The sequence below is a fragment of the Scleropages formosus genome, chromosome 11 (assembly GCF_900964775.1).
Source record: "Scleropages formosus chromosome 11, fSclFor1.1, whole genome shotgun sequence".
Classification (NCBI taxonomy): Eukaryota; Metazoa; Chordata; class Actinopteri; order Osteoglossiformes; family Osteoglossidae; genus Scleropages; species Scleropages formosus.
Window position 1 is genome coordinate 16,948,454 of NC_041816.1, and position 55,615 is coordinate 17,004,068.

The window sequence follows — 55,615 nt, forward strand, 5'->3', positions numbered from 1 at the left end:
AATATGCTGTCAAACAGAACTATGGATGATAACCACCTATTTGACAGCATATTGCTTAAATGGTATGTGTATGTTAAATAACTTTACAATTTTATGCTGAACCATTTGGATGATAAATCATCAGCATATAGACACAAATGTTGATGTTTGTTCATGCACACACAATGCCTACAACCACTTGTCCTGAGTGGGGTCGCTGCAAACTGGAGTCTAACCCGGCAACACAGGGTGTAATGCTGGAGGGGGAGGGGACACACCACGGACGGAACACCAGTCTACCACACGATGACTCGAACCCCGGACCAAGCCCTGGCCAAACCCAATGTACCACCGCACTCCCTCTGTTCATGTAGTATTCATTTTTTTCAAGCCTACTTTTTCTTCCCACCCCTCACTGTGCTTTCACACTAGGTTTTAGATGTGCTTTCACAGCTCTTTTTCCCCATTTTCCTCCAGTTTAGTAATTGCCAATTACTGATTTAATTTCCTCTTCAAAGAATATAAACATCATCTGAAGATTCCTTGTCCAGTTTTCCCCTCTAGCAAATTTTGGTCACAATTAAGGTATCCTCCTCTATGTGCAGATGGGCCATGGGGCAGAAGCATGGGGCCAGCTGAAGGGAAAGATTGGGTTATGTTTTTGAAACCATCCACATACTTGTCTATCCTTGCCAATGACTTGGACCAGAAAGCTTTTATCTCTCATTGGAACAATAGATATTAATCACAAAACAATAAAAATTAATCACTTTCAGGCAGGTTTAAGACAGTTATTTTTAAAAGTGAATAAAAAGGCTTAACCAATCTGCTCTTGTAGGCACGGAACATTCAATGGCCTAACAGGAACAAAGGGGATTTATTAAAAGCCTTTTCTTCGTTGCCCTAAACTTGTTGCATCTCAGTTTTGTCCAAGACACCAGTGAAGTTTAACATGTTGTATTCACAGCACTGGTTAATTACCAATTGAAAAGAAATTGAAAAATGACACGAAATGCCTTTATTTCACCTAGAATAATTAGATAAGCCCCTTGTTGATAAACCATAGCTTGCCTGGGCCTGGTTTCATTTTAGCAGAGAAAAGAAGAGGAAAAAAGTAATTACAGCGAACACCAGGGGAGAACTGGTATGAAGCATCACTCAGGGAACATCCCAGTCATTTTCCACGGGAAGAGCTTTGGAAGATGAAGACAAGGCTGGCTTACAGCTGCTCTTTGAAATCAAGTGTTGATTGATGGCCTTGTGGGACCTTCCCTGACAGTGGTTTAAATAAAACAACCAATATCTCTGTTCCCTATGAGTGCAGAATGCTGGCTTGCAATTGGCCCTTGAAACGGAAGTGGGTAACAGGGTTTAATATTTGCTCCCTGCAAGAACACAGGAGAGGCTAAACGTTTATTATACTGTGGTCACTTGAGAACCCTTACAGTACTCAGTACCAGTTTGCACAGTTAGCTCCGAGAGGGCGGACGAAGCACCCAATGAACACATCAAATTACTGGAGTGAACATATAACACAGTAATCTGGCAAATTCAGATGAACATAGAGAACAGACACTAAGTGGTATCACACATCAGCAACTGACAGTGGGAAGGTGAGTGACCCTTTCTCTTTGGAAATGCCACCTTTTTTTCATACTAGGAATCAGTTCAGGCATGAAAAGGTTCTTCCAATGGTATTAGCCTGACTTCAAACCACGTAAGTGCAAAATATATTTTACGATGCCAGTTCCTGGGAGTTTTTCACAACGACATTCACACTTCTGCGTTCAGAATATTTTGAAACGTCTTCATACCACACCATGGATTATGATCTAATCAGGGCCTATGTAATGAGATGTACTCAGTTATACCATCTGACTTGATGTCTTCCGGCCAGTCCCTCTGGTTCCAGTAATTACTGTTTGGAAAATGAATTATTAAAGAGTGCAATCCTTCTGAAGTGCAAAGCAGAGCCTTGTATGTGTGTCGTAGGGTGACATTCTTTGTGGCACAGACAAACAAGAATAAAAGCCCATGAAAGCTCAGTACAGTATGGAGGCTGGAAGGAAAAATTACTTGTATAGGTTTCTTCCACGGTCCATCTTACTCAAGTTTTTCTGCTTTCAAAGAAATGCTTCCAGTAATGGCAGTGAAATTCAAGAAGACACCCCTTCATTCAGAGGAGTTGTCCTCATATACAGTACGTACACTGGCAGGCCTAGGAATTGTCATATAAATTCAAATGACCACACAATTATAGGTTTGCTTTAGAATCAACTGTATGGAGTTATATTTCATATTAGAAAGTCTATTATTATATATTCATACTTTAGTTTGCTGTGATTTGATGTAAAACTAGTGGAGATTTCAAATGAGATGAAGCACCTTGAGCTTGGTTATAAAAATTACATAGGCTCTGGGACTAGAGGAAACTCTGCAAATAGGGGGTGGATCTAATTGAAAACATTCAGCAGGACAAAGGGAATGCTGCTAATTGCCTTCTGAGCTAAGGAATGGATTTAACATAAAGCTGGCGAACTAAATCGATTTAGATGCTTACAGTGAGGGTGCCTTTGTTCAATATATTTATTGAAAGATTTACCTGCATTCACCGTTGTAGTTTTAAGAAAGCAAATCATTTGTTAAGCATGATCACTCATGTTTCTTTCAGACAGATAAACCAGCTAAACTATAATAAATAAACCGTAATAAACTAATCTGGATCATATTTTCATAGTACTTGGAAAAAAGTTAAATCCAGATCATATTTTGTTAAAAATGTTCTTTCTCAGCATGTGACTGAACTTTCAATTGACAGCCCCTTATTGACTTGAAGAAACAGAGTAAATAAGTGTATTACCTGTGGATATTCATAGAAAACAATCAAGACAGCTTGTCCCCCTTTTTGTACAATCTCCTGTTCTCCAAATCTAGAGAAAGGAAATTTTGTCACTATCAGGCGTACACCAATCTATGCCATCATGAGATTGTTGGAAGGAGATTTGCTTGAAAGACTCAAACAACTTTGTTTACTTTGTTAACATGACAGTGTCTGTTTGCAATTACAGTGTTAAAAATAGTATGATTTAGTCACTGCCTTTTAAATATCAGAAGTGAAATGTTTTGCACACAGCACTCACACACTGTAATGACGGATTAAGGATGAGTCTTGTAGGGATTATAAATATTATTACATTTCTGTAATAATTACAGTGGCATTTCTGAATACATTACCTCTGGCAATAATTATTCATAGTTTCTCATTATAATTTTTTCATCCTGGATATAAACTATGTTATGTGGAAGCAGGTGTTTGCAAACTAGAAGTCTCCTGGTCACACCAGAAAATTGGTCACTTAGAATCAGAGGAAAATGTCTGAGTTAAACTCTTCTGTTTAACAAACCTCACATGAATTGTTTGTCAAACATTTTAGAGGGTGCATCACAGTTTTAAGGAGAATTTAAGGTTTTTCAGTAAATTCTTCCAAAACCTTCTGTCACTGTAATCAACATAAAATATCATCTGAACAATTTTCTATATAAATATTTATTAGTAACATCTGAAAGGACATCTTACATACTATACCTATAAATTTCCACAGTACATATCTCACTTGTGTTTATATGTTTGAATTTCACATTTTATTCCAAAACATAAAGAATCAATCGATGAAAATATCCCACAGAAAAAAGGACCCCATGCACTGTATTCAGGAAAGTCATCTTCTGAACTCACTTGTAATAACAATATGAAATACGAACACGTAGTAAAACAGTTACTAAGACTATGTAGAAAACATTTACTTTAAACCAAATCAGATCTTTTTTTTTTTTACTAAAAAAGATGAATATTCAACATGCAATTCAATCAATGTCCCCATGCAAGGGAAAATCCTGGAGGCACAGAATCTACGAAGTTCAAGTCAGGTATTTCTGAACAGGTGTAAACATTCAATACAACCTTGGGACATGACACAGTCCTTGTTTCTCCATTTCTCCTTGGGTGTGGACCTCAATCTGTATTTTCCCTTCATTTCACACCTGCTGGAGGGGGTGATGCTGCTGTAGTCAGGGTGACGGCGGCGTTTTAAGGGAGTGGCAGGATCCTCCCTGACTGCCGGCCGAGGTTCCCTGTCCCACCCACTGGGAAAAAAGACCCCACAAGCAGGAAGAGATGAGCTATCAGTATCTGATGTGGACAAGCTTAACTGCATTCATGGGATGGAACAGAAAAACTAAATTTAGCAAAAGGGCCAATACTGGCAATATCCCATCAATGGTGCATAACAGACATGCAAATCTGATTCTGTTTCTAATGTCATCTCCGGGTTTGAATTCCCCCACGCTCTGTGCTGTCTTCAAAGCCAATACGCATCTTTACTAAACCAGCTAAAAACAAAAAAAAAGAACTAAAAAAGAAAAAAAAAAAAAACTGAAAAACTGCTCTAAGTGAATTTTCTCAAGACTTTGATGCTTGGATTCAGCTGGCTAAGTAAGCAGAAACTATTCAATGAAGAAAGGTCAGTGTTTTTTTGTGAACAAACATCTGGTTTAAAAGATTTTAAAAAAGCTGTTTGGTGAGCAAAGGGACAAAACTGGTTCAGATGAATTGAAACACTTTTGAAGAAACTTGGCAAGGTGAACACATTTCGAAAACCGTTTATAGATAAACAGTTCTTGTGAAGAAACCGAAACCTTGACCGAAATGGCCTGGTATGTGGAATGCTGAAATACATATGATGTCAGTGGTCTTAAGGGTCATCATGACTCAAAGTGAGATTTCAAAGCAATACAACACAAACAGCGTTAAGTCAATAAATACATAATCTTTTTTCTCCTCTACACAGCCCTGTGGCTCATCATTAAATAAGGCATTTTGAACCTTTGAGGAAAACATCAAATCAACCATTACAGAAGACTTGAAGAGCACAGGTGAACTAGTCTACCCCAGAATCCCATACCTCCTTATGTCTCATACTGCAGTAGCTGGGTGGGATGGGGGGGCTTTTGTGAGAAGAATGGTGGGTCAAAGGTGTCTATGTCATAAAATACCATATTCTTGTATTCAAAGTGCTTTTCATCACTGAGGTCTCAATAAAACACAACAATAACAGTGGCTATTATCAGTGTGTATTGTGTGAAACAATGTTGTTTATGTGCAGACGTATAGATTTTGTGTAATATCCAACAAGTAGCATAATACCCATATTGATTCCACTTTTATAACCACAAGACTTTTAACACTTTTAGCCTCTTAAAGCATTCAGAACATTGTTATGTATATTCAGCAGCCTTGGTAAGACTACACAATCATAAGAATAAAATCAATGATCACCTTCATTAGCATAACTGTTATTATTACTGCCTGTATAATGCAAGTAAGTGCTGCAAAATAAATGTGAAATGCAAAATATACTGTAAAGTGCACAATATTTTCTCAGTGATTTTATGTTTATACCGATGGAAAATGTAATGTTTATATGAGAAAAATCTAAAGAAGGCAACATGCCATCTGAGTTCAAACACTGGAAAACAAGACTGTTAGTATCGAAAACCCATAAGCCCAGAAACTTTTAGAGGATAAGAACTGACCGGATTCGTTTCTCTTAGGATAAAGAAGAGACAAATTTGATCAACTTTATGTTAAGATCCTACCTCAACCAGTGGGTGCCAGTGGGCGATGGGCTTGCGAGGGTACATCAGCATCTCATTCCAATGGTCACGACCAAGGCTCTCTGCTTCGTTGCCCACCCGACATACGCCAATGACCTCATTGTGACCTACACTGTGAAAAGGGCCAAAGGATGTTCTTTCTTAAAGCCCCCAGCAGACACGACCCCTCCCATAAGTTCTGCATCACAATATAATTATGTTTCACAACTCATGTGCCCCTTGTCAGATACTTTAACTGAAAGGAAAGTTCAGTCTTATTCACTGGAGCTCTGCACAACCCTACCTGAATTATAGAGAGACCATCTCTGGAAAAGGCTGAAAAAGCCCTATAATTAATTCAAGAAGTATGAAACTGTTCAGTTTTTTTTTTTTTTTAAAGCCCAGCCTATTGTGTAGAGAGAGAATGAAACCATATCGGTGAAAAACATTATTATATAGGTGCAATGGGGGCATGTCTTCCCTAGTGTTCAATGAAACCCAGTGGGTATTTGTGGATAACCTCATGGAATACTACTGCTGAGATTTTCTGGTCCCTCCAACAGCTGACAAGTTGTTACCCTAATGCATTATTATCTGTGAATAATATATGGAGTAAGCTACATTTAACTCCTAACATTACTAAAGGTTTTTTTAAAAAAAAAAAAAAAAAAAAAAACATGTTATGGCGAGTAACTGTATAAGATTAAAATTTAGCAATTTTTGAAGGATTTAGAAAGACCAAATTTCTTTTTTAGAGATTTAAAGAAATTTAATTCATAAGCTTTGGAGCATGAAAGAAAACGGTAAATACGATTTCAGTGAGTGAAAGAAGAAGGAACCTTACCGGTCGTAGTCCATTACAGCTATTGAAAGGCTAATTTGGTCAATGTTTTCTGGAGGGACATCAAAAACTATGGCTTCATTATAGACAGGATTTAATGTGTTTCTCTTCGTAGATGTTTTTCTCTTCTTTAATCTGCGCCCGTCACACATTAAAGAAACTTTCACATAAGGATCTGTAAACAAAGCACATCATAGACAGAGATAATGCAGGAACCATTATGTATAGCATTTTACCACATTACATTGTTGTTTTCAGTGAAACCATGATTCAAAATATAAACTCGGCAGTAATGCAGTTTTGCTTTTGTGTAACATCTGAGGTAATATACAGAGTAAAAATGCCCTGGTTATTTCATTAAAAAACTATAGTGCAAGCTTTAACTGAAGAACTTATTCACTGTTGATAATGTTAATGTAATGTTAACCATGATAATGTTTTATTTATAATGTTTTATTTGGGAACACTGACTAGTTTTCCACCTGTAATATTTCAGATCAACTGTTACAGCTGAGTTAAGACAGAGTTAATGGAATTACAGAATATTCACAAAAATAAATTTTATATAATTATATCTTGATAAATTATAAATGCAAGTTTTTCACATTATGTCTTCTGTAAAGACAAAAAAATAGGTGGCATTCTTTATCATGTAAGGAACCAGGGTTATTACATTTTTGGGTGCTGTACACACTTTCTGGCAATCATCTTTTCAAGGGCATGTTAACCATAGATGGTACTGAGACTCTGTGAATGCTAACCTGATGCCCCGGTGATGTCCATAGCTTTCAGGTTTCTTGCCTTAATGATAGTGATGGTCAGTCTTCCAGCAGTGGGAAGGTAGCAGAGTGAGAACATGAGATCTCCGAGGTCAACATTATCCTAAAACAAGTTAAGGGCACAGATACATTAAGGCCAACAAAAGCAGCATTAAACATCGTTTTACTTTCAGAATTCTTCTGCTTTCCAAAGCTCTTCTAAATTCAAACCAATAACCCAGTCATCTACATATACAGTGACAGGACTAAGAAGAGTGCTATTCACATGTTTAAAAGAAGCAGTGCAATTATCACCTTTCTGTAAATAGCACGTCTAAAAAAAGTGCAGATTTTTATCTGTCTTGCTTCAATTCTCAAAAGAGATTTTATTCCACAACCCACAGGCCTCCCAGCACAACCTTTTGTTTTGTATTAGTGAGCATTTTCAACAAACACCTACTTCTCTTGAATTCATTACAGACTTCAGCATAATACTATATCGCCCATGTTGCACTTGAACGGCTGTGTGAATTCAAGTAGAGAAGAAGTGTCTTTAGCTTTTTAACAGTTTTCCTGGAGAGCCCCTGGTTCATCGGGATTGGAGACAGCTCCTTCATAACCAGGAAGAGAAGGTCAAGGTCGTGCTCTGCTGAGACTCGCTCATGATCAGGCAAGGTCTTTTGGGTAATGGAAGTCCGTCACTAGTTGAGAACTACGAAGCCTGCTGGCTCTGATTTGAGCAGCACCATGCATGCCGTAAACAGGCCATCTCCTGCACAGGCAACCCAGCTGCATACACACTAGTCTTTACCTGCTGTTCTTCATCCTTATCCTACTTTCCTCTGATTGTTTTCAACTGTCTTGCTTAATTTTTGGAAAGTACACCACAGATCCATAGACAATATGGTAAATGATATCACATCCTCACTTTTTTCTTTTTCAGATAATGGTGAGCTATAATTTGTGTACAAGGTGATAGTTATTGTTGTGGATGAATGACTGGATTCGCTGCAAGTCCCACATATCTTCATTAACACAAGAAATGTCTCTGTGGTTAATTATAAGTATTGCACAGCATTGCTAAGGGACAATACAGTTAGAGACCTACTGAAGGAAAAGACAATGCTCACACTAGCCAGAGTCCAAAATCAGTAGTAATCCAGTGAAATGACAGTGATTTATAGTGTGTGTCAGCATCGCACCGTGCAAATCTATGCAGAGCAGGCAGGATTACAACCCCCCCAACCTTCGCGACCTTCGTTCCAAATCCTCACACTCCCACAACATCAAAATGGCAAAGCCACGGTTTTACATTGATAGTTAGGGATGCAAACCCTCCTCCATCCTCACAGAAGTATTTAAACTGAGACCAAGGCTGGTGATCTGCTAGGGGGAACAAGCACCAATCAACCAGATACTTTCTCAAGTGCTAAAACAAGGGAGGATCCACGAAACCCATTCCTCTCAGGCAGAATAATCCAATTATCCACTTCCATCTCTAGGCTATAGGATGACAGTCTCCTACATTCTCGCAAGCCCCTAAATCAAGTCAGCGGTGAAATGGTCTCTCACGCTCGGCCAATCAAATTAGAGCCAAGCACTGAACGTTCAATATTAGTGAGAGGGAATGGAGGCAGTCTATGTTATGTAATTATCAACCTCACACCTTACCCTCAAGCGACTATTGTATACCTTTTAAAGTAACCTTAAACAGACAGGGTCTTGAACCTTATTTTGAGAAAGAGAAAAATTGAGGACATTAAAAAAAAATTGTCACATTTTGAAGTAGTTATCTGTGTTATTTGTTCATCAGAAAACTTCACCGACCTACTTTATACAATGAACTACACAGACATAGACTTCATATCAATGTCTTCCTATCCTTGTACAATTAAGACAAAAAATGGCAAAAGCATATTAGTGAATAATTAAGGGCACTGAAATAATTACATTCAATGAGGAAAAAATGGATCTTTCTGTACCATTTCCATTTTAAAATGATATTGAAATGATACTCGGGAAATCAAGTGAAACATTGCTTTTACTCAGTATGCAGCTTATAAATTGTGTGCAGCTACAGTACCCTGTGCTTTTTCAAACCCACAACGATCGGTAATAAACAGCTATTGTTAGAAGTTGTGAATGCATTCCTGATTTCGTATTTATTTTTTTTTAGCAACGAATGTTCAGAATTCCTTCTTACCACCTTTTTGAACATAAGTGTACCCCAGATGTAAATAATGGGCTTTGTTAAGTGTGTGTCTGTGTCTATAAATAAATAAATAAATAACCTAATTAGGAATGGATCCAATAGTAAAGTAGAGGGCTCTTTTAGGCAATGGACTTTTAGATGTTAACAAGATCCTATTGTATTGATTATGCAACCCACGAAACCCTGGGCAGAGTACTTCTCTGTTGAACTCTCCATATCAGATGAAGCATTTACTAAAGCATATATTCAGTGTTTCACACAGCATGACAAAAAAAAAAAACTGGGAAATTTCACTGACTGCTTGCACAAAAAGGCATTTATAGAATTTTACAAACATACTGGTCGACACCTCATGCCCTGTTGTAACAATACGCAGTGCAAAAGCCTGTAGCTCCTTACAAGTTGCAGGGACTTAATTGGATGTTTGCACAAACCAAGCAGAAAAGCTTGCAGCAATTTAACATTTTTAATTTGAAACAAAGAGGTGCCTGCAGATGAGGTCCAATTTGTAGAATGAGTTGTTTTCAGTGTCATTTTTAATGAAAATGTCTGAACTGCTTGTGCAAGGGCTGTTCTGGCTGTTAAAGTGTAGGGACAATGTGAAATAGTAAAACTAAGAAAGGTGATTTACGGGTTGCACTAGGGCTCACAGCAATAAGCTAAATGAGACAATTATGCTCTCACAAATAACCAACAGGAAGCATTCATTAGTTTGGGCTTCGCTGTGCTCTTGGACATTCTATCCTCTTCTCTCTGTTCCTTCAGTTCCTGAGCTGTAACTGCTTTTTTAAAGAAAATTCTTTGATGTGCCTTTTAGGGTTGTTTGCTTCCTATAGCACTCTTTTCAACAGCCCCACATTTATTTGCTTTTGGAGTGACACTTACTTTTTTTTAGTGCCAAATGCATGCAGTTGTGTGTGTCAGTTCTAACCAGTGGGCCAAAAGACAGCAGATGATCGAGGTTCCTTTTGTTCAATTAATTCTTTCTCTTACAGTCCAAAAGTAAAGGTGTAAAAAAAGATTAAAGTTCCAGAACATACAATGTAGATGGGTTCTTGATACACGGCACCTTTTTCCCCTAGCATAGTGGTAGCTGATCACCTCAGTACCTTGAAAAGATCTCGAGGGAGTCTAGACCAAGTGTGGACTGAGTGAGTATTATGGTGCATGGTTGCTCTTTGTTCAGAACCCTTTCTCTCACCCCAAAAATCAGAGTTTACATTTTTTTAGGATTAAACGAATTTTAAAATTAAGATGTCAGGAGTTTGTGATTATTCGTTTCAGTATCTACTAAAACTATGCAACCATTTTTAGCTTAATACTAAATACCTGAAATCAAGATTTAGAAAAGTTCTTTAATTTAGACCTAATAATGTTCAAATATACTTAATCATTTATTTCTCAAATTCAACAGTTTTAACTGTATGCTACTTCAGGTAGAGCAGTGGTTAAGAACACACAGATTTGTAAAGTACAAGTGGCTGCTTGAAGCCCTGCTCCCTATTACTGATAACCCATGAGTAAGGACTCTTTCAGTCAGTAGGGAACAGTTTCATTGAGCACCACACAGAAAACCAAGAACCTGAGTGATTATTCAAGATCATCAGTCTGACAGCATTAAATGCTGGGGAATTTAAGACTCTACACAGTTTAAATCCCCTTACCATGTGAACATGGTACCACTTAGAAACATGCCGGACATATATTATATACTATATAACTATACTCCAAACTTAATGCTAGACTGTCTACCTTTAATGTATAAACCACATACACAATGTTGGATGATGTAGCCAGGCTTATGAAATTATTTATGCATGTAGTCATGGTGGCTCTGATATCCCCCATGTGACATATCTCTGGGGGTCTGGCCCAGTTTGACTAGTAGAGATGGCCATGTGCAGCACCATGCCCCTGTCTTTGGTTTGCCAACCGATGTATATTTCCGACACGGATCCCTCAATGCATACTAATAATGTGGTGGAATCCATTAAGCCCGGCAGCTTGTCATGTCAGTTTGACATGCAAAAATGAAATGCACCCCCCCACCAAAGCAGCACAAAAGCTTTGAGCTCTTCTCCCCTAGTTCCAGCGACTACTTTTTTGTAACATCAGGAAGACAATGTTTCTGGGTTTTAGATCTTGTACTGCACACCAACAGCCCTCAGAATTCTGGCATCCTGACAATACTGCAATTGGATTACACCGGCGTACCCGGTGCGATGCACTTTAGGAGCTTTAGGCATGGCCACCACATGGCACAAACCATATCTGGAGCAACACTTCATGGTAGCGTGGTGAGGGACAGGGGCTGTGAAGGGATGAAGAGTCTCAGCATCTCTTCAGCATGATGGGGGGTCCTGGAACCACAGGGGCTTTTCTGGCCACAGCTTGCCTTGTGAATAATGATTGTAAGGCTTTCTGTGTGGCCCTCTCACTGCCTCTCAGCATCTCATTGCCTCTCAGTGCCTCTCGCTGCCTTCTTCAATTTAGGTCATTCCTCAGCGTACTTCAGGGTGGGTGCTCATAAAATATTTACCCTTCTAAGTATAGTTCTATGTCACTACTTTTAATCCAATAGGGTAAATATTGAGATAGCAAAAGCATAATGTTTGATTTGTTGCCACGGCCTTGTGACACGTACAAATGTTACTTGTGGGGTTCTCTACACACGGAGTTATTGTCAAGGTAATCCTTCAATGTACTGATTACAAGCAATAGTGTGTAAGATGGAGGAGAGTTTAAAATAGTTTCCTGGATAAAGGAAACATGGGTGGGAAATTGGCCATTAAAGAATAAGTGGTGACATTCACCATGGCAATAAATCATTCATAATCTGCCTGTAAGAAGTGTCTCGGCGCTATGGGGTGTCAGTGTCTATGCGGAAGGTTGGGGGGGGGGTTATTTCAACATGAGACGGATGATGCAGACTTTGTGATTGTCAAGTGCATGTCAGGAGGGCAGATAATTCTGCAACCTCCACTGTTAGACCACACTCAAGTACAGTCACGCCACCTGCTTCGTCGCAGGACTGGTGGGAGTTGTTAAAGCGTGAAGGGGGAAAGAGGCTATTAGCTCACAAAGATGATGCATTTTTCTGATATTACTATGAATTTCCTCTGCATCGGAAGTTGCAGTGGATGTACTGTTCTGTTCCTCTAGATGAATGGGTACATGAGAAACGTGGGACATTGTAAGACACTGTAAACATGGCCTGTTCTGTCATCTCATGACAGTCATTTGTATGATGCGTTACAAGATGCAACTTTAAAAATTCTTTGTGTGATGTAGCTAATTTTAGGCACACCTAAGTTGTATTTTACTGTAAATGTCATTTTAAGATCTGGTTGCTAATCCCTAGTGTACAATGAGGCAGAATTATTGTCAACAGCAAAGCCCATATCTAATACTGATTTAAACTGAACATTAACACATAGTACATACCGTGATTTCTCAGAGAGCCTTTAAATTCGTCAAAATTAATTTCAAAGGATATGAAAGACTGAGCACTATAATCACTAATACACAATGCCACATCTATTTCTGAAAATACATTTGAAGATTTCATTACTTGTGTACAATTGTGTGGGAAAAATTCAGTAGGTCCTCATGCATGACTTGTAATTTCTTAAGAAAAAACACAAATTTATGAAAGTTCCAGTTAACTGATTTCCAGTTCAGCAGCAAAATACCTGAGAGTTTTGTAATAGAAAGGCCCCATTCCCTACAGAGGTTGGTGCTGTAAAATGCAGGATTCATGAAAGTACTCAGACAAATGGCAATGTGACAGCTGTTAGCTGTCAGAAGCTTTTTAGAAAGTGAAATTATCCATGACTGACTAGTATGTGCCACTTAAATAATGAGTCTGCAAATCATTTCTCAGTGTTCCATGCAAGGGAGATGTAGGGTTTCAAGACAATATTGCCAGTTATCTGTTTCTGTCAGATCAACAGATTAGATGTGTATTACACTGTTTTTCTTATCCATCTTTGTCATTATCGCAGGAACCACAATGGCATGATACTAAAAGCCAAATGTAAAGATGAAGTGTACAAAAAGAAATTCAGCATAGAGATTATGAATGAGTTTATCTTGATGTCATGCCAGTTTTGCATACCTAAACAGTAGTTTTCTTATTATACTGTAAAAACTGAAAGATTTTTAGCAAAGGTCTATGAAATGCTGAGCATTAGTCATATACATATAAATACAATATATGTATTCTGTGTGGTGGCACAGTGGGTTGGACCACAGTGCTGCTCTCCGGTGGGTCTGGGGTTCGAGTCCCGCTTGGGGTGCCTTGTGATGGACTGGTGTCCTGTCCTGGGTGTGTCCCCTCCCCCTCTGGCCTTATGCCCCGTGTTGCCGGGTTGGGCTCTGCAACCCCGTATGGGACAAGTGGTTCTGTGTGTGTGTGTGTGTATATTCCCTGTATGGTCTTACATTCACTTCCTTAGCAGATAGTTTTCTCCAAAGCAAATTCCAATGAACTCTATATAGTGTTATGAGCCCATACACCTTATTCACCAGGGTGACTTACACTGCTAGATACACTACTTACACTGGGTCACTCATCCATACATCAGTGGAACACACTCTCTCTGTCACTCACACACTATGGGGGAACCTGAACAGCATGTCTTTGGACTGTGGGTGGAAACCAGAGCACCCAGAGGAAACCCATGCAGACACAGGGAGAACAAGCAAACTTCACACAGATTGAGCAGGGATCAAACCCACATCCTCTCACACCACCCAGCCACTGTAAGATAGCAGCGCAACTCGCTGTGCCACCATACCACACTATAGGGCTTTGAAGCTCACATCATTTTGTATAATCTACGGTAACACTGGACCACTGATTTTAGACTGTTATATCTTTACATAATAGAAATAAACAACCTTCTTGGACTCATACAGGAATGAGCTCTGTCAAGGTCTCATTTCCTTCATGGTGGATGAGGAGGGGATTTGGCAGCTTACAGAGCCAGAACATATACTGCCTTAATGCTTTCTCATGAAATTAAGCATTTATTCCTCTAGGATATCATGCACTCCAATGATACATATGTGGTTTTTATTAGTTCAAGTCAGCAAGCCATGATTTGAACTTAGCTATTGTAAACCATTTTCTTCTTTCTCTTGTTTTGATCATTTCACTCAGTTTTCTTTCAGCCCTTATTGATAACTGTTTAATGTAATTGGTTAGTATTATTGTTGCAGTATTTATAGCAACAATAAAAATACACTGTACAGACAGTCTCCAGGTTACGAATGTACGATTTACATACAACCCATAGTTACGAACCACCCCCTCTAAAAAAAAAAAAAAAAAAGAAAAAAAAGTATATTATATATTCGAGTTACATACAATGGTTCGCAATAACAAAGAAGCGCTACTTTGCGACACACGTCAAAACATTGCATGTCTACAGAAGTTCATCGGCTCATGGGCCCAAGCTAGGACAAAGACTGCATTCTTTTGTCAGACCATGTTGCTGTTAACAGTGTATCGTATGTGTTACTGTATTTGGCTTTAATTTTTTTGTTTTTACCCTCGTAACCATGGCAGCAAAGCATAAATGTGATGCAACTGATGGTGATGCATCAAAGGAAAGGATCACTATTAAAACTAAAGTAGAAATAATAAAGCAACTGGAAAAAGGTGAAACACCAACGAACACTGGAAAAGCATTAGGCTACAGTCGGTCAACAATCAGGACAATTTCAAAGGACAAAGCAAAAATAATGGAGCATGTAAAAGGCTCTGTTCTGCTGAAATCTACAATTATCCAACCTACATACAAATTTGACTTAAAGACAGATTTAGAAATGGAACTTGTTCGTAATCTGAGGACTGCCTGTATTTCATTTTGCAATTTGGAGCATTTATTATTGATTTATTGCACACTTCTTGATGACATTAGGAATTCAGCAAGTATATAGAGAACCAATAATGTATAGCAAAGCTTTTGAACTCATCATATGGCAGCATAACTTGCAGGAGCTTTTCCACCTCTTCTTCTGCAATTAAGAACTTCGGACAAGAAAGTAAATTAAATCAGATGGTCCAGTGTCTGGATGAAGAAAAGCTTGCTGAAACTTGTGAGATGAATATCTCTGGAGCAAAGTTTAATTAGCCTTTTAACCACACAGTTGCAGATTCACATCTCACTGAATTAACTTCTGTTGTATTCATGTTAGATAAACATGAATCTAAATAATACAGTAAATGTGAATGCATCAGATTGGAAGTTATGAGAGGCCTTCTACATTATGATAATGGTGCCTAGTAAGCAAACATATAATGTAATAAGATTGCAGCAATAATCAGCCCTGTCCAATTATTCTGCAACTGAGATAACTTAATATTCTTTGTGAGTTCACCCACATTCTTTCTTCACTGTCTCCTCCATGTTTAATATACAGAATCATGGAAACAAATATACACCTCACACACAAAGCATAGGGTGGAAGTCAAGAACAATGTTAATTTCTGTCTTTCATTCCACTGCAATCTTAAGGTATATCTAGCATCTAATATCCAGTGACAATTATAAAATGTTGTTTAAATGGATTCATATCAGGTTCACAAAATCTCAGTTCAGTGGCACTGGATGGAAGGACTGTACACTTTACCAAGGAGGCATGTAAGCAAAACAATATTTCCATACTTGTGCAACTCAGCAGAAAAATGCCCATAGCACAAAAGCATGTAAACGCCAGTAACTTTTAAAATCATTATCTAAATAGATTTTATTTTGTAATTTGTTCTCTGGAGAGAGCAGTCATAATTTTATGGCCGATTTCCTGGCAGAACCAGGAAATTACACTTTGCTACAAACTGGATTAGTCTTCGACATTATCTCATCAGTACAAATTATCAGAGCACTTTGCTGCATTGGGATGCCAAGATCACCAGAGATGCTAGGCTAAGTATTCCTATATATGAATAATCTGAGATTTTCCAACAGCAGACGCAAATAAACATTTGCATTTGTATTCTTAGACTGACAAACACCACAAATCCATGCTAAGCCACCCTGAGAGACTGCTGAGGCATTCAGACACAGCCATTGTTAATATTTCACCCATTTAGTCAATCTTCATTCACATCTCCTGGGCATGCTAAGACTTCTTAATGTGTATGTGTCTGTTGCCTTATGTTGATAAGATAATCCGTCAAGGGTTTTCCAGTGACTGGGCCAACAATATTTGCCGATTTTACACCTGATTACTTCTGATGATAATGTGGCCCTGTGTGTTGTTGTACAAGTCTAACAGGTTACTAGAGCAACAGTGCTAATCTGAGATGTTTACATTTACATTTATTCATTTATCAGAAATTGTGCATTAGCGTGTAACTGTGTGGAAACATGCCATTTTTGTTGATATCTGTAATGTTGGGTCACATTTTCAAGGCTCACATTTGTAGACATGGTATGACGGCAGCTGCTGTAGCATTCAGGGATATGTCACAGATTGGTTGGTCATGTTTCATTTTCAAGAGGGGTGGGCAAGGATGCCTCCCAGCATGCAATGAAGAGGGCTTCCACCTGCAGTTCCAAATGCAAGTCTTTTCACCACACAGAAAATGAGGACTTGAGGATAGCTGGTAGCGTAGCGGTTATTGCTACCGTCTCTGGTTCCCAAGGTCACAGGTTTAATCCCTACCTCTGGCTGTAGTACCCTTGCGCAAGGTACTTACACCCTAAAATTGCTCCAGTAAAATTACCCAGCTGGGTAAATGACTAAGTTGTTTTGGAGAAAAGCGTCAGGTAAACGTAAGTTATTCTCAATCATTACGTTTCAAAGTTATTAATTTTTAAATGCCACATCCTACTACAGCTTTCCCCCCAACTCTTGTTGTCAGGCAATAATTCCATGTTTATATGTAGCATTTTCCAGAATGTTATCCTTCGTATTGCCTTGTTGTTGTGATGAACTGGACTTCTATAAATTCACAACTTTTAAAGATGTTAACTGAATAACTGGTGTTTCCTTATAATAAAATTACAACATAAACCTCGTTTTTGTATAAGTATAGCATCCTACATAAATACAATCTGGAATTATCATTCAAAATAGAATAGTCATGGGAGACTAGTACGTATTTGCTTTACAATAGATGAAGGTTATTCATTCAGCTGCTTTTGAAGAAGAAAGCAGAAAGAAGGCATAACCTATTCAAATGAGCAGGGTAACCTCCATTATACTGTGCCTTCATAAGTAAATATTTATCTCCTTGAGGCTGAGAGGAAATGGATAGAAATGGTCAAATTTGGACAACAGAGCTGTTGCAAATTTGCTTTCAGTATAATCATACAATAAGGCTTAAGGCAGTGAGATAAAAGGCATGTGCTCTGTGACTTTTACAGGAACGATTACCACCTTATCTTAACCATTACATTGTGATTTCGTTAATCTTTGCGTTTACTTTTACGCCAACATCAAAAAAAGCATTGGAAAAAACTGCTTCCTGGGAAGAGCACAACAGCACCGGAGCAGCACGTGTAATGAAAAGCAGAAAGTATGATGTCTTGTATGTGCCATTTTATGCGTCCGCACTGTTGATGCATTCACGTACAAAAGATGAAAGGATCACTCTGAGCAGCAGTGCTCCAGCCTGGAAACCTGGCAGCTTCTTGGCCGCCCCAGCAGGAACCTTACTGTGGAGCACTATTGAAACGCCAAATGCTATTCACAGGAGCATTGGACCTCCCACTGTTATTTACTCCAAGACTGAAGTCGAATACCACTTCACGAGTTTTACACTTTGTAAAAGCCAACACTCGACAAATTTTATGCAAACAAAACAGTGAAATTATACTTTATTATGACAATATAGATGCTAGTTACAGTATATGTGAGCTTTTCAAAGCAACTAGAAAGACTCCTTCATTATTAAAGGTACATGATACATTCACTAACGTCTGTTGTCTTGTTTCTGCCGGCCTGTTTTGGCGTCACATGAAACCATAAACTTGCAGCCCTTAAAATACCGAAAGAACAAAAGGGATTGACATATGATTTAATCTCACTTGTATGATTCACTCTTCAGTCAGCGGAAGTGTCAAAGACTATGTGTTCAATAAAGTCGTGGACTGCCCATGGAAACAGCAGACTTACTTTACCTCATATTACACAACAGGTGTGTTTAAGGTCCTGACCCTATTTCATCTGATAACAGCACCTTAGTGCCTTTTAGAATCTTGTTGTGTACATTGCTGAAAAGGCAAATGATTTTAGGAACACACACACCGACTGAAACCACTTGTCCCAAGTGGGGTTGCGGTGAGCCGGAGACTAACCCAGCGACACGGGGTGCAAGGCTGGGGGGAGAGGGGACACACCCAGGACGGGACGCCAGTCCGTCACAAGGCAACCCAAGCGGGACTCAAACCCCAGCCCCACCAGAGAGCAGGCACAGACCAAACCAACTGCACCACCGCATCCCCCCCTGGTTTTAGGATCATCCCACTGAAATAAACACGTTGCCCAAAATGTCTCATCTGATTCATTCGGCAAAAACAGGTCAGTGGCAAAACCCTTGTCTAGGAGGACAGTGCAGTACTGGCCCCGTGTTTTCAGCATTCAGAAATCAGACCTGAAACCTATTGCTGAACTGAGTATAGTCATTAATATGCTGCCAAAAAACAGACTATTAATTCTGAAGAAAAATGGACAAATTTGGCTTTTTACAACTGAAAAGTGATTCACTGAGTAGAAGGTTGTTGCACTGATGGAACCTCAACTTGGCCTGGATAGTACTGTTAGCCTATCTGTCTGAACGGCGATAGGCAGACGTAGCATAATTGTCCAGCAAAAGATCTATACTTACCATACCATCAGAGCAATAACTGACTGCAAGGAAGTTCTCCTTCTCCCAGCTATATGGGAGAATCATCATCTGCAGGTGGCTAAGCTTACTGAAGGTAACATCGCAGAAAAGTAACTTCTACCCCACAGCCTCACCTGTCAGAAGCTGTCATTTGAGGCACATTACCTCCAACACCAGAGGGATTAAGTCACTAATCAAAGCAAATGTCTCCACAAGCAGGACGATGGTAGGAGATGCACCTCATTACTGACGTGCGTTCCTCCATTGCCACGGCAACAGTACCATTTGTTTGCTTTGAACTTGAGCTTGATTTAGTGCTCATATTCAAAATTGTATGCCCTTGTCAGTTGCTGTCACTCGGATCCACCTCCGGCTCTTTCTCGCGCATGTTTGTGTTCGATATACCCTTTTAGCCTATTAACAGTAATTATTAATATGCAGCTTTCAGTAACAACTGGATGTCAGATTCACATGCTGGAGTGGCTAATTGTGAGGAACGAGGTACCATTGTGAAGTCAGACAATTTTAAACAAAAATATTGTTATGCGTTAAAAACGGATGTACACACACACACACACACACACACATTTTCTGAACCGCTTGTCCCATACAGGGTCACGGGGAACCAGAGCCTACCCAGTAACACAGGGCGTAAGGCCGGAGGGGGAGGGGACACACCCAGGACGGGACGCCAGTCCGTCACAAGGCACCCCAAGCGGGACTCGAACCCCAGACCCACCAGAGAGGAGGACTGTGGCCCAACCCACTGCGCCACCGCACCCAACAGATGTACAACTGAATATAAGATTTATTACTTGATTTTACTCACTTTATCAAGTCAATTATATTCATTTAAAAAAGATAGCTGAAATGTTTCCGATACATTAAATTGGGTTTATGTGGATTGTTCATTTGGGACAGGATATAAACATTTTAAAGAACATTATCCATAGGTAGAATTTATGGCAAGCTACATATTTCAGGCTCTGTTACACATCATTATACTGGGTCCTGGTCTTAGGGTTATGAATTTTGAAAGATGAGAGCCATTATTTGGCAGTAAAACATACCCAAACAGTGTTGGAATGTAGGACAAGATACATTCAATGCACTTCAACAGCGTGTATAATATGAGTCTCACGATGCTGTGATGATCGGTGCACATGCTAATAGGATAAATCAGTTGACAATTGGCAGTGAACAGGAGTCTGTGGAGACATTTTTGGTCATTTTAAATTAGTTTAAATTCCACTGTAGATTGCAGTTAACAAAAACATTGTCTTACATTATTTTTTATGTGTTAACGATATCCCAGACTCTTACAGAATCGCCACAGCAAAGAAACTGAGATATGTCTCTATTACAATTCTGTTGATTGTATAGATGAAAAAGAAGACTGCAGATGATGAATGTTGTTTATGTAATAAGTTGTTCAGCATTGAGAAAGGGGTTGTAGCGATAACATGTTTATATTTTCTGTAATTTTCAAGTGGCGTTTCAATATTTTCATTTCAATTCAATGTTGTTTCAAATTAATAAAAGATAATAAGTCCTGCAATAGACTGACATCTTGTCTTGGTGAACCCTGCCTTGTGTTCTGTGTCTTCAGAATAGACTCCAGACCAGTACAATCCAGTAGGAGGAACAGTTGATGAAAACGAACTAAATTTTTAATTCATTTTACCTCGATCTGAGGTTTTCACCAAACCTAACTCTTGAGGAAATCCAAGCATATCTGTATTAAGCTTTTTTATACTCATAGATTCTTAGAGATAGTGAACAACGTGATTTTTAATTTATGGATAAATCAAGTTGTTCAAAGACTTTGTCACATATAAACTTCTAAGTTTAAGATGTGGTGTGTACATAAAATATAATATTCTGCATTACTATATATGTTGAATTTTGTCATCTGTAGAAAAAAACTGAAAACATTTAGCAGAAACAAAGTGGCCCTCATCTGAGGCTTACTTTAACTTTGGTCATTAACTTGGCTATACTGTTTGACATAACCTGTATCTAGCGATATGGCTAACAGACATGCTCTCCAACATAAATAAGCCTTTTTCTATTCCTGTCAAATTAAATTTTTTCATCACGCAAAGTCATGGATTTGGAGTCTTGCTACGAGGAACTTCACTTACACTATAGTTCATTTACACATTTACACTTCATTTACATTAGTAGCTTGTGAAATCTGAAGAGTTCCCTTTAGCTTTGGACTGTGCCTTCTAGTACCCAGAAGCAGGATAAAACAATCCTGTAACTATATTGCCAGCTGCAGTCAGAATGTGCATTTGCCACTGCCAAAACGTAAGATTCATGGCTGGTAAACTCAAAGGAAACAATGTCAAGCAAATGCGAGAAAACTGACAGAAGGACACCTGGAGCTCTTACCGAACTGACATATTGGATGTCCCTGCAGAGTTTTGTCTCCCTGGGGAAGTCGGCCAGGTCCAAGAAGTTGTCTACCACCACCTGGCCAATGACGTCGTGGCGGGAAAATCTGTCGAAGTCGTAGACACTGAAGTGCAGCTTGCGTGAGGGCAGTTCGGTGTAGGCCACGGGGAACAGGAAGACCTCATCAAACACCGGGTTCAGAGTCTTGCGGTGTACCTTGGTCTGATGCTTGGTCTTGCGGTCGGGGAGCAGGTAAATCTTCACATAGGGGTCAGAGGTTCCCGAGAAGTCTTTGGCAGGAAGGTCCTCTGCCTTATGGATCTTGACGATGAGCTGCTCCAGGTCACAGTCATACTTGAGGATGAAATGAAGGCGGCCACAGTTGACGCCCCGTCGGGTGTCCTCACCATCCACAGAGCGCTGCTTGTACAGCTCAGGCTTAATACGACCCAGACCACTCAGGGACTCTTGTCTCTGGAACTGCGCCACACTGAAGTCTGGGTTTGACTGGTTCATTTGCCTCCGAATGGAATTGTGCCTTCAAAGGAAGCAGAAATAGGCTTCAGTGGAGCAGCAGATCACAGTTAATTAAACTATTGGGTGTAAGCAACATTGCCTTATAATTCTGTAATCTTAAGGTCTGAGACCTGGAGCTTTGCTTAAAGTTTAATGATGAGATCACTGCCAAACAGTTTTTATAAGCTGATATGAGAATATATCAAACTAGGCTTTTTCTGCATTTTTCTTTTCTTTGCATTTGTTTGTCTTTTACTGCCAGGAAATGGTTTTGGTTGAGAATGCAGGTGTCTGAATGGGAAAACCAGAGACAATAATGACACATTGAAATCTTACACATTTGTCCAGTTTGAAGAGTGATGCAGCTTATGATATCGTATTGTTGCAAGAACACTCACCGGACCGAGGAGGTGGGCTCGGTAATCTGCCGCTGCATGCGAACATTGTGGACGCAGTTCCCTTTGGCCTTGGACTGTGCCTCCAGAGGGATGTCTGGTGAGGTATGGCTGATCTTCATGGCTGCCTCAGGCACTGGGGCCACCTCCTTGGCGCAATCTTCACTGCACTCATTGTCGACGGTCTCCATATCTGTGCAGACGGGCTGCTGTTCTGCCTGGCCATCCTTGGTGCATGGCGAAAGGCCACGCTCGCGCCATGGGACCCAACACAGCTTCCAGGACACAAAAAGGGAAACCCCAAACAGGGCTAGGCCGCAGGCCGTCACCACCAGAGACAGCAGGCTCACCGACACATCTGCAGGATAGAGGAGCAAGAGTAATCATCCCACCACCTCTAAAGAAAAGCTTAATGCAAATTGTCCATTTAACCTAGGGGAAAATGCCTTGTTTGCTGCCTGGCAATTATAAAAACACAGTTAAAGAAGTTTCAACTACCATTTGAAATTATTCATTTCCATTTTGGATATCATGAAATTACTTTGTAGGTTATGCTACCTCTCAATTATTAATGTATCCATTGAAGCTAAACTCACCTAATACACACACACACACACACACACACACACACACACACACACACACACACACACACACACACACACACACAGAGTCTGAAGCCCCTTGTCCCAAGGGGGGTCGCGGCAAGCTGGAGCCTAACCCAGCAACACAGGACACAGGACTAGAGGTGGAGGGAACACACCCAGGAAGGGACTCCAGTCTGTCACAAAGCACCCCAAGCTGGACTCGCACCTCAGACCCACCAGAGAGGAGGCACAGGCCAGACCCGCTGCACCACTCCACCCCCCCCACTCATCTAATAGAGGAACAATACATTAGATGTAATATATGTGGGATTTTAGGGCATCATTATGGCCTTTAAAACTTTCTGTATGGAAGAATGTAGCCAACCATAGAAAAGAGATGAACATATGGGTAGGATGGAGGAACAGGGAGAGGAGGGTTCTAAACAGAAGGTGGCTTTTATTAACACCTAAACTAAAAACAGAAACAATGCCCCTTCAGTGCCAAAAACAAAAAATAGCCACACAAAGTGGGGGAATAAATTATTCTTTATTGACATGATATTTGTCTATGACAACTTATACATATTTACCTATTTACACAGCAGGGTATTCTTCCAGAAGCAACTGCTGGGCCTTGCAGCAGGAACCTTCCAATTTCAAGGCTACATCCAAAAAAACCACAAACGGGCCACCTAACTATGCTATACCACATAATCCTGCCCTCAGTCTTTCCAGTTTTGTGTATCTCCTGCTAGCTGCCTCATATAACAGACAATTGTTTAGCAATAGGCAGCTTGTTGAAATTAGAAACAAGAATCAGCATTGGGAAGGTTCTGGGGAGAAATCAGCGTGATGTAGCCTGGCTTTATGCTGTTTTCACATCCTGCTAACTCACAGAAGTAGAATCAAATATACACCTCCTTTTAAGTAAGTCTTTCAGCTCCAACAGTGTCTCAGTTTTTTCTTTATCTGTTCAGTAACTCCAAACGGTTATGAAGACAGACAAGCAAAATTACTATTACAATATTGCAACGACTGGTTTAAAAAAATATGACTGCAGCTCCTAATTTCCATTTTCATTATACGATGGGACTTTTTGGAAGTAGATTCCATTAAAAAGGTATCAGCTAGACCACAGAGAAACAGGGAAACTGCCGTCTGTCAGTAGAGTTGAATCAGTAGCTGATGCAAGCGTTTGTAGGAGAATGAAATACGCAATGGCAGAGTGACACATGTAACTGCGGGAGTCACCAACCCCACAGTCTACCCAGGGCCATGGTGTCAGCGCAGTGGAGTGGACAAAGAAGGCTGTGTGCTCCAATGGGTGTTCCTTCCTGTCCTTCCATTTTTATGTGGAAAGGACCAAATGACCTGCTGAGCTGCACAACCCCTCATGAAAGCAGCCTCCCCACAGTCCTTACTGTGTTTTATCTCCTTCCCTGCCATTTTAGAACACCTGCCAACTTGGATCCTCAGGCTGCAGAAATCCTGAAGGTCATGGTGTATTAAAAATGTAAAAGCGTTGTACAGTAGAAGCGATTCCCTCTGAACCAGTACGCCCCCCTTTTTTCCCTTTTGTTAGACTGTCTTGCAATACTCATTCTGTCTGCACAATCCTTTCTTTTAGTAATGATTAAAACTCACCCTCTGTTTTCTTCAGGGTAACAAAATCTTGTATTTAAAAGTCAAGAAAACCTACCAGCTACAACCAAATAACGTTAATTTAGGTAACAATATGCCAAAGTTAATCTACTCAATTTGCTGTTTATCATAATTATTCTGTCAAAGCTTAATAGTGTTTGTGTTTGATTTGAGCTTGATTTACTCTTGACTCTGTTCCTCATTATTACCAGGGTTTCTCACCTTGAATAAGGAAACGTGCATGTCAAGATAGTATTGTATCACGTAGTCCAGATTGGGTTTCGGCTCTTCCATTTTTAAAGGAAAATAAGGGAAACTGTTTGGCTATTAGCCAGCCTCTCAAGTCCACCCATGGACTCACAATTGTTGAACAATATTGCATTTTTTTCCTCTCTCTGTATTAAGCAATCCCTGTTTTCATGTGTATAAGGTGGTGTTAACCTTTGAATATGGCCCAGTTTTAGAGAGGTCTGGCCTGGTTGCTATACTGTTAATAACATGCTGACAGAAATGCATAGAAGAAGAGAGATAAGAAAGGTTATCTTGGGAATATCTGTATGTATTATTAAATAGGAGTTGTACGTGTTACCATGCTGTATTCGTGGGTATGCAAGACCATTAGTGTAATGTTGCATTTGGAAAATTCCTTCCAGGGCATGTACATTTTTCTGCATTATACATATCCTCTGTTACAGTACATAGCCATTCTAAAAATAATCAGAACCTTTACTGTGCTACACTTTAGATGTCTGCAGAAGGCTTTAAATCTATTTAAAAAGTACCACCTTTTCTAAAATAAGATCAAGTCAGACTTTAATAGAATAAACAGCTCCACCACAGTGATGTACTGTGTTTTGTTGGGCCTTTTGGAAGATGCTTATGTCATTGACTGAATCCCTTACAATTGCTCCTAAATCAGATAGCAGGAAGAGATGCTTTTAGTGTGGAGCAGGTGCTTTCAGCATGCCTGGTCTGACACTCGCACGAGGCTCATTTATGTCGTTCCTTCTTCCTCTCCCAGCAATTTAACCTTCAAACGGCACCTTGGGGCCACCTATCCTCCCTTCACTGACTGTGTTTTAAGAAGATGGTTTAGCTTTCAGCAGAGTCTAATGCCACTTACCAGAATGCATTTAGTGGGCTGGCTTTCCTTGCACCCACCGGACTGTTGCTGTTTCATTCAGAAAACAGAATAATGAGGGGAGGGGTGTTGTCTCTCAGAGGTTGCTGAAACAAACAGGAGGTTTGTTTTTTCCCAACTCCATGTTTAGGCCACATAAGGCCTCCTGTGCTATGGTCCCATTACTCAACTAATTCTGCTTAAGATTACAGCAGCTCTGAACGCTCAAAAGGTTTTTGGGAACCGTCCTGCTGTTTTTTTTTTCTTTCTCTCACAGCTGGAGTGCTCATGGAGCAAAGTTAAACAACAACATGACCTGTTATGCCTCCTACAACTATATTGTTTCTTACAGAAGTGGGCATTATGTAAAATGTGAGCAAAACTCAATACTAGAATTTTCACAACATTGCATTTTCTTAACCTGCATGTAGGATTTGAAATGAAAACAAAACCAAAACATAACCAGTATCTTGTCTAAAAGGGGACAGACAATGAACATCTACCAATATATTAACACCAAAAACTGAATAAGGAGTAGAATAAGTCCTGAACTGTGTGTAGAGGGATACTGCACCATTCATAAGGAAGAAAAACCTCCAGTTCTTTGAGAGATGGAGGTGGAAATCATCTTTGCAATTTGTCCTCCAGAACTTCCATAAAGGTTCACTGATATTTCCATCATTGTTTGCAGCAACTGTCCAGTGAAGTGCTTGTCTATCCTTGCCTGTGGGCTCGACTTGCAACCGCTCTTCCTCTTTGCTAATGCAGATTATTCACGTTGGGCATTCGCTGTCATTTAAGACTCTTCCCCTTGACGCCTTAAGTAATTTGGCAGCTTTTGTCACCAATACACCCTTAATTCAGGCATCAACTTTTTGGAAAGAAAGATGCTTCGTGTTGCTTTGAAAACTTAATTGTCACGTCTCTTTTATAGACATAGTGCTAACTGGGAATCAAGGTACTATAATATCTTTGTAGCTGTGTTTGTGATTAGCACTGAGGTAATCTTTTTCGTGTAGTGTTTCCGTATTTCTGTCCACCCCCCTGTATATAACAGCAGTTTTGTCCTTCTTACCAAAACAATTCCTATTTTATGCTCAGTATGCTAATGTAATGAAAAGATGAGACAACTCATGCCCTTTTCTCTTACCCCAATTAAGTTGTTTCTAATTCTGTCTCTAACTTGGCTTTCTATCACATCTCCTTTAATGTGTTCTGTTCACAAGGAAAACTTTACACACAGTGGGTCACATAGTGACATGCAGGAAACCTTGTACTTACTGGAGAGTTTTCTCCTGTTGTTGGCAAGTAGAGCTCTAAAGGTACTTGAGAAACCAGGCCCCTTGGCTATCTAGGAAAATAAGCTGTCACTGTGCCACAGAGCCTGGTTACTGCAGCCAAACAGTCTGCAAACCTTTGATGCATCTTTAGATTCCACCTTCATTAACCAATCCTCCTATTCCTGGGTGACTGTTTGGATACAGAGTTCAAAGATTAAAGCACATTCATTTTTATTATTTTTTTTTTCCCCTGAATTCCTACAAGTTAACCTTTAATCCTCATGTGCTCCTGCTGCTTGTGTTCATTAAAGCGGTGCTCATAAATGAACGTAAAATCACTCCTTGGTCATGGTGCTCATGGGTTTTATGCTGCCCTTTCAGCTGATAAGCTGACAAGGTGTAGTCATTGTATAATTACTTTTAAATATGGAAAAACTTAATACAATTTAATGCTTGGAGATTAGTTAATTACAGGTAATGTATACCATGCTTAACTTTTGAAAGAAGCCATGACAAGTTTAATTAGCCTCAGCTGAATTTGGTTAATTATCTCTACAGCAATCATCCCACCTCTCTATGTTGGCTCATTGCTTTTCTATATTTAGTACATAACTGCTAAAACAGAAACAACTGTAAGTGGGAAAACTTCTATCAGCCATAGAAGCCTGCTGATGATGCTTGTAAACATAGGCTGAGGCTTTTCTTTTTTTTAATTTTCTGTCCCCTGCGCACACCTCCCAATATTAACAGATGTTAATGCCTGGGGTTTCTAGTGGACAGTGCAGCAAACAAACTGAACTCACAGCTGTCAGCAGTGTCAAACAGGAGACTCTGAACCATGCCTGTGCTGTTTGTGTGCTGTCGATCATATGCGGGTTTGAGGTGGGAGATATGCCACCAGTGGAGGGACACTGAGGAATATGCTGTTGGCAGAGCAGATGCTTTTTCAGGAAATGTGTTGCACGACGATTACCCCTGCTGAAAATATGTGGCAAATCTTATGCAGCACCAGGGCTTGTCATTATGTTGTGAGGTCTCTGCTGCTATGGGCATCCTTCTGCAAGGCTGACAATGCTGTTGCAGAATGTTCTCCAGGAGCAGTGGGCTACACACTGTCCCAAGAAAATGGGTGCAGTTATGTCACAGCAGTGCTCAGGAATGACAGCAAGCAAGGAAAAGGGCTGCAATTATTTCCACTGCGGCACTGCTGAAAAATCAAACTGGATGTTTTAAGACGTCTCAAGACGAAGGATTTTTAAGAAAAGCTCACAATGAAGTCACAAGCATGATCTGAAATAATTTGGTTGAGTTGTACATTTATCTGACACTTTTCTTTAAAGCCACCTACAATTACTTACCCATTTATACAGCTGGGTAATTTTACTAAAGGAATTTAGGGTAAGTGCCTTGCTCAAGGGTACTACAGCCGGAGGTGAAGTCGAAACTTGCAGCCTTTAGAACTAAATACAACAGCTGTGACTACTGTGCTGAGAAGGATGATAAAAGATTCACAGATTAAGTTAACTCTCAGATGCAATGAGGTGGCTGCTAATATTGTCTTAAATCTGAGATCTTAATTTTCCATCCAAATTTCATTCTCAAGCAAACTTGATTTATATGTATTTATTTCTCGGCACATATACACTGATCACATCCATAGTACAAACTTGGTATGTTCAACTATATACTTCTGGGATTTCAAAATGCTGATATGTTATTTCAAACACCTTAATTTTAACCTGAAATACTGTTGGCATGCTAGAGGAAAAAAAAAAAGGTGGCAACAGAGCTTCACAATATACTGAGAGCAAACTTGATTCAGGACGACTAGTCAGTAATGAGGGTGAAAGCAGAGCAAAGAGCAAATGTCAACCAGACATTTACTGAGACAACAATCATGATCAGAGTCCTCGAGATACAATACAAAACCATCAGGACATCAAAAACAAGACAGATCATTAGGATTTAACAAATGTATTCCCCCAGGAACTGTTCATTAGAATTTAATTGCCTTAGCACAGAGAATGCCCCTTCCTCAGCAGAAGGGAGACAGAAACCTTTCAATTACATTGTGAGGAGTGGTGGTTCCTGCTACAGCCAGGCTGAAGCTTGCCTCCTTTTCACCATTAATGGATGAGGACCATTAGAAACATAAGGATGTCAGATGGGATCTACCACCAGACTCTTTACTTCATCACTCTGAGGTGGGCAATGAGCAACGCTCAACACAAGGTTGTAGGTCTGAACTGAAGATGGAAACACTGAACATAATTATTATTATTTTTTTCAATAGCTACTGTAAACACTTAGCAGGAAGTCAAAGTAAACTGAAAATGCTTTGATCGAAGGCATCTACTGAGCAAATAAATAATGCAAAAAAGAGGGATAGGGTTCATTATTAAATAAATACTGGCTGTGTTACAATTGCCTGTCCCAACTGTACGTTATTTTAGAGACATGACAAACAGACTTCCAAGTCCCTAAAGACAATGAAGACTAATTTCAAATATTTCAATCTCTCTGTGGGGATAATAAAGAATTATTAAAATTCCAGACAACTTGGCATACTATGCAATTAGCAGGTAGCAACACCAAGAGTCAAGAGGGAAAAAACACTTAAGGAACTAGTAAATTGCTCCCTATTTTAATAACCTGACGTGAGATTGACTTGCTCATAATCTTGCATTTTGGAACCAACATCTGTCAGGAGGATCTAAAGAGGGCTGTGTGGAGCCAATAAGCATTCGAACCCACATGAAAAGTGAGTGACTGCCAAACCCTTTGATTCCCATAAAAAGGGCTGGTTCCTGGCACTGCCCACGGTATTACACATTCCCTCAGAATCCAAATGCATGCTCTCTGTGCAGCTGGGCTCTAAGGCTTCATTACTGTGAGATGGTGCTGTTAGAATGCAACCACGACTGCCCCGAATCACCGACGTACAGAGATCTCTCTCGGCCTTTGGCAGGTTTATCCGTACTTTAGTCTCAGGACAACACACCCACTGAGCCCCAACATGGGGGCTGTCCTCGGTGCAATGGTTTTGCTGAGATGGATTGGAAAGGCCAGCCCAACTCTCTGAATGAGTCTCCTTAATCGGCTTGGTAATTGTGTTTCAACCGAATGTCACCATTTTATTAAAGACACTTCAGAGTCATTTTTTTTAAATCTTCATTGTGATGAAACACAATATGGCACCAAATCTTATTAAGGATTATAAGAGACTTCTATCAAGAGCAGTTTCCAACTTCTCACAGTTTCAGATATGTACCGTTTGCATTGTTTTGTTTTTGGATGAATGACACAATTTATGCTGCGTTGTTCTTCCACAGACTTGAGCTGAACCGTGATGTAATTAAGAACAGTCTGCAGTTAACTGTTAAATACAAAAATCAAAGCATAGATCTTAATCAGTAATCTTTACCACAATTCCCACTCAACATGCAAAATTTTCTTTCAAAAAAATGTTGAAAGTTGTAGTTTATTAGTTTTCTGTGTGCTGTGTCTCAAACCCTCTGATTAGGTGAAAGAATTAAGCAAAGACTACATCAGCTGGCAAGTGAGCTGCCACTTGAAAGTGTGGGATATTTTCATTTAAAAATACCATTAAAAATAATGTAAACTATGAATTAATTATGACAAAAATTATGAATAATGTTCATAAAGCAGCATTTCCCTTAGTTGTCTTGTCATGCAAGATAACCTACCATCTAGAGTTAACAAAGTTAGCAAAGTTCCTCTGTAACACATTATTCAAGCAGGTGCCCTGTGCCCTTAAGAACCCATCCCATTCCACAGAGAGACATCAAGCTGTGCCAGGATGAATGTCATCTTACTGGACTGAGAGGAGGGATAATATCAGTGACTCTGTAGGCAAGGGCATCAACGGGGGAAGTGAGAGACCAGACAGAGTCACACCACGATCCGCACAGCGCGTCATAAAGGGCCGTCACTGTCGAGATGAAATGCGTAATTTTTGACGAGGGAGAAGATGAGCACATGGAGGAGACGGATTCGGGCAATTCACAGAGTCAGAGGCCAGTGATTCTGTGGCAAACGAAGGCCTCACAGTGCTGAGAAAAAGCTTATGAATATCTTAACTCAAATGGCCCCAGCATTTCAACCACCTTCCAGTACAGGCAAGGGAAGATTGAATCAAAATCTGACATACCCTCCAGGCTTCCTGAGCAATAATCGCTTCCCTCTTACAAACTGAGTATTTGCCCCAGGCAGTGAGACATTCACCTAGACTGCTAAACTTAGCCTGGGATACAGAACCCTTTCATCTATTTATCTGAGCAGGAGACGCAGAATCTAAACGTTCAAAAGATGTCAGCATCTGGGAAACTTTCATACAATAGCTGGGGTTTTCTGATGAGAGCAAAACAGTCATCATTAAAAGATATTATTTTTGATCAGAACAGTCTCCTGGTTTTACCTTGTTTTCAAGGAACCTATTGATTTTAGCACAGGCAGTAGCTAGCTGTGGTCTAACACTATCATAGCCTTTCTTCAGCATTGCATCAAGGCTTCATGGGATATACTGTACATATTGAAGTCTACTGTAGCACCAAGTGTCACAAAATACTTGTCATGAATGAAGAAACTGAGACCAAATTACAGGGATCCAGATGCCTTTAAAATCCAATACACAGCACTCTAACAGAGAGATTACCCTCAAGAACCAGCATGACCAAGCATGATCACCTCACCAAGGTCAGGATCAACACTTCTATGGCTAATTTCATGTTGCCATCAATACAATGTCCACTCAGTATCCTTCAAAATATATGACATAGTCACTTTGAGGACGTCAGGTAAATAAGCTTAATTTGACATAACAGACTGTAAGATTCCATAAGGATGTCTTGGTTTGTCATTAGAGCTGTACAAATCAAAGTGAAGCAGCATTTTAATAATCTTATTTAAGCTCTGGCATTCTGAGGCTCACAAGACAAAAGCCACATGGAGCCCTAAAAATGACCATTTGGATTTTCGCTTAGATGGCAATTATACAATGCAATGAAGCCTCAGCTGCAGTTTCTTTTCAAACACAAATTAAAAAACCCAAAGGAAAAGACTCACAATAGTCCAGCATACATCCCACAATACTGTCAATGACTGTCATTATAAATGGACACAAGGGGTTATTATTGCACTGGCAGTGGGAGCATGACACTGGATGTGAACTCTGTACCTCCAGCAGAATGGGACATCTGCCTCCTCGAAAACTCATTATTGCCCTCTCCAGCAGTGAGCCAATGAAACAAAAGTCATCCGCCCATCGATGCCACCGTGGGGGGCCAGAGAGGCGATTACTGGCATGGCAGGACCATGAACACCACTGTGGGTGACAGGATGTGAGCCTCAGGAACCAAGAGAGGTCTTCTCAGGAAACAGTGACAAAAAGGTAACAAGCTGAAGAGGACACTAACAGCATAGGCGGTGAAGGGTATGAAAGCTGGCTGCTATGGAGTTATGATGGGGCAAGGATACAACAGCATGACCAAAGGACTGAAGAGCTAAAAATGATCAATAATAAATGAACTAAAACAGGTAGTGAGGTGACCCAAAAACAGGAAAAGACAGCAGAGTGACAGGACAATAAACAAGGGGAACTGGGACCTACAGAAGCATGGCCGTAAATTACCATATAGACCATCCCATCTTTGTCCTCTTATAGGAAAAGTGCAGCCCTTGAGGACCTGGACTCAGAGCTTGGTACTCTGCACTGCAACTGGTACTGGACTCTAGTCATGACATGTATTATAAAGAGTTCACTGTAGTCTTATTGTTCTAAACATACACCTTTTTTAACTTTATAAAAGGATTTTTCAGTGTTAAACAGGTCTTTATTGTTAGCCCTTCTGTGTTTTATTATCATCAGGAGACTGCATTAATGCAAACAGAATGAAGACTATTCAATTAATTGTGAGTAAAACAGCATAGCTAGATGTAAAGAAAAAAGCCAAGAATTCACTCTTCACTTCAAATAAGAAAAAATTACTACAAGCATTCTGTCAATCAGCACCATCTGAATTCTCCTGTTGTGTCATGAGACCTCTCATTTCAGTATACTGTACGGCATCATGTTCTTAGCCAATGTCTTTTTTCCAGGATGGTACAGTCAGTCATGTACTTTGCAGCTGCATTGAACCTCATAGGAGAGAAATCTTCAGCTTTTTGGCCACAAGGGCTGAAAAGCACTCCACACAGGTTGCTGAATAACAGGATATGGTATACAGATAGTATTAAATGGACAGAGACTGAAGCCAGATGCACAGCTATTAAAATGATGTTCATTAACTCTGAATCTGTTCTTGGAATACACATTTTCCCCATTGCTGCTCTTCCGCTCCTGCTGTCACAAGAAAGAAAAGTGCTGAAGCAGAAAGTGCGCTGTAAAAACTTGTGTTTCTAGATGTAGCTAATCATTCAAAGTAGTTTATGTCGAATCCTCTGCATGATATAAACCACAATGAACTGTTAATGGAATGTATCTGCATGTACACATGTATGTGTGTATCAGATGATAGAGAGCATGTTGTAGTCTGGTTCTTCTTTGTATGCCACTGCACAGTGTGCATCTAATAAAATACACTAAAATCTGATTTAGTCTCAACATTATGATGGCATTAAACAACTTAAACAGCCTTCAAATATACCAATTACAGTCGATTTTTTTCCTGACATTTTAAAACTAAGCTTCGTGAAGGAACAGCTGCAGTGGGTGAAGCGAAGCAGTAAAATTGTATGTGACTGATGCTGTTCGTGTGCAGAAGGTGTTTCCTTGGCTTGATGTTCTCTTGAATACACCCCGGAGGGTCAGTAAAACTGTGTGAAAAGGTGTGACCCTCAGCCCTCCTAGCCCCTACCGCAGAGGCTCTTAATCTTTTTTAGGTTAGGGACCTCTTTTAGAAAAATGCCCATCAGTAAAATTGGAAAAAATATTAAATTGAAGAGTGTTTACCTTGACATAGAATTATGTCATAGATAGTACTACAAGAACAATACATTTATTTTAAACTTTTATTTAGTTAGTGTCATTTTCTAAGCAGCTTCACAAACCCTCTAAAGCCCAATGAATGGATCCCAAGTTATGAACCTCTGCTCTAGCTCATATAAAGGCTGTGGTTTTGATCCCCCAGTCTCTATCAGATGGTGGGGTGACTTAGTAGAGCTCATGAGAGTAGGTGTGGTCTGTCAGAATCTAATGAATGTTGTGGTATCACTATCTCAGTAGAACTCCTGTGAGAGGGTGTGGCCCAGTCCCATCCAGTTCCAAAGTTGTGGTAGGAGGATTTGGAAGAGATCATGTAAGAGTGTGTCCTCCAGATCTCATCCACCCTCTCTACATGTGGGCTAAGGAGCCCTGGTTTCATTCTTGCCTTGGAGGAAAATCACACCGGCATAAAGAATACTTAGCAACTAAGTGCACCAACCAAGCCCACTAAGTGTAGACATTGGGGCGAAAACGTTTCAAAATATTTTCAGATACTTTACAAGACTAGATGATTTATGTTTTGATTGTTGCAGTTTCCCGGAGACAACTTTATGTGCGGGTTGGACACCACCACTCGTATTAAACTGAAGTTGTGAATGGAAATTCGGCGCAATGTTCACAGTAGAGGAAAACAACTAAGAATGACAAACTAAGTCACCGGCGGTTCAAAGTTTGATATGTAGTAAACGATGCGAAGATGCGGCATCATGTGATTGTGGGAGAGAAATCACACTCAGTCATGACATGCGTGACCCAGTCGGTGTGCTCACCTGAGTCGGAGTACCTCGGTCTGGCCAGATCACGGAAATAATAAATGAAATCCAAACAGTTGTCATTCTGCACTTCGCCCTTAGAGCAAAGATCCGAGAGGAGTTCCAGCGCCTTCTGACAGATCTCGTCCTTTCTGTCGCCAGGCATTTCCCTCCAGCATCCTTCTGAATGGAGGGGCTTGGGCTGCTCCGCACCGCACCACACCGCACAGCGCAGCTCCGATCCCCGCCCCCCCCTCCTTCTCTCTGTCCTCACGCGAGCGCTCGCGCCGCCGCCGCCGCCGCCGCCGAGCGCATCACCGCAGCGTCCACGAGGACGGGACCGCGTCCAGCCTCTGCTCTTGTTCCTCTTAGCAAAAGTCTCGCTTGGAATTTGGGAGACTTTCCTGTGAACGGACGCCAAGGATGAGGTGGAAAAAGTCGGACTTCAACTGTTCGAAAGAAAACACAACGAGTTTTCCTTTCCCTGCGAGTCGGAACGAAAGATTTTGAGACTGAAAGCGAGTCCCCGCGACAGACTTCTTCACGCGCGCACGCTCGAGCGGCGGGTGATCATGAGGGGTAGGAGATGCGCGCTCCCCACAGCATCGCGCAGCAGCAGCGCTTCGGACGCCCGATGTGCAGCTTCACTTGTCAGTGAGCTCCATGAGGAGATGCTCACCTCTTCACAGCTCAGCGTTCCTCTGGCTGCATCATGCGTTCTGCTAGTTTCAGAGCAATTCAACCGGGGCCGCATACCTGACCCAAAAAAATGTTCATTTTAATACAAAAATTATTTCCCATGAGAATAACACACCTGAGAGACGGACCAACAGATCGAAGCAATTACTGAAAGACAGATATTTTACAATATCAGGCAATCATCATATATATATACCATTCACCATCCACAGAATTTTATGCAGAATTATAACATACCGACTTAAATAAAAGTTATAAAAAAAGGTATTATGATAAAATAAAAAGTTATAAATGATAAATCAAATCTTTTAGGTCTATTTATATATGCAATTATTTAGCTTAATTTTAAGAACTATAGCTTGAAAACAACTTAGAAAGGACATTAAAAAAACTATATTTCTTTGAGACTTGGTATTATGGCTGTCAAACTGACTTTGTGAAGTTCTGTGGTCATGAGGTGGTAGTATAGTGATTACCCAGCTGTATAACTGCTTAAGTAGCTGATAACACAAATGTGTAGATTAAATGCATAAATGTAACAGAGAGCTCCTGAAACAAAATGCAAGACTTGTTGGGTTTTACAGCAGTTGACAAACATTTTTCCTGTTTTCTTCATTAAGATAATGTTTCCTCCCACAAAACCACCTATGTCTGACATTGAGCACCACCTTGAATAGAAATAGAAGACAATGCCACTAAGGTCACCTAAAGCAAAGAAATAAAACCATTGCTGCAGGAAGCTTTTTCGTGAAACTGTTACTAGACACAGTGAGGTCACCTTCGAGGTCCAACAGAGACAGAAATACAAAAGGACTAAATTCACTCTAGACAGGAAAAAGAAGCCAGTGATTTCAGACCTGTCTGTACAACAATATCCTTGAACACAGTAGTTCAACAAACCAACACACCGGATGAAGTACCTTTGTGACTTTTTGTTGAGATAAATTAAGTAGATTTTTGTTCAGACGTGAAGGTCATTTTTGCAAATGTACCTTTGAGTACTCCGCAACATAGCACTGTGTTAGATACCCTGAACCTACTGCAGTGAATCACATTTGCAGATTTCACTACAGATTTGGGCTGTTTCTCCTCTCTGAATTGTATCTGAGAAGCAATGCCAAATTACTCCTGCTCCACATGTGTATCGAAAAAAGGACTTTCTTGACCACTGTTACCAGTGATAATGTTCACATACGGAATGATCACTGCTACAGTACCAAAACACTGCTGATATCATGAGGTTGTAGCTATACTTCACACCGTGTGAAGATATTTGAGAGAGTGGACAGCAGGGAGTGTTTTCTGATTCCCAGTAAAATAATTATAGAACTCAGAAGAACCACATCCAACAGAAAAGGGAGATGCCATTTATGGAAAGCTTATTCACAGGATACCCACCTATGATATGTGCCTCATATAGGGTGTGTTATGTTCTCCTACTTGGAAACATTGAGCACCTACTTAGCACCCCCTATTGAAATTTTGTGGTGCAACACAAAGCAAATAAAGAGGTTTAACAATGTGCATTATTTCAGCTTGACCTGTTTATAAGAAATGAATCTTTTCAATATCAGACCAGAGGTAAAAAAATAAATTCAGTTACTACGTTAAGACATTGGCTATTCACATGCAGCACAAATGCAACAGAAATGAAGTAGTTCAGAAATAGAGGTTTTGGGATGATCTGCTATTTCACCCCATTGAAGCTGAGTATCGTCCGGCTTGATCTCTTCAGATAAGGAAAAAAACCCTGGAATGCATCTTGTCAAGCAGCTCACTGTAATTCATATCCTCCACCAGGTCTTTTGATGGAAAGCACACATCACTATGGAATGGCCTGATTTTTGTTTCAACAAATTATCAGTTGTAGAACTTGGTACAAAGTTGCTAAGCATGCACACATTCAGCATTCATAACATTCCCTGATTGTCAGCTGAATTTACTATATTCCTGGGTAGCGGATGTTATTGGGAATCACCATAACTTTGTCACAAATATACTGTTTCTGGGACAAGAGGACACTGACTGGATTTCTGGATCCAGTAGTGATTATTCTGAAACTTTTAGGCTGGGCGAGGTGTTCAGTGAAGACAGTTGTGCTCTGTCTGTCACTGTAGACTGCAAGGTAAGTCCTTTCTCACTGTCGAGCAGGGGCTTAAATAGGGGAGTCATGGCAATTGGGTGTTTGTTAGTGGTAACTAGGTGTGTGTGTGTGTGTGTGTGTGTGTGTGTGTGTGTGAGGGTGACATTGTTACTAGCATGGAAAGCAGGTGTTGTGGGTGAGTGTGCTTAGTGTCCCATGTACGGTAATTTTTTGCTCCATTGTGTGTGAATGTTGTTTTCTGTATACTGTTCTATGTTTGCACACTCTATCTTCTTGCATGCCACAGACAGGAAGCATTAAGAAGTCATGTGTCTAACAAGATAACTTAATAATCCAATTTTTTTGAGATACATGCAAATAACTCTTGAACCCTGTTATCTTCTGTATCATCAGACTCTTGTTACTGTTCTCTTTATTACATTTTTCAGTATGACATCTCTTCCAAGGTGTTTTCTCAGCCCACGTTAGCAATTTCATTGACCTTTATTCCTGATGCACCTGCCAAACTGGCACGAGCAGTTATATTGCTTTCAAAGTCACTGCGGTCTTTCATGGCATCCATCATTTGTATCGCTTTATGTTCTTTGCAAAACAAATGCCATGCAGGAGAGCATTCTTTCTAACTGGCAAGAGCCAGCAGCTTGCAGCACAGGTCAGATCAACAATCCTCCTCAACCTCCTTCAAATCCCAAAGCTGTTGAACAGCGGATCACAGAACTCACCCTCTAACCACAGTCTAAATGCTAGTTAGATGTCACCCCTGGCAACTCATACAGAAGTTTGCTCTTATGACTTATTACCAGGATTGTTTGGTTCTTGCTATGGTAAATAATTAGTTAGCTGCTCACTATTCTTCCCTTAAAGCTCATATTCAGTTGTGGGATTCACTGTCTCGTGGTGAAACTGTGACGGATGCCCAGGGTCTGTGTGTGAGCAGTCCTTCATTACAGCTCCCACCTGACACTCTTCCCCTGTGACTCTGTAAATGGTTTATAGTCAAGCTCCCTGCCGAGAATAAGATGCTTGTCCCACCGAAAACCAGGTCCAGCTGCTCATGAAAGGAGTGTGTGTCTCATGGCAAGGCTCTCTGTTTGCCGTTTTTCAATGGCTTTGTGCTCACTGCTCAGTTGGTCTGCAGGATTTCAGTCACAGGCAAGTCAATCACATCTTTTATCCATTCCAATCACCACAAGCACATCTGTAAAGCTCCCTTTCATCTGATTTTCTAATACCTCTTCCTTTGCCGCAGGAAAGGTGTTTTGTTCTTTTGCATTATGGCCCATACTGCTTTGACTGTGAAATTTGAAAAATACTAGGTGGATCAGTATTTCACAGCTCTCATATTCAGACACTGAAGCAGAGCATCGACTGCTCAAACTGAGATTCCCTCTGGGGTTATAGATAGCAGTGTATGGTATTTTAACTGTTGTTATAATAGATATTATTTAAATTAATTTATTTTTAATATAAAAAGTCTGCAATTTTTTTTTTTCCTTCTGCCATAACAGCAAGTCTTCCTTGCCCATGGTTGGCTGACCAAACACTGTTTTAATATAAACCTTTGGCTATTGTTTCTGCAAGCCATTGCATGGTGTGTCTCTCTCTCTGTGCAGGGTCTTCCTGGGGACCATCTGAATGGTTTTATACTGTCCCGTATGTCTCTGCCAGTTTTTTCATGTCACATCAGAAAACCTAAAAGTGAAAAACACAAACAGAATTTCCATTTCCTTATTCAATGTGTTTCTCTAATCATAAAAAAGATTTCAGTTGTGTCTATATCCCCACTTCAGTGCTCTGAATCAACTGTTCTCTGTTATGCTGTTATATTCTAGTACTTGCCTGCAGTATGTCCCTAATAAATGCAGTTTCACACTGGAAACCCTGATCTGGCAACAAATATTCACTCACTCTTGGTTCATGATTATTGACCACACCATCAGAGGCTAATAAAGAAAAGACCTCTGTAACATACCCGTGACCCTGAATTGATTACAGTACATATCAGTTAGCAGGGGCAGTGGGTAGTATAGTGATTACAATTTTCCCTTTGCAGTCAAAGGAGCTATGCTTGGTATTACAATTGAGCAAGTATATTACTATAGTATTGCCCTATATTGCTCCAGTAAAATTCCCCAGCTGTAAAAACTGGTAAATAATTTTAAGTAGCTTAGTATACAAATCCTAAAAGTTGCCTTGGATAAAAGCGATAGCTAAATAATGCCTAAAAATAATAGTGCCCATAGTATGGTCAATTACTTTGTTAATAATCAGGACCACGTCTCAAGTTGTAAGCATTACAGACAATGAACTGATGAACATCTCAGATCCAATCACAGCCAAAAATTCTCTCACTCACACTGCATCAGAATCAAAAACTCATTTAGCCGTTTTTTCTCCTAAGGGCAAAGTCAACACTCACAGTGAACAGTAGCGCAACCAGCTACGACACTTCAGTTAAACTGTCTGTGAAGTTATTCTAGTAATTTATATAAAATAGTGGACGGTGCTGACAGGAATAATTAGATGTGGTGCATTTATTTTCTAGTATCTCACAGTGTAGTGGCTAACTAGAGGACCCGACTGGATGGTTGTTGGCTCTCGTCCAACAACAGTTGCTGCTGTGGCACCCATAAGAGAGGCAATATGTAATATCATAAACTATTTTAGACTCACTGAATTGCAACATATGCCAGGTGAATAGGTTCTGTGATGTTTTAACAACAGTGTGTAATAAAAATACTAGCACCAATGCAACAGAGCCTTGTTAAGTATGGCAATAGGGCACTTGCAATTAAATGTCTGGAAGCAACAACACTGATGAGTGAAATTGAGCAAATGCTAAAACCCTTACTGATACATCTGGGGAGGCAGACTGACTGAATGGAGTAAACTGTCCCTTCCCAAAAACCTGGCTTTTCCCAGTTACTGTGTAGTGAGACGTCTGGGCATGTGCCTCCAGGGCCCAAAAGCCTTTGCATTCAAATAGCTGGCATCCAGGTAGCCGGATGGAGACACAGAAATGACTTTTCATTCCCCTCCACATGACAGCATCTGAAAAACCTTGATACGCTCAGCTACAGAGCGGTGACACCCTTTTTTGTGTCTCTGTCTTTAACCGCTCAACGCAAAAATAAGAATAAGATTTTGAGCAAAGAAAATTAAATTAAAAACTGCTTTTGTGTTTTAACTACATGTTAACCATGCAGCCGCAGTAAATTTTTTTCACACCATATGTTTGTCTTTGCTAGAAGATTTTTATTTTCTTAAAATTCCTCCAGACACCCAGATATAAGCAGTACTTTCAAAATTAAAACAAAATGTAAAACAGAGACATTTTGACTTTGTTCATAACCAAAACTAAGTTGCCTTGGACAAAGGCATCAGCTAAATAATAATAATAATAATAATAATAATAATTTCCTAAAGTCACTCTTGTGGTTACTAGTAATGAGAAAGCAACAGACAGAATTTATCTGGTGCTGAGCCATTAGAATCTCCTCTGTAAATGAGGAATGCCAGTTACCCTGGGAGATGTAAAGAGAGCCATTCTCTAGCGGAGAGCAATGCCTGCAAACCACAGGACCAGAGATGATCTCCAGCATTATGTACTGCAAACCATACCAAAGGTGCTCGCACCCTGAGTGAACAGAGGAGTCTTCGTGATTTATCGGGTGTTTTATGATCAATGCCTGTTCAGTTCAACTAAAGAGAGAAAGGACAAATGAGCATCTCTAATGGTGGTACCTTTGAAGGGGACTATTACTCAAAAGTGGGGATAGATTAGGGGGGTAAACTATATCTTACCTTTCTACTTGTATTGGCTGTAGCAGAGGTTAAGAGAAAATCAAAAGTGCCAGTCACTAAAGGATCAAAGTATGCCCACAAGTTCTGAGCTTACTGCTTTTCCACCTAAACTTTCCACATTTACCACTGTAAAGTTGCACTTGGAATAAATTCAGCTACCAGGAACAAAACAACTGCGCAATGATATAAGTTGAATTTCAAATGTGGACTCTATATGCTTAAGAAAAACATTCCACGTTACTGTGTTTTTTACAAAGGTAACATTCAAATCAACATCTTACATTAAAGATAACACCTATTAGAAAAAAAAAAACCTTTTAAAAATTGCAGGTTAAGATAGTTGCAGGCAGAAAAAGTGAGTGACACTGTATTTGATTTCTTCCCCAGCTTTTTGTGTGTCCATGGCAACTAATAGACAAAAATGCTTTGTGATTTATTGCTTTCTAAGGTCCTTATGTGACCAATTTATTTCTCTTAAAAATGGTGCAACAGCAAAGAGGACTTCAGAACCAAACACTGGTTCAGCCTTCCACTTAAAAATAAAACTCAAGAGAATTTGTGGAAGGTCCTTATTGCCTTCCTCAGCTCATCCACAACCTTGCACTTTAATTAGTCCACATTCCCCATGCAAGCTGTACTCCACAGGCTAAGAGTTTTAATAGGGAGTATTGTCTTTGACAATGCTACATTGAGAACATGTCCTCGATTATACTGTCTATCATGATACGGTCCAGAGAGAGTGGGTGCCCATGTAGGTTTATTGCCCCAGAGAAGGGCGTGGAGAAGAAGTTGGGCTGATGCCCGTCCTGAGAGGTCAGTACTGGGGAATACAAGATGATCCCAGTCACATTGTAGTTGATGTTTCGCAATGTCAGAAACCCAATATTCTCCCAGTCCTGGACAGTTTCCAGTGTGTCGCCTCAGTTTAAGAGTCTTCAATCTTCAACCTTCTGGGGAGGCAGCTCATGTGTAATGGATGAGGAGAAAAGTCATTCTTTTCAAAGGTATTCGAGCAACGGGGTCTTTAAAAAAAAAGCTGTTTTCAGATGCAGTGCAGTGACACCGGTCGAAGGCTGCAGTTATCTTTTAAAATATTTAGCTTGGAACACCTTCCCAGGGGTTTGACGTAAGAGAGGAAAGTCATGTGGAGTAATCCATTTATCTCCTTTGATTGATCAATGAGGGCAGGCATTCAAATGAATAATGTATTGATAGCAGATTCAGCATATTTTAATATAAATAAAAGCCAGCTGTAATTGATTTTGCCAAGTTTTTCATGGTCTTGCTAAATTAATTATGATAGATCTGTATGAAAGGTGTCCTTTGTGATATTGACATTATTTCCAACAACCGTTTGTTTATTATGTATTACACAGTTGCTGCAGTTACATGTTTAGTTGTGTATTGTGGTGTACTTACGTTTACTAGGTGCGGTACACGAGTCTGGATTGTGTTGGAGAATCCACTGTGTATCAGGGCTTTACTCTTCAGAGGGTCATTTGCCAAACCCTCTGTCTACTGACCACAGACACCCTGCCACCAGTGATTATATCACAGTGTCTGTAAACAGCAGAGAGGTAGAACGGAGAGTCAACCTTGAAGGACATCCTGTGTCAGTAAGAAAATATGCATTGTTTGCAAGATGCATTTTTCTGAACCTTCCTTATGTTTCAGTGTGACTGAGCTGATACGTGTTGCTGCCCTACATCGGCAATGCTTTTGATGTACTGATGTGAAGTCCTAGATGCCGGATCTATAAAAAAATGAAAAAAACCTACAGATTTATAGAACTGTCAGATTACACCAATTGCTTATTTTTATGTCTGTACAAAATGATCTTCCGTGCTCCATTTTTAGATACCTCTCACCATAGAAATGCATGTTACTTCTAAACATGTTATATAGTTTATAAACATATATCCCCCTGCTTCCCATGGAAATAAGATTTGTAATGAAGGTCTTGTCAGAATATTTTATATCATTATTTCATGCGATGAACACTTAGCTAGAATTTTATTTGATTTATCAATTTTATATTAATAAGCAACATGCGCAAAGAAAGAAGGAAAAAGTGCAGAATCTCTTCACTTTAACCTGGTCTTTAATGTGAATGTGTCTTCTTGTCTCACTATAGTCCTCCAAACCTCCAGCCTGCCCCCCGCCAGTATTTTATCCATGTAGCCAAGTTCAAGTCTAGCTGCCTGTTACTGAACCACTTCCTGCCAGACATCGAATCCCTATCCTACCCCACTAGTTCAGTTTGGACCTAGGTCCTTTTTATGGGGGTTGTTCAGAGGTGCCCACCTTCTGTTTGCAACTGGTGAATATCCTACCTGGAAGCTAAATCAAACAGAACAAGTACCTGCTGAAGCCAGAATACCAGGAAAACAGAGGTCCCTGAATATCCACTGGAAGATGCAATGTTTGTTATTGTTTGTTGTTTATTCATTTATTTATTTTTTTCTCTTCAGAACATATTACAATGTTTAGGTTGTGTATCAAGGCATTTACAATTATTTCCCCATTTCTCTGGGTGATTTTTACTACAGTAATTTTAACACACTGTTAGTTAGTATCTTGCTCAAGGGTACAATAGGAGCAGGAATTCAGCTACAAGGTATCACACTTCCACTACTTTACCTACTGCCCTAGTCTTTACAAGGATATTTATAGAAACTGCACACAGAGCATCCAGTTTTCCACTTAAATTTGATTATGTTAGCTGTACTTCCAATATTATGGCGAACTGACTGCTAAACCTGTAGCAGCCTCTACTATCGTGTTCTTTCATGCATATCTGCAGGTTGCACATAGTACACATGGTGCTGGATTAAAACCACATGCCCATCAAGAAGCTCCTCAGGCACCAGTTTTACCCACTTTGTTACAGTATTCCATTAGGAAGCCATGGACTGGAAAGAAACAGGTCTAAGTTTCTGACTAAATTTAATGTCACAACATTGTTCAGTAATAACTGCACTGAAAATCCATGTAGCAGGTTTTCTAATGAAATTTATATTCTGGCTATTTATTGTTATTGACATTATATATTGCTTTTTTGTGTGTAGTACTATCTAGTGTTGTCTATAGTCTGTGGAGAAGCATTCAAGTAAGAATTTCATAGTACACAGTACTTGTACTGATGACAATAAACCTTGAACTTGAAATTTAAAAATGGAAGTAACCAACCAACCAAAAAAAATAAATAAATAAACTTATGGTAAATGGAACCGATTCATTTTATCTTTGGACAGGAAAACTGGATCACTTAACAGCTTTAATTAGTATACATTCCAGATTAATTCATCTTGAACTTTAAGCTTGGTTAACAGTCTCAGAAAAACAATGAAAAATAAGAAAAGATTTTTCCTGTGTGAAAAGATAAAAGGAATAAATAAATATTCAACTATCCAAAAAAATACGATTGACCAAATTCATAGCCATGGTTAAATTATAAAATACTAAACCATTAATACTTTTGTACAAATTTAAATTATTGCATATTTAGATGTTTAATTCCTTTTAATTAGTCAGCAGCAGTTTACCAATATGCATTGAACAAATAGGATTAGGTCTTTGGTACAATTCTTCCAAACGAATGTATTCCTGTACTGAAAACTGTTCATACCAATGAAGTGCAATCAATGTGCTACTGGCTTCAGCTCTGAAAGAGCTACATTTATCTAAAATATTTTTCCTCTGGAAAGATTCATCACATGGTGATGAATCTTTTCCATTTAACATCTACTCTGTATGGCTTGTAAAGATGGCTTTTTTACACATTCTGTAAAAGAAGCGATTTAGAAATTTGTATTGAGCTACAGCTGGATGAGGGGGTAGGGGGGATATCTAGGCTGCGGTGTTGACGCCTGAGGCGGCACTTCTCATCACAAAGAGCTCCACTGCTGGCTAACGAAATAGCGGAGTAGGGATGCGGGACCCTCGAGCCTGTTGCACACGGCTGTGAGACCGTACAGAACACAGCGGTCCAGAGGTGGCGGGGTTTGAGAGCTATCAGCTGTTACAGTGGGGCTGTAGGCGCAGTGGTTAGTGGGTCTGCAGACACCATGTCCTGCCGCGGGCCATTGAGCATCCTGCATACACAAAGGAGTCTGGAGCTGCTTCATTTCAGCAGTCAGAGCCAATTTGGGCATTAAGTTTGCTTCCAGCGCACACCTCGGTGCAGTAACTGCTCGTCACGATGATGTTACACATCATTCTGGTGGTTTTTCCTGCAGGGTACTTTTAGCCCCTCAAGTACATGACTTAACAACTGAATTACAGCCAAAAACATTTGAACTGGGTGTGAGAAGATGCACTTTTCGCTGATACCGTAGCATCTAAATTTGGAACTTCTGACTATAGCTGCAGAGCACTTTCTGAAGATACGGGTGAAGATCTGTTCGCTCCCTTGACATTTTTTCTGGATAATCATCTTAAAGATGATTGTTCCTCTGAACAGAAACATTGAATTCTGTGTGCAGTAAATGTAACTTTAATAAAAATGCTTTTGTGTAAAGAGAAATCCCTGGTGTCTATACAGCTATATTTTATTTCTTACCATTGTCTTGGTTTTTTTCCCCTTTGGCAATAGAGGGGCAGAGTTAAAAGGGGAAGTAGAGAAAATGTTTTCCTTTAATTTATTTCCCTGGAGAGCAGCATGCACAGATCCCTCAGCACTGCTGGGGAGAAAACAGTGGAATAGTACAGAGGTAAACATTATTACTGAATGCTTCCAGTTCAAATGATTTGGTTCCCAAGCACAGGAAAGTCATGACTTACAGAAGCTAACAATGTCAGTCTTTCTGGATGTAGAGGAATTGGAGCCATTACATTTTGCTGAAGAAGAATATCCATCACTGAAACTAAACATGCATACATGCACCCTGCATGCTGTTTAGGCTTTTACCTCACTGACCATAGTTCCTATGCAGTAAAACATGGAATTTTGGGTTATGTTTGGTGTGTTTTTACTTCAGTTTTACTGCCAGGCCAAAAGTATGCATCACTGGTAAATGTCCCCTGATTCCTGTTTCGAGTAAGCTGGTTGGGTTGAACAACTAGTAGTGACACATCTATGCATAAACAGTGAATCTGCACCAAGACAGAAAGAAACACGTCACATACGCTAAAGTTTCTGTTCACCATGACTGCCCTTTATCATGTTACCTTTACACTGGCCATACTTGGGACAACATCATATGGGGAGCTAATAGAGGTGAAAATGATCAATTCTGTAACACAATTTTATGTAAGATTTTTTTCAGGTCTTCCCCGAGAATTACTTTACATTTTTTATTTAGCTGATGCTTTTCTCCAAAGCAACTTACAATATTAAGGTTACAAACATTCACCCTTTTATACAGTAATTTAAGGTAAGCACCTTGCTGAAGGATACTACAGCCAGCAGTGGGGATTAAACATACAACCCTTGGATCCAACAGCAGCCGCTCTAACTTCTACACTACCAGCTGTCCCACACCATGAGCTTTCTAATAATTTTTGTGGCTGTTGCCCTAAACTGTTCACTATTGACATTTCCCTAGACTATCAATAGCCTATCTAGCCACATGTTTTGCAGCTGCTACAATTCTAGCAAAATACTAAATCAATCAGACATTTCTAGTAACATCTGAATTGAATCCCAGGCAAACTCACATGTATGGTAAGATGTTGGACATGTCTTTTGGTGAAGAATGTACAACGTATGGTGGGCTGAGACCATTTTAATGACTCCATCTGGGTGGCAGGAAGAAGAAAGCATGAACAATTGACATGTTATTTTGTGTTTTGCCATGCATTTTGCTATTTCCACAGTACATCATACCACAGTGTTCCTCCCCAGAAACTTATGACTACTTTGTGTGCATGCATTCACAGTCACACAATTAAACAAATTAAAAATGACAATGCCTTCACTGTGGTCAAGGTGCTGTTCAAAAGTAGGACACTCTATTAGCTTGTCAAAAACCATTGCTTTCTGCTTTGTGGAAGAAACAAAGCATCGCAGGTCAAAACTCAGTCTCAGCTAATTAAAAATAAGTAATTATTGAGCTGTAGCTGTGAGAAAAAGTATAGGGCTGAAAACCTTGTTAATTAGGCAGGAGCAAACAGACAACCCCCCAGACACAAGGTGATGGAGGAGTGAAGGGAGCTAAAAATAATGCTCAGCCTCTTTATCTGCCACCCAGCTGAGACATCCCAGACAGATGACATTTCAGGATCTCCCTCCTTCCATCTGTACTTAAGTTCCTCTGTAAGGCTCTAACATACTGCATCAGCTTTCTTCTATTACCCTAATGCAAATTTACACAGCTCCTCAAATGTGTCACAGCAAACAAGACAGTTTTATTGTATAAGATACAACTTGCAACTCACAGCAGTACTTCACTGAACCTGTTGAAATATATGTTACATACGTTTAATATAGCTTTAGAATTTTCTATGCCATCTCATTGTTAAATGTTCAAAGCCATTGAGTCCTAATTAACATTGGTTGCACTGACCTGTTTATGAGGAAGTGTCAGTTTTGCTGGTCTAAATGGTAGGTTTCACAGTCAACGTTTGTTGTATGTAACAATACCGTGTAGGTGGTTAGAGCTGCTGCCTTTGCACTCAAACGCTGCAAGTCTGAGCCTCACTTCCAGCTATGGTGCCCTTGAGCAAGGTACTTATTCTAAATTGGACCACTAAAATTACCCAGCTGTATAAACGAGTAAATAGTTGTAAGCATGTAATAATTGTGATGTTAACATTGTAAGTCGCTTTGGAGAAAAGTGTCAGCTAAATAAGGAAATGTAAGTGGTGTACCCATTGAGTGAGTCCATCCATCTTGTTGCTGACCATCTTCTTCCTTCAGCTTTCCCAAACAGTGCAGTCCTTTCAAGGTTGTAAGTTGCTTTGGAGAAAAGCGTGAGCTAAATGAATAAAAGTAATGTAATGTCTCAAAGCTAGTGAAGAAGCTTGTTCTTCTGAGAAATTCAAAGCTTTCCCTCTAATCACTTGACTTTTTTCAGGATCTGCAGTATGAGAGCACAGTGTTCCTTCCCGTTTAACTGGACTGAGAAGAAACCCATTGTGCAGCAGCAACACCATTTTACCATGGCTCAGCTGACAAGCTTGGAGGTTCTGTTTTGTGGTGATTAATTCATTTTAGTTTTCAGTAACTGAAACCTCATTGGGAGACATAAGATACACTAATGAATGTGTGCCACATACTACATGTTTTATGCCACAACAAAGATATAGCAAGGGCATTTGGAGATTTATGGTCTCTAACATGCAGAAGTGGAACATGGGCTTAGTAACCTCAAAATGTCAGAAGATGGAGTGAGGTGAGACTAAAAATGGGGAAGCCCATTTCTGAGAGTTACAGATACCTAGCAGAGACTTTGGGAGGTTTTTAAAGTGATACCTTGTTCCACTGTTTGCTCCAGGAAGTTTGTGCTCGTCTCTAAAGGGAAACGTTTGAGCGATGCGTGTGTCTGACGCTATGCCAGGCAGGGACAATGCAGCATCCCTGTGGGGCAAAAGAGAGGCAAAACGAGCATGTATTCCCTGAAGCAAATCCACCAGGAGACCCCTGTATGTGCTGCAGTACGAAAGAAAGCATCCTCAGATTCATTCTCTCTTTCACCACCGGGAGTAAAGAATAGTTCATCTATTTTAGATGCCAAATGCCATGCTATAACTTGAATAATTGTGCGCATGTCGACTTTGTGTGGGAGTATCTGAACTCGTAACTATGAGAGATAAATCAGTACATAAAGACGTCTGAAAAAAGATTAAACATTTGGAAGTGGAAACACAACGGAAAAGATGATCATCTTGTGCACAAGCAGCATAAGAAAACATTTTCAATTATAGATAAAGCTGACTGTTGCACGCTGGCAAGAGTGGAAAATTCAATTAATAAAAACTTTTTATCCAATACTTGAATAAAATAAATAATACTGCGCGAAGTAGTAGAGGCTCTCAGAAGACAAAATGGCAAAGGAATTCAATGTAATACTTAAGATGGAAGAAAATAATTGAATTTTGATATTTCAGTACGCAGTTTACATCAACAAATAAGTAAGAACAGTGTAAATGCAACCATTTTGCAGGAGAGTGGGAGTCTGGCCAAAGACCAAAAGCCCTCCTGTGGTGGAGTGTTTTTAAAATAAGAGAAGAGGTGCTGATGAGCTGATTCTTTTCTTTTCTTCAAACCCTTTGGCAGCAGCTACCTGGCATTTAATGCCGTGACTCCGCTACATGCTGAGCTCCCCCCGAGGAGGACAGAGCGGGGCTATGGGATGGAGCACTAACCATTTTGGAGTGGGGAACACGGCCTCCTCAGGCTGCTCCCCATGTTGACTGGTTTTATAGGAAAGTGTTCCTGGCATACCCCTCTTAATGCCAGTGACACTCGCTGAATGTGCATTGCTTTCAGGCTCCATGAGCAGCAAAGCTAACAGACACACAAGGCCTTGATATTGCTTCAGCCTCTGCAATTTACTTTGCCAGGTTGATACAAGTACTGAAGCCTGTCACAGAATGATGTGCTACAATGTTTGCCCTTCTAAGAAGAGAGAGACTTATGTTAATAAAATGTGTTTCTCCTATTTTTGGCATGGCAAATAAGTCAATGAAAAATATTGGCACTGAAGTGTACTCTGCCCTAGTATTGTTTGCTGCACATGACGAGCTTATTACGATTATAAAATTTGGTGTTTTATGCTAAACTGAAACAGGCAATAGCACAGTTCATGGCGCTAACAGAGCTGTATAATTGCAACTGAAGTATCTGGGTTCAAAACCCTTCTACCGCTACAGTACCACGGAGCAAAGTATTTACCCTGACTTGCTCCAGTAAGAATTACCCAGCTGTATAAGTCTTAAATAACAGCAAGTAGTTTACAGAAGTGCACAAATTCAACACCGTAAGTCACTTTACAGAAAGGTATCAGCTAAATGAATAAATACATTATTTTCCTTCACACATAAGTTTTTGAAATGTTCCACTGATATTCATAATGTTTTGTTTACTTTCAAAATTTGAAGTCTCTGCTTTCTTTTTCCTATGGTTTGAGAAGTTTGAGATGACACTTGGAAAGGTAAATTCCAGAGCCTCAGTCCAGATTCATAAATGCTTGTCAATTTCCACAAAAAGTTGTGGTGACATCAATTCTTAAATCAGACTATGACATTAAATGAAAAAGGTTAGCTTTTTTTTTTTATCTACATCCAACTGTCCCCGTATTTTATTCACCAACAAAGGAAATATGATAAAAGAAAAAACATTAGAAATCCCAGCATTTTCAGCTTGTCATGAAAACTTAGAAAGTTACATGTAATCCCAAAAAAGTTGAGATATGGACTAAGATCAAATTTTCTGTAAAATTTGGTTTTTTGTGGCGGGTTGCACATGACTTTTTGGATCATTGAAAATCCTTGACTTGCTTGTGTAACTCAACAGAACAGGATTTAAACAGGTCTGCTGAAGGAGTAGAATCATAACTGCTGGAGGAGAAAAAGTTGAGAGGCAGAGTTATAAACCTCATCAGTGGGCACCACAGAACAGAAAATGCACTGTGAATGTTCTGAAAAATAGCTCTCCTTAACTAGTAGCATTGTAGTGCACTGCACTCTGGGTTCACATGGGGTGGAGGATGCATAGACAGCATTCACTGTGAATGTTTATTGGAACACCAGTACACAATGAGAAGTATTGGTGCAAAGACAAGGAAATAATGTTCTGAGTCTGAATACCCCTTTTCTTCAAAGACCTGTACCTCAAGCTAGCCTTCCCAGCCTGCTGAGCACTCCTCAGGCTTTTCTTCCCTTTTCCCTGGCCAGACTCACCCCCTTATATTCTCCATGAGTCCTACAGCGGTTGAACACTTAATTCACATTTTACCCACAATCCAACCATATAATTTTTTTCATTTTTCATTCCATTTTCGCCCTCAAACTCCCGGTAATGTGGATCGGTACAATATAAAGATTCTGTTCATAGATTCTTTTGAGTAATATAACACTGAGGAACTGATCAGTTTAGTGTTTTGGGGACCCTAATAACAGCTGATTGTTGTTTTGTGCTATTAGAACTAGCCATAAAAGTTGTATTATTGTATTAAGTCCTATTTAGAAAAAATTTACAGCAGGAATGTTGAAAATTACCTTAAGTCAGATCTGACTGGATAGAGTCTTGCTAGGTAGTGCGGTGTTGTCTCATCAGTCTAGAAACAGAACGATTAACCTGCAGCCCAATATAATGTGTTCCAGCCTCAAGCCATGACCAAGACAAAAAGGTTCATTACACTATACGAATGAAAAAAAGTAGATATGCACAAGGAAAAGCACATGCAGTAAACAAAATTACTTTAAATCCCCAGAAAATCCCAAAGGACAATACAGTATAATATTTGACAGCAAACAGTAGCATCATCAACACCTTCAACAGCAACTGCTTAATGTCAAATGTTATGATTTCAAATGGCATTTTAACATGCATTGCTTAACATGCTACTTCCTCTCTGCAGATAAGGCATTCAGTTAAAGGGCATCCTGTATTTAATATCCACTGAAAGAACCCCAGACAGACAATAAGAGACTATAATGTCATCAATTCATTGATGAACTTAATTACTGAATTAATCTGTAGGATTTTTACAGCTGGATATTTTTTACTGTAGCAATTTAGGGAGAGTACAGGTTTTAGGGAGAGTAGGGAGAGTAGGTTTACTTCATGTTCTTTACTACTAGGCTACCTTCTTCTCTGAAGTGTACCACTGTAAAAAGAATTAGCAAAGGAACTGCTAGAATAAATGTACATATTTGTTTTCAAATCAGAAAATTGTTATGGCCAATTTAGAATTTAGAATTGTAGGTAGACCTGTTGATTTATATCTTTTTCTACTGTTGACAGAAAAAAAATAAACAAATAAATTTCTATCTTAAATTGCATTTTGAAAAGCATGACTCAGGGCTGGCACGTTTTTTATTAATATTTCACAATTTTTCCAGTGATTTGCTAGGAGTGGGGCTGAGAACCAATGGTGTATTTACTGTGGAAGGAGAAATTTTCAGAAAACATGATGCTACAAACAAGGTCAAATGGAATGCACAATTAATTATCACAATTATCACATATTACATAACTTGTAACATGCTAAAGGCTCCCCTGGCAAAAGGGATCTCATGCAAACACAAGTGACTTCAAAAATTACATTATAATATTTTCAAGATGGTTGTTTTACACAACTTTCTAAATACAGTTATTCTTCCACACATAGAAACAGTGAAAAGTTCGAGAAAACTTGTCGTGAAAAAATTTTCTTCCATGTCTCACGTGTGATGTCATAAAAATTTATGTAAACACTTGGAGAAAATAAAAACTGTCCACCATGAAGCATACATCCAAGATGTTTTGTGGGTTTACTCAAATTTTTGACTGTTACTGTAGGTACAGAACCTATTCTTTCCTTGGGATCTAAGCTTACAATTTTTCATTACACATCTGGTTCCTGATGCAATACAGTGTTTCTCTTACAGCTGTACTCAGCAGTTCAATAAGTCCCAACGAACCACAAGAGAAATATTGTTGTGAAATATTAAAAAACAAGTTGTAAGCCTCTGTGGAAAAAATTACAAGAAGCATGATCGTAAAAAACAAAATTAGTAGAAAGAACTACGTGATAGATGGAGACGTACCATTCGAGAATCATCTTGGTGGTATTAAGGAAGCTCAATGATCTGGCTTCCTGAGTGGATACTTAGACCAAAGTATCAGCCGATATGTTTCTAATTGAACAAATTAATATATTATTCATAAATGTCTCATCATTTATTTAAAATCATATCGGTCGTCTACAGCACAAAGGAAAGTACAGCCATTCAGCAGCTGCTGTTGTGCAGACTCAAAAGCGTGGTGTGTGTTTGCAGGGTCTAATGAACTTCAGCAGGTTGCCGGTGCTGTGAGGTGAGGACGGGACGGCTGGTTTGATGTGTAATAAATGTGTCTGAATGTCTTGACTCCTGCGGTGGCTATCAGCCATGTGCAGTCTCCCCTTTGTCATCCCACCATTAATGTAACGCCGAAACTCAGCCGTGGTGAGGGAGAACAAGCTTAAGTGGTCTCGAAGGAACTGACCAGGAAACTTTTCTTGTTTGTGCACTTCGCACTATGTGTGGCTGTGTGTAGCTCTGTGTGTGTGTTTCACAGAATACCCATGTGCAAGACTACATAAATTTCAACCGTGCTACAATGTCTAATTGCCCTGTGGACCTGCAAGCAAATAATTAAAAGCACATGCTGCCCAGAAATCTTGATTCATATGGTCAATGAATAAATATGATATAAGTAGGTGCATGGCATGGCTAGAAAAAGAACAGGGATGGTTTTGGTCATCTGAGTGTCTGTTGTCTGTTGGTGTGTGACTGTCTTGTGTTCTGTGCCAAGACAGACAATATATATATGCTTCCTAGGGTAAAATGAGAACCCAGACCACATACTAGGCTGTCACACAGTTATTTATGTTGTGTTAGCTTGCATCTTCTTTCGTACAGCTTTGCATGTTGTGTAATAGTACATCCCTGAGCGGAGTATATCACACGATGACCCATCAGATCTATATTTTACACATATTTTATGCACGCATGTTTAAAAAAAGTATCTTTTCACATCTGTGCAGTGCATGACTAATACTAGCTAGTGTACCACACAAAGCTTTGCATTAAACGTGAGAATTCTCATTATCTGACAGCAACTGGCACTTTTCCACCTCACAGTGTGTTAAGAGCATGACCCCTAGATCAATAAATGTAGTATGCAGCTGGATTTATTGATGGCCAACAAGCAAGGCTTTCAGACAGTGCCAAAAGGAAGAATTTTCTGAATAGACTCACTGCTGGTGGTTTTGTAGCAAATGTGCTTGGGATGATTCATTTGCACTGCTCAAGCAAAACCTTCTGAGCTTGACACCACCAGCACTCTGGCAAGGACATCATTAAAGGAGTGTGTTTTCTCACTCTGTACAGTACACATCACTTTCAGTATCATACCCATTAAGCCAATGTCTGCACTGTAAAGCCCTGTCTACATCAAGAGAAAACATTAATACTTCATAAAGTCTGGTTTACAAATGTGTTTTGACTCTTCCGTCTTTCCGTGGGAGATCGGGCCAATGCCTTGTCTGCGGGATACTAGAGCAAGTGTCACAGGGAACGAAGTAGGTGGGGGAGTTTGCCTGGGAAGCATTAACTAGGGAAATCAGCATTCAAAACTCATTATGGAGAGATAAAATATCACGAGCTGTTAAATGCAGATGCTCCCCTTCATTAAGAACAGTGCAGGGTTGTTTACTTAGCTGGTGCCTCTACTGAACACAGGCTGCAGCAGCATAAATGTCTGCATTGCCATTACACAGCAATACCAAGAAAAGAGGAGAAATGTGTAATATAAGAGATTTTGAGTAGTCTTTGAGGGGTGCCAGATGGCACTGGAGCAACCGGGCCATACTCTCATATATGAGTATTAACATCCCATACTCTCATAATAATCCTCTGATTGAGAGCGTTAAAGATGCAGGAAGTGTTGCCTCCATTCAGTATCACTGCCTGAGCTATAGTTTAGTCCAAATAGTTTGCCTCTGTTGCTCGATGTGACACTCTTTTGCTCCTGTTACACAGTAGGTCAAAAATGATTTGAGGAATGTGACAGCCTGTGGCTCTGGGACATTATGTCTGTCCACCTATTCAGTGACAATCTACTGTCACATTCACTTTACTTTGATTGAAGTGACTCTGTGATAAGATAAAGGCATCGAATCCACAAAATATGAGGATGATATATTCAGTAATTGGCAAAGTGACCACTATCCTTTCCTGCGTATCAGGGTAGTGTTACCATTGCTATTTGACTACTGAGTAATATTCCCAATTTACTCCAGTAAAAACACCCAGCTGTGTAACCGCTTCAAATGCTCCCACACTGGGCGTCAGCTAAGCAATTACATAATAATACAGATAATGCTAAGAACAAAATAACAG

The 55,615-nt window shown here is 39.8% G+C and overlaps 1 protein-coding gene across 1 annotated transcript; it reads right to left on the reverse strand.

Annotated features, from left to right (window-relative positions):
* Nucleotides 1-4,036: 4,036 nt before the first annotated feature.
* syt9b (synaptotagmin IXb) lies at nt 4,037-35,143 on the reverse strand. The gene is made up of 7 exons (XM_018763454.2): nt 34,996-35,143; nt 22,598-22,952; nt 21,681-22,221; nt 7,234-7,354; nt 6,476-6,647; nt 5,635-5,764; nt 4,037-4,122 (listed from the first exon to the last, which is right to left on the reverse strand). Exons 1-7 carry the CDS (start codon nt 35,141-35,143, stop codon nt 4,048-4,050), a joined length of 1,542 nt encoding a protein of 513 aa, XP_018618970.1. The 3' UTR covers nt 4,037-4,047.
* Between the last annotated feature and the right edge of the window lie 20,472 nt (nt 35,144-55,615).

Excerpts from the sequence above, each read along its gene's own strand:
- syt9b (XM_018763454.2), bottom strand. The coding sequence starts at position 35,143 with ATGCCTGGCGACAGAAAGGACGAGATCTGTCAGAAGGCGCTGGAACTC. Across the intron at positions 7,355-21,680 it reads ACATCCAATATGTCAGTTCG|GATAATGTTGACCTCGGAGA; the intron begins GTAAGAGCTCCA and ends AACTTGTTTTAG. Across the intron at positions 4,123-5,634 it reads ACTGGCACCCACTGGTTGAG|TGGGTGGGACAGGGAACCTC; the intron begins GTAGGATCTTAA and ends CTTTTTTCCCAG.